Source organism: Gopherus flavomarginatus, chromosome 1, assembly GCF_025201925.1.
Source record: "Gopherus flavomarginatus isolate rGopFla2 chromosome 1, rGopFla2.mat.asm, whole genome shotgun sequence".
In the NCBI taxonomy this organism is placed as follows: Eukaryota; Metazoa; Chordata; order Testudines; family Testudinidae; genus Gopherus; species Gopherus flavomarginatus.
The window spans coordinates 159,162,262-159,223,209 of record NC_066617.1 but is presented as its reverse complement, the minus strand read 5'-3'; the positions used below and the strand labels follow the sequence as shown (position 1 = coordinate 159,223,209).

Here is a 60,948-nt window from a genome sequence, read left to right as displayed (position 1 = left end):
TTATCTTAGTTTCAACTGAAAAAGGAAGGAAAAGTTCATTGGTTTCCTTCTTGTGGTCTGTTATGTTCTATTATAAGGAATAAACGCAGTGTTGCTATACCCATACTGTTGCTATGGAGACTATATTTTAAATGTATGAGATCAGTTTAATAGTTTGGAGCATGATCCTGCAAGCTTCACTCATATCCTTACTCATCAACGATCATACTGAAATCTGTGGGGCTATGTGTGTAAGGCAAGCAGGAGTGGTCCCATTAGAGTATAAACGTTGCCACTGCCTTGTTTTGAGAGACAGTAAGGTCTAGTGACTGAAGCAGTGGAGGGGGGCTGGAGAACAGGAAGTCCTGGTTTCTAATGTAGGTTTCATAGAGTTTAAGGCCAGAAGAGACTATTAGATTATCTTCTAGTCTCACTTTCTCTGTATTTCAGGCTATCAAGTTTTACCCATTTACCCCTATATTGAGCCCAATAATATTCTTCCCATAATTTGCTGTGCAATATTGTAAAGTCACTTACACCAAATTTGGGAATTTTAGATGCCTGGCTTTAGATCAGTGGTTTTCAAACTGTGGTTTGTGACCCAGTACTGGCTCATGGAATGGATCGTGGTGGCTCTGGTCAGCACCGCCGACCAGGCTGTTGAAAGTCAAGCTAAGGCAGGCTAATCCCTACCTATTCTGACACCACACTGTGCCCTGGAAGTGGCCAGCAGCAGGTCCAGCTCCTAGGTGGGGAGGCCATCGGGCTCCATGTGCTGCCCCTGCTCTGAGCACCAAGCTCCAGTGGGAGCTGGGGAGGCGGTACATGCAGGCAAGAGCCACGTGGAGCCGTTTGCAGACCTCTGCCTAGGAGGTGGACCTGCTGCTGGCCACTTCTGGGGTGCAGCGCGGTCCATGGTGCCAGGACAGACAAGAAGCCTGCCTCTGCACCCGGGCTGCGCCGCTGACCGGGAGCCGCCTGAGGTAAGCCCAAGCCCCAAGCCCCTCCCCCAGAGCTGAGCCCCCTCCAAACTTGGAGCCCCTTCCTGCATCCCAAGCCCCTCATCCCCAGACCCACCCCAGGTCTGAACCCCCAGTCCAGAGCCCTGACCCCCTCCTGCACCCCAACCTCCTGTCTCAGCCCTGAGCCCCCCCAAACCTGGACCCCACTCCTTCACCCTAAACCCCTCATCCCCAGCTCTGCTGGGTCGCAGGCATCAACAATTTTCTTCAACTGGGTCGCCAGAAAAAAAGTTTGAAAATCACTGCTTTAGATTATAGAATTCTAGGTAGGTGGCCTAATCTGCAGATAGGGTTGCCAACTTTCTACTCGCACAAAACAGCACACCATTGCCCCGCCCCCTGCCCGTCCCTCCCCAAGGCCCTGCCCATGCCCTGTCCCCTCTTTGAGGCCCCGGCCCCACTCACTCCATCCCCACCTTCCTCTGTCACTTACTCTCCCCACGCTCACTCACTTGCTCATTTTCACTGGGCTGGCTCTAGGGGCTGAGTATATGTGATCTCAGGCTACCAAACAATAATTGATTTTCATGGCTCTCCATAAGATGGAGGTGACAATATTTCCATACTTTACCAGGGAGCTTTGAGTTAAATGAACTTTGGATGGAAGGGCTAGAGAAGTGTTTCATTATTACAATGACAGGAACTGAGTTAGGGTTAATCATGCCAGTAATTGACTTCTGAGGCTGTTTGTTTGGAGGGGGGAGTGGGTTCAATGTCCTTTGTGTGAGAATCAATAATGTTCTATGCCTGTCGCTGTGACTTTGGCCAATAATCAAGCAAGGCCAGAAGTGAGGGCTCCCACATTTTTCCAAAAAAACCCACAGGCTCTGTTAAACATTAACAGAACCAACCTGCTCAGAAGGCTCCTGTTGCAGAGGGCTTGCTTTTCCCTCGCCTCTGGTGAAGGCCTTGTGGATTACAGCATGGGAAGACTGACCAGGAAGAAGGCTGTGGATCCCAGGAAGAAGCCTTTCTTTGTTCTTGCTGCTGTCTTGCTGCTCAGCTCAGCATGTGCAGGTAAGGAGGGTACTAGTGGAGGCTCATGTGGCACCAGAGGCCGTGGGCAAGGAATTTGAAGATTTGACAGATGTAGATTCTGGCAGTGAATTCAACTGATGGTCCCTACACTACACAATCCAATGTGTATATCAGGTCCCTGCTAGAGCCAAGTGAGTTTTGGTAAGAAAAGTGACACATATTGGTTCCACCATGTGTCTGTGAGGCAGGTCCACCAACTTGGCTTTACAAAAGTAATTACAGCAACCCAGTGATCAATTAAGTTTACACTGCAAAATCTTTATTAGCAGTAGCTAAGTATGAGGTAGAAAGTGCTAGATGGAATGCTCAGTTTGGCAGGCTTAGTAAATTAGAAAACCGACTTCTGTCTTGAAAATGGAGCGTGTCTGATCTGGAAGAAGATATGGGACCCTATGGCTGGTTTAAAAAAAATCACTGAAAAACTGTTCTCTTATGCTAAAATCCCACGGAAGCTGCACTTCCTATAGTGTAACTCGCTGCTCCTTCCTTCGTTTGCTGCCAATTGCTGTTCATGGAAGGCACAGGACTATCCTTTCTAATCAGCCTTGCTCAATCATACCATTGATCACTTGCAGTCAGAAATGCAACCCCTGAGCCCAGTTCTCCTTTCCCCGTCCACACAGGCATGGGTAAGTCCCAATAGATTTCAGTGAGAGATTCTCATATCCTGCAGTGTGAGACTTGGGCCCTGAGTCTCTTGACTCTCAGCTCCTTGCAACATTCAACAATGGTCCCTCCAGGATGTTTTTGTAGTGTCCTCAGTTGGGATAGCATTTTGAAGCACTTGGAGGAGAGGAAGGTGATCAGGAACAGTCAACATGGATTCACCAAGGCAGAGGTGAAAGTAACTTAAAGGACTTACCGATACGCCAGAGTCCTGAGCGGGGAAGCGGCCTCAACTGAAAGAGGCATGGTCTTTCAAGATTTTAAGGCCCTGGGGCTTTAGCTGTGGCTGGGAGCCCCAGGGCCTTTAAATCACCCCAGAGCTACCAGCTGCAGAGGTAGCTGGGAGCCCCAGGGCTCAGATGTGAATTACAAGGCCTGGGGCTCCAGCCACTGCAGAGCTCCGGGCCCTTTAAATCCCCACCAGAGCCCGGCTGCCGGAGCTCTGGCGGGGATTTAAAGGGCCCGGGGATCCCCACAGCGGCAGGAGCACCGGGCCCTTTAAATCCCCTCCTGAGCCTGGCTGCCAGAGCTCTGGTGGCACTTTAAAGGGCCTGGGGCTCCCCGCAGTGGCTGGAGCCCTGTGTCCTTTAAATCACCACCGCGGAAGCCGGTTCAGACCAGCACGGCGTACTGGCTCTTGCTGGTACTCTGTACTGGACCATACCGGCCTACTTTCACCTCTGCACCAAGGGCAAGTCATGCCTGACCAACCTGATTGCTTTCTATGATGAGATAACTGGCTCTGTGGATATGGGGAAAGCGGTGAATGTGATATATCTTGACTTTAGCAAAGCTTTTGATATGGTCTCCCACAGTATTCTTGCCAGCAAATTAAAGAGATATGGATTGAATGAATGGACTATAAGGTGGATAGAAAGCTGGCTAGATCTTAGGGTTCAATGTGTAGTGATCAATGGCTCAATGTCTAGTTAGCAGCCGGTATCATGTGGAGTGCCTCAGGAGTCGGTCCTGGGACTGGTGGTTTTGTTCAACATATTTATTAATGATCTGGAGGATGTCGTGGATTGCACCCTCAGCAAGTTCGCAGATAATACTAAACTGGGGGGAGAGGTAGATACACTGGAGGATAGGGATAGGGTTCAGAGTGACCTAGACAAATTGGAGGTTTTGGCCAAAAGAAATCTGATGAGGTTCAACAAGGACAAGCATAGAGTCATGTACTTAGGAAGGAAGAATACTATGCACTGCTACAGGCTGGGAACCGACTGGCTAGGCAGCAGTTCTGCAGAAAAGGACCTGGGGATTACAGTGGATAAGAAGCTGGATATGAGTCAGCAGTGTGCCCTTGTTGCCAGGAAGGCTGTAGCAGGGCAGTAAACCTACTCCTGCCCTGACGGGCTGACAACAGCCCTGGGAGACGGCTATGGTAGGGTACCTGGGCTGATTGGGGGAACAGCCTCAGCTGAGGCCACACCCCAATCAGCCCACAGCTGGTAGGCTGGAGCTAAGACAGAGTCTCTCTCTATCTTGCTGAGAGAGGAGAGTCTGGCTGCTGGGAGCCGAGCAGGGTACCTGAGTGGAGCAGGGCTGGGGAAAGGCTAGAGGAGCTGGGGAGCTCCAGCCTTGAAATCCCCCAGGCTGCAGGCCTTGATAAAGGCTGGAAAGGTACTGGGGCTGCAGAGGGGCAGCCAAGGGTAGGCAGAGGCAGCAGGTCCAAACCCCTTTGCCTATGATGAATGGCTTGTACACTGCAGTCTGTCCCAGTGAATGGGGGCTATATGGTGCCTGGCAGTAGCCAAAGACTGAGGCGAGGTGGAGATAGGGGGTTGAGGTTTCCCCTGAGTGGGGAGACCCAGATTGTGGGTTGCTGCAGTGGGCATAACCCCTGGGTAAAGGGGCACTGGAGTCTGGGAGGGACACAGGGGCCAGCGGCAAATGGAATGTTGGCCAGCAGAGGGTGCTCCAAAGGCTGAAGAGCTAATTCCCAGGGTGACCAGTGGGAGGCGCTGTGCCAGTAAGTCGTCACACTGCTTCAAGGGCCAACGGCATATTGAGCTGTATTAGTAGGAGCATTGCCAGCCGATCGAGGGAAGTGATTATTCCCCTCTATTCGGCACTGGTGAGGCCACACCTGGAGTATTGGTTCCAGTTTTTATCCTCATATTACAGAAGGGATGGGGACAAACTGGAGAGAGTCCAGCAGAGGGCAGTGAAAATGATTAGGGGACTGGGGTACGTGACTGATGAGGAGAGGCTGAGGGAACTGGAGTTATTTAGTCTGCAGAAGAGAAGAGTGAGGTGGGATTTGATAGCAGCCTTCAACTACCTGAAGGGGGCTTCCAAAGAGAATGGAGCTCAGCTGTTCTCAGTAGTGGCAGATGACAGAACAAGGAGTAATGGTCTCAAGTTGCAGTGGGGGAGGTTTAGGTTAAATATTAGGGAAAAACTTTTTCACTAGGAAGGTGGTGAGGCACTGGAATGGGTTACCTAGGAAGATTTTTAAGGCCCGGCTTGACAAAGCCCTCGCTGGGATGATTTAGACTCATAGACTCATAGACTCATAGGTCAGAAGGGACCAATCTGATCATCTAGTCTGACCTCCTGCACAAGGCAGGCCACAGAACCCCACCCATCCAATTTTATAACAACCCCTATCCCAGGACCGAGTTATTGAAAACCTCAAAAATGGTTTGAAGACCTCAAGCTGCAGGGAAACCACCAGCAAGCGACCCGTGCCCCACGCTGCAAGGGAAGGCGAAAAACCTCCAGGGCACCTGCCAATCCGCCCTGGAGGAAAATTCCTTCCCGACCCCAAATATGGCGATCAGCTAAACCCTGAGCATGTGGGCAAGAGTCACCAGCCAGCACCCAAGAAGGAATTCTCTGCGAGTCGATGCTGGCCCTGCTTTGAGCAGGATATTGGACTAGATGACGTCCTGAGGTCTCTTCCAACCCTAATATTCTATGATTCTGATGATATGATAATGATTTGTAAGGGGATTTCTTGTTTCTGTTTTAAACATGGCTTCAAGGTTGTTTAGAGAAGGAACAAACGTTTAGGGTGCAGTGGAGAGAGAATGAGCATGAAGAAGAGTCAAGCTTTTCAGCGGGGTTGCTGTGACTTTCCTCTGGTGTTATCTGGACCGTTGATCTTCTAGGTCACACCAATCCTCAACTCTGGGAGCCAGCCTTACCCTGCTCTGCTGAGAGAACCCCCACTCCCGGGCTGCTCACGCACAGCCTTTGGCATGTAAGCCACTCCTAGCTACATGAGTGAGCACTTATGGCCAGCTGCTGCTTGGATTGTGCAACCTAATGACACCAGCCAATATCTCTGGCCCCACACACAACCCTAGAAACCTCTGTCTTGCAGTGTCCAATTATGCCCGCTGGACGCTGCAAACTTATATGAGTTCATCAGTTTAACAAATAAATTGCTATGTACCAGGCTTGTTATCCCAAGGGGAGTCTCTAACACACTTCAAACCAAATGCACTGCTTCAGGCAGAATAAACGAACCGATTTATTAACTATGAAAGATAGATTTTAAGTGATTATAAATCAAAGCGTAACAAGTCAGATTTGGTCAAATGAAATGCAAAACACATTCTAAACTGATCTTAACATTTTCAATGCCCTTACAAACTTAGATGCTTCTCACCACAGGCTGGTTGCCCTTCAGCCAGGCTCTCCCCTTTGATCAGCGCTTTAATCGTTTGGTGGGTGTCTGTAGACAGAGGTGGAAGAGAGAGAGCATGGCAAACATCTCTCCCTTTTATCATGTTCTTTCTTCCCTCTTGGTCTTGACCCCACCCCCTTCAGAGTCAGGTGAGCATTACCTCATCATAGTCCCAAACTGACCAAAGGAAGTGGGGGGTGACTCATGTGAGAGTCCAACAGATCCTCTGTTGCTGCCTAGGCCAGTGTACATAGTTTCTGTGAGGCTGGGCTGGGTTTGTCCCATACATGGCCTGATGAGGTGTGAACTGCCCCACTGGAGAGTTTTGCCTGGGCTTGTTTTAAGCCATGAGGACATTCTCAGCCTCATAACTGTATACATGAAATTACAACCTATAACATTACTACAACCACAATGCTCAGTGCATCATGAGCCTTCTGAAGACACCCGACATAACAAACTTTGCATTGAATACCACACAATCATATTATAAGGATGAACATGGGGGTGCAGGGTGTTCCCCCGAGGTACAGAGCGTCACAGTTGCATCAAGGATGAATATGATCTAAAAGGCACATTTTCAAATTGTTACCTATGTCATTTCTGCACAATATATGCATGCATGTAAAAGTGTCACTGAGCATATAAAAATATAGCATTTCTGTAGTGTTCTCCATGCAAAGATTTTAAAGCACTTTACAAATGACAATACATTTAACTTCACTATATACCTGGCAGATTGCTTACTATGGCAACGGACTAAACAAAACACTAAGGGCTTGTTTACATGGTGAAATTTACCAGCCTAACTACACCAGCATAATTATGCCACTCTAGTTAGACCAATATAACAGCCTATGTTGACAGGGAGTTTATACTACTTTCAGAATGATGAATGCAGCACACAGAATAAACAACCATTTGGGGCACTGTGGCAGATGTGTTGTCGTGCAGGTGGGGGCTGGGAGCTCTGCCTTAAGAGACTAAAGAGGCACCTTAGTTTGCTCTTGAGTGATCCTCTCTGGCTGGTGCTCACTGAGTTGCTGATAGGATCTGGAGATCCTCTAGCCATCTCTAGATCTCCAGTGACTAAGAGAGAGTAGCCAGGTATGCTGGAGGGTGGAAGTGGAAAAACACATGCAAGAATTACACAGACCAGAGTGGGCATGTGCTTCACAGAGGTATGTCAACAGTCTGGGCCTTTCTGAAGCCAGTCAGAACTTCATGGGGTCACATGTTGTACAAACACGGAGCAAAAGACTGTCTCTGCCCCCAAAACGTCACAATCTGAATAGTTACGACTCTAGCTGACCTATCTGCTGGGGTTTCCAAGCCTAAGAATCACTGTTACTCCTCCCAGCCTCAGCATATAAGAGCTTTACTGCGGCTGAGCTGCATGTGTTAGTTCCCTGCCACACCAACTTATCTGCCTTGCAGCAAATTCTTTATTACTCTGCCAGTCCAAACCTTGCCTAGCAGGTAACAATCAGTGAACCCCAATTCCCGAGTTCCCCAGAGACATCTATCTGCAGTTCTCAGCCCCTATGGCTGTAGCACTCACGGAACTTTATATAGTTCACTGCTCCTTGAAAGAGACAGTATACAGAAGCTTATTAATTTAACTGGTGTTGACAAACCCTCCACTTCAACTAAAGCACGAAGATGGTTTATAGTTAAAAAAAAAAAGGGGGGGTATGTTTATTAATAAAAGGGTATTGGGTTAAGTGATACCAAGTATAAGGAATAAAGCTAGAAATGGTTACAAACAAAAAAAAATAAGAATACACTTCTAAGACTTCAATCTAACTTAACAAACTAGAGTTCTTTGTTCAAAGAAGTTTTTCTCACCCATCTTTCTTCCAGTCTGACTTACCAGTTTTTTTAGCCAGGGTCCTTCTCAGATTTCAAAGTGCGTGGTTTCTTTGTCTCCTTAGGTGAAGGATAACTTAAATTAGTGGTTCTGTCCCCTTCTTGTCATAGTCCAGTAAACCTTTGAAATGTATTCTTGAAAAGGAAGTCCAGACGAAGTTTCTCTTTCCTGCTGAGGTGTAGACACCAGATTGTTTTCTCCCCCACTTGTCAGCTCTGTTTACCTTTTATGTAGATGTACCCTCATCAGGACCAGCTCCAGGGTTTTTTGCCACCCCAAGCGGAGAAAAAAAAGCAAAAAAAAAAAAAAAAAAAAAAAGCCGCGATCAGAGGCAGCTCCAGTGCGCCGCTTTCTTCTTCAGCAGCAATTTGGCGGCAGGTCCTTCCTTCTGAGAGGGACCAAGGGACCTGCCACCGAATTGCCGCTGAAGAGCCCGATGTGCCGCCCCTTCCCCTTGGCCGCCCCAAGCACATGCTTGCTCAGCTGGTGCCTGGAGCCGGCCCTGGCCTTCATTGTCTCTGCCTGGCTGGTCAGAAGAGCAAATACACACTCTTTTGTCTAGGGCAGACTGGACTACATATTGCTTGCACATTTTAAGAACATAATTCCAGCACATATTTATAATTCTCTGTACATCCCTGTGCATATACCACATGATGATTTTTGGGACCAGCAAGTTATCAGTTTGTATACGATAGATTATGACAACAGTATGTTAGGTGCCATGAGTAGGTCAGGGCTGATGAGTTGCTGACACACAGCAGTGAACCATCAATAGGCCTCAGTGCCACAAGAGTACTATCCTCATTTTACGTGGGAAAAGGAGGCACAGAAACATTAAGTGACCTTCTGAAGATCACACTGGAAGGCTGTGGTAGAGTGGAGAATTGTATCCCATGTCTCAGTGCAGTGCCCTAACTACAAGCCCATCATCCCCTTCCCCTCCATTTGCTCTTTCCCAGTGCACATACACAGACTAGGCATGCATGTTTTTGTTTCTTTCTCACTGCAGGGCAAGAGGCCTATGTCCCAGGGCAGCCCTGCTCTGACTTTCAGACTGCAAGCTTCTTACAGGGCACGAAACTTAAGGTCCAGTTTCTTCTGTTCACCTCCTCAAACCCCAGCTGTGGGCAGCTGATATCACTTGGCGATGACATCAAGAACTCCAACTTCAATACCAGCCTGGACACCAAGATAATAATCCATGGCTTCAGGTAAGCATAAACCAAGCTGGACACTTTCAGTCTCAGCTACCTCAGAGATCTCCTTCTCTCTCCTCATGTCATATCTCAGCTGCTATTATTTATTATTTGTATTACCATAGAACCTAGGAGCCTTGGTCATGGACCAGAATCCCCAGGCGGTAGGCACGGCACAAACCTAGAATGAAATGATATTCTTTTCCCCAAAGAGTTTATAATCCACAATCAGGCAAGGTGCTTAAATTGGAGGGGAAGATATTCCATGTCAAAAGACCTACATTTCAAAATGTCAGTGAAACATCTAGTCAACATTTCTAATTCCAACCAAAAAAAAGAAGAAAATGATAATTTTACTTTTTATGACATTAATTCACCCTCATCTTGAGATGAGTGGCAGAGCTGGTCAAAATATTTCAAATTTCAACATTTCAATTAAATTTTAAAATTTCAAATTTCCACAGGTTTAAAAAATCAGGGCTATCCTCCCACCCCCTCCCAAAATTCAGTCTTCTCCCCTGTTTTTTTACTGTTTTTCTTCATGAAGAGTCTTTGCTTTGGAGTTTTCTCCCTCTGTCCCCCCAGCCATTCAGTGCCTGGATTTCTTAACCTGCCAAACCTACCTTTCTTCTTCTCATCCTGGAGACAGGGAGTTTGAGCTGGGAGGTTTTAAAGCTGTGGCCATTTGGTGGGTTTCTTTTATTGTGGGAGCATCAGCCAGCCCATAGTTGATTTTAAATCATGTTAGTTTAATTTCTGGGGTGAGTGAGACATTATAAAATGAAATCAATAAATAAAATACGTGCAGAGGTAAATACATATCATTTTATGGAAGAGGAATTGTGACACAGAGAGGTTAAAGCCCAAATTTTTCAAGGTATTTAGGCATCACTGCACTCAATATTGTAATACCCAACTGATTTAGGAGGCTAAACCTCATTTTAAAAGGGATTTAGGCACTTGGAAGCCAAAATCAAATACCACGGACAATTGACAGGATTTTGGCTCTTGAGCGCCTAAATCCCTTTTAAGAATGGGATTTAGGCTTCTAAATCAATTTGGTGTTCCAGCGCTAAATGCCTTTAAAAATCTGGACCTATGCGATTTGCTCAAGATCTCTGGTAGCAGAGCTAGGACTAGAAGCTCCTGGTGCCTAGACGTCTACTTTGTTCACTAGACTATACTCTCTCTATGGAAGGAAATTTCTTCTTGACCTCAGCTGGTGATCAGCTTAAGCACTACAGCAAGACTGATGCCTCTGGCAATTTCACTCAAGCTGTTGTCACTGCAGGTGTTAGTTTGCATCATGTAAATGTTTGGTTTCTTTCTGACTCATAACGGGCAGGATGGCTATAGGTGAAAACAGCCTGTGAACTGCAGTGAAGGAAGACTGTTTGGGGCTATCTGAGAGTAGACAAAACTTTCACCTACCTTATGGCAGTCCCAGCAGGGAGATTTTGAGACACCACCCCAGAGGGGAAGTCTGCATATGTGCATGCCCCATTTTGGAAGGCATCTGACATATTTATTTCTGATGGCTCACCAGAGCACTGGGCACAAAGCCCTCCTGGATCAATGGACTCATGGGTGCATTATTCCGAGCTGCCAAGGTGAATGTGGTCGCAGTTGACTGGGTTTATGGAGCTACAAGAACCTACCCTGGTGCTGTGGAAAATGTCATGGAGCTGAGCATAGAGATCTCTCGTTTCATCAGCAAGTTGCTGGTAGGTGGAAATGAATGTCTGGGTGGGAGGAGCATGGTCAAGGGACAGAAACAGGTGCAAATGCAAATCAACCCAGACAGAAGCTTCCACTCTGACCTCTGCTGTTTATTCCATAATAAGCTCACTGCAGTGGCCAAGCAGATACCCAGGTACCCAGATCCTCTTCCTCCTGAGTATCACAGCCCAGCTGTGCACTGAGCTGTCATCTACTGCTCCAACCCTTCAATCCGTGGGTTTGTGTACTAAGGACACTGCCTTTCTCCACCTCTTGCCCCCTCTCATTCACCCTATTGTATAGATTGTCACACACTGGAGTGCCTAGCATTGTGTTTTACTATATTGCATTGTACCATACTGCATTGTCCTGTCTATATCACAGGACCCGCACAGTATTGTATCCTTATATATTGTAGGCACAGGCCTTGATATGCCATTGCTTTCCCCCTGCGTTATAGTTTACATCTGTGAAAAATGAGTCTCAAACACTATCAAAGCTGTGGTGGTAGGATAAATGTGTTGTGTCCTGTCCCATTATACTGTATTGCCTCAGAATGCGTTGCCCTGTATCTGTTGCATCCCATTATATTTAACTAGGGCTCATGGTATCATATCACATCATATTGACCCTTATTCAGAAAACACTGAAGTAAGTGCTTTAGTCCCATTCAAGTCAATAGAATCTAACCTATGCAACTAAAACCAATGGAACAAGAGAAAACAACATCAGCATGGGGTGGAGAGGTGACAAAGCCATGAGAGAGCCCTTGTCCTTCTTGTTCCTGCTGAAGGGACATCCAGGTGATGGGGCAGTGTCACCCAACTAGGAGGTTCTGAGGGAAGTGCTCCAGAGTGAAGATAGCCCAAAGGGAGGGAACTTGAAGGGGGCTGGAGGAGATGACCACTCTGACTTAGAGTGATCTTGTGTCCGTGATCAGTATGTCAGAAAGAACTAAGAAAGGATAATATCCACCACTCTTCATTTCTCTCTGGTTACCCACCCTATGCACTGAGAGAAGCTGTGCAATCAATGAGCAGTGCACAGGACAGGGGTCAGGAAACCAGGCTTTGCCACTGATCTGCTGTGTGACTGTGTAGATCACTTTTCCCTGTGCCTCTGTTTTCCTATTGTAAAATGGGGGTAAATAATAGACTCACCTCTGAAGAGTGCTTTGAGACCCTAGGGTGAAAAGTACTAACTATTATTACCAACTCCTCAGGCACTCGGAGTGTCAGGGACATCTATCCACCTCATTGGGGTGAGCCTTGGAGCACATGTTGCAGGTCTGGTGGGGCAGTTCCATGAAGGCCAGCTGGGAAGGATTACAGGTATTGTAACATTGGGTCCAAGATTCTCCCAATGGCCCTGAACTGTGAGGACAGAAAAAGCATGTCAAGGTTGATGGGAAGGAATTGATAATGGTCCTTTAGCTGAGAAGTCTTGGGCTCGTGGGTACTTCTGAGCTACAGAGCGCTTCAGGAATGTTTTTTCTTGGAATAATGGCCAGCAACCCTCTGATGAGCACAGGATTTCACTTGCAGGTCTCACTGTTCAGACTGTGAAGAGCCCGTAACATTTTCACACACAGTCAAATTATAAAATTCACACCACTTGCTGGGTGAGTGGAGACCAGTTGCCACTGCACCATCAATTAATGATGGAAAATCTAGACCCAATGAGAATCAAAGCATTAATACTTGAGAATAGTTTTGTATGTTCACACCAATACTAAAGAATTATGTGTGACTGAGAGCAATAGGAATGAATTATAAAGAGCTGACCTTTTCAGCTCAGAGCTTGTACCATCTTAGAGGAAAAATGTCCTGGCTGGGAAGTCTAATTGGACCTGGTTCTAGGGGAACCACAAAAAAGCTTGCATCAGATAGTCCTTGCTGGCCCCTCAGCGCAAAGATCACTCCTATGTTTCCAATACAAAAAGAACAAAAGACATGCTTTCAAGTGGATAGCTTTTATTTCCGATTAAGGAAGAACAACAACAAGCAGGAACAGCAGTACAGCTCCCAAGAGAGAGCACAGTGTGTGTGACTCACTCTGTAGAGCTGCCATGTTGAGCTAGCTCAGTCACAGGGCACACTTTACACTCAGAGGTGCATTACATACAGTCCGTCTAGCTACCTGCACCACAATCCTCTTCCTCTACATTTGAAAAATACGTGCATTATTATGATTAGTTTAGTCTGATGTTAGGTCTGTGTATATGTTATGGCCCAAGTTATTTAGCAGAAGGGGAAATTGGCACATTGCTCTTCCTCTGTTTCCTCGTAAGCATTTTGAGATTCACCTTCAACAGTAACATTATTATTTACATCCTCGCCAGGCGTATAAAAGTAGCATCATTTTCTTCCCCAGTAATTACATGCTCACCAACCTCACATTCAGGGCCTTCTGCCCTTTCTGAACCTTTAACTTGTAACAGTAGCTCAATATGTGTCTTCCTTCTTTCCCCTTTTACCTCTGCCAGGTAAATTACAGGCATCAATACCTTCTGGCAATTCCCTTTCCCCACTCTTTCCCACCCTGTGATTTCACAAGTGTACCAGAAATTATATCCAATTTCCTGTTCCCTTTTGCGGCCTGAAGACATTTGGATCAGCATCTGGATTTCTCGGTGCTAACCTAAACTTTTCCAACCCAAGGCTGGTTCCAGAGTCTGCACTGGCTCTCTTAGGGGGAAGAGGGTGGCAGTGTGTCTGCTGTTAAGACTTTAGTTCTATCTTGATACAGGGCTGGATCCTGCGGGGCCCAAGTACACAAAAGCCAGCCGTGAGGAGCGCCTGGATCCTGGAGATGCTCTCTTTGTGGAAGCCATTCACACCGATACAGACAGTAATCTGGTTTCTATTCTTTTCAGCCCACTGCTTCTCCCCACCCTGCGTTCATCATTAATGCCCGGGAACGTGGTTAGTGTATAGCTGTCAGTGTGGCCCAGTGGCTAGCTCCAAGGCCAGATTCACATATAGGCAAACCAGGCCCCCGCCTAGGGTCCATATTTTGGGGGAAGGGGCAGGAGGGAGGTGATTTTTTTTACCAATGCAAATTTGTGTACAAACTGAAAGAACTTCACTCACTTGAGTGAGTGGCATTGCAACCTGGTGCGCCGGGTTGCAGTGCCCCTCAAGTCTGGCCTGGCTGCCCCTCTGTCATGGTGAGCAGTGCCCCAAGCAGTGGCAAGACTAGCAGCCAGTCCAGGCAGATCTACGCCATGACCAGACCAGCTGAGGTGAGCGGATTATAGCGCTGTTTGTTATTAGAAGAGAGGGGCCTAGAAAGTGTATGTTTGCCTGGGACCCAGAGTTGGGTTAATCTGGCCCTCGGTGGCTCTTCCTTCTAGGTCAGAAGATAATAGGCTCAAGTCTCACATTAGGATGTTGATTTGTTTTGGTTAGATTTGCTTTCCAGAAGGCTTAACTCAAATGATAGTAAAAATAAATCTGGCCATGAGAGCTTTGTCTATACTAGAAGTCCCACCAACAATAGCACCCCTGAGAATTACATCGTAAATTTCCCCTGTGTAGACACAGACAATGTCAAAAAATTCTCAAATACTGCTCCTCCCTTTGTCTCTCTTCATCTCCAGCACCTGAAAGCAGCAGATCAATGAATGGGCAGGAATTCAGGTGGAGGAACACACAGAGAGAGCTTCTGCTGGGACCAGCTCAGCATAGCTCCTGGTTTTGCCAGGAGAAGATTGTTTCTGCTGAAACTAATCAGTCCAGCTCCTCCAAGATTGGGCAGGGGAGAAGGTTTCCTTTCAATTCCTGAACAACCTGAGACTCTGACAATATATTGCCATTATAGATTCTTTGGCAGCTTTTGCAAAGGTTGGGGTGCAAGATCCAGTGTCCTCACCTTATGTCATCTCTGGTCATTACATACTGCTCCCAAAATGCCCCTGGAGATTTCAATTCAATATTCTTCTTCACTTCCTGTCCTAAACTGTTATGCTGCGCTGATGGGCTCTGTTGAACATTTCCAGTGATTCCTGTGAAAATGTAAGGCCTCACTCCTCCTCCTTCCACTAACTTCAGGGGAGTTACTTCACATTTATTCTGGTGTAAGCAACAGCAGAATCAGACCCAGAGATAGTACAATTACTTATTAACCTTTGTAAAGCGCTTAGGGGTCAATTTAGATGAAAGATGTTATAGAATAATAATGCTTTGCCTTTCTGTAGCACCTTTCCTCTGAAGACCACAAAGCTCTCTATAGAGACTTATGAATTAATCTTCATAACTCCTGGGAGGGAAGTCAGTATTATTTCCATTTTACAGCAGGGGGAAACTGATGCCCAGAGACATTAAGTGATGTGTCCAAAAATACAGAGATCATCAGTGGCAGGGCCAGACATGGAATCTAGGCCTCCTGACTCCCACTCCTGTGCTCTAACCACTACATATCACTGCCTCTCACAGATAATTATGCAGGGCAAGAACATGGAAAAAGTCTTGCCCTTCATCACAGCCCAACATCTTCTCCTGCAGTGAAGTCACAATGGTGACTGATGACCTCACAGTCATTTCCTGGCAAACACACCATAAAGTCACAAAGCCAGGACTCTGACACCACTGGGGATCAGGCAGGGTAGCCCATAAGGGAGGGGGAAACAACTCCTAATTCAGTTGCACTGCAAATAGAGTAAAGGAAAAACAGCAAAAAGGTGACCAGAGAATCATTTCCCAAATTAAGATTTCTCCCATTCGATTTCCTTCAGTGTTAAAGTCCCATTAAAACAAAGGCCCAGGTGAACACTCTCCTCCATGCTTCAATACACAAGGATGGAGCAATCTGTACAGTGCAAACAGATGGCAAGACACCTGAAATCCTCCCTTAGACTGGTAAAGAAACCAGCATATTGTGTGTGGGCCTGGGGCCAGCTCAGATACTCTTAGGTACATTCTGTTCTTAGGACTTTGGAACATGGAAAATAGCAGCTTCCTCTAGAATGTTTCCCTAGAGAAGGAGGAGCAGGAATAATAGCTCAGGAGGGTTTTTCGCTCCTTGCAGATTTTGGTATCCGGATTCCTGTAGGCCATATTGATTACTTCATCAATGGAGGCAAAGACCAGCCTGGATGCCCCCGGTTCATCTCATTAGGTGAGAAGGATTCACGGCAAGTTGTCAAGGGACGTTCCCTTCATTCCAATCGGTCAGCCTGTGAAGCTGCTGCTTAACTAACAATTCCCACCTGAGCCAGGGCAGGGGTATGGCAGACACTGCAGCAGGACAGTCAATGTGTAAAGGCTAAGCCACAGCATGACGGTATCATACAAGATCAGCCCATCTTGCCCAAGTTGCCTCTCAGCATTCAGAGAAGAAGAATGCCCAGATAACACTACCTGTGATTATGCAACAACATAACAGCCGAAACACAAAGCACACTGAGGCCAGGTTTCCACTAGAAACTTTTGCCTGTACCCAGGGGGTGATTTTTTTAATAATATTTGTATACCAGCAAAAGCCCTAGTGTAAATGCAGTTCTACCCCCAAAAAAAGTCATTTTGCTAGTATCGCTTATTTCACTTGGGGAACCAGTGTAAGCTATAATGGCAGAAAACCTTTTCTTCTGGTATAAGCTTCATCTACACCGAGAGGGCTTGGCAGTGCAGCTTTGCTGGCAAACCTTTTCTAATGCGGATTAGGCCTTAGAATTTACTGTATATAGGGCTCTCCATCCGTAGGCCTCAGAGCGCTTTATAAAGAAGGACGAGTATCCGTAGCATCATTTTCTAGATTGGGAAACTGAAGCAAAGAGAGGCCGAGTGAATGGCTCACAGTCACACACTGAGTTAGAGGCAGAACTGGAAGCTAATACCTATGACTCCAGAATTGCAGCCTTTTGCTTAGTCCACAGCTGCCCTGGAAAGAATGAGTGGAGGGGATTTTGAATGAAAATTTCAAAAACATCTAAGTGACTTGACTTTCAGTGGGACTTGGATGCCTAAATTGCTTAGGCACTTTTGAAAATTGTACCTGATGTGTCCTTCACAGACAGAATAAAGTGCTTCTTAACTTGCACCCTAGCTATTACTGCGCTGGGCTCCTTAGAAATACATAGTGCATCCACATTGGATCAAGAGGTCAATCCCTTCCTGGTCACCGTACCTGTAGTCTTGCTTTTTCTTGCAGGGTATAACTATCTGATCTGTGATCACATGAGGGCAGTACATCTCTATGTCAGTGCCCTGGAGAATTCCTGTCCTATGATGGCGTTTCCATGCTCAAGTCATGAAAATTTCCTTGCTGGCCACTGCCTGGACTGTTGCAATCCTTTCCTGCTCTCCTGTCCCAGAATAGGTATGATACCAGCCTGGGAACTCCACTGTCCAAAGGGAGAGGAGAGTAGAAACCTGAGGGTCTTTGCTGCAGGGTGAGGCATTTAGATTGGATTTTTTTGAGCTTGGGACGGTCAGGAGCTACTCGGTTTCAGACCTGCCTAGGAAAGCATTCCAAGTGCATCTGTGGGATGAGATGTAAAACCAAGGTTCTGAACACCTGCGGCCACTGAACCCCCGATGGCACATTCCATAAAGGCAGGAAATGAATCTGAGCAAAGTCCCCAGATCTACTCCCCTGCCAAAGGTTAGATTTGTAGCTGACACCTCCCTCTGAACAGACTAAATCAAAATCCTGAATCCAAATTCCTCTGAATTTGGGGCAGGTTAGAAATCTGAGTTCAGATCTGGATCCAAAGTCTGTGGTTTGGGACCAACTCTAGTGTTAAACCTGGTCTCCTGGCCAAATTCCAATGTGAATAATTCAATTCCTGCTCAGGGCTTGTCTACACTAACAATTAGTTCACAGCAAGCTGGGGTGTAAATCTACCCTGTACTATCCTGCTGCACGCTAAGTATCTGTGTGGACCCTGCTGATGTGCATTAACTGCTCCTTAGCGCGCTCTGATGAATTGAGAGTAAATCAAAGTGCACAAATGAACCATTAGTGTATATCAGCAGGGTCCATATAGACACAGTGCACAGCAGGCTAGTGCAGGTAGATTTACACCCCAGCTTGCCACGTAATCAATGTTTGTGTGAATAAGCCCTTACATTCCCACCTGAAGTTTCAATAGGAGATGTTGTTCACTTACCTGCCTGACCAATGTGCACTTAAGTCAAAAAGTTTGGCTAGTTTAGAGAAGCAGCCAGAGTGTTTACCCTAAACTGAGCTGAACCTGAACGTCAACCCTTTTGAGATTCATCCATTGCTCCTACATCAGGATGCTGGTCAACGGTGGCTCTCTTCACCCCAGAGGTGGCTGCATTCCAGTACTGGTAGGACTCTCTCATGCTCCCCTGAGGCTGAGCTGTGCTGGGGATGGGAGGAGGTGCACAGCTGGAAAGCCACTGGCTGGAAGCATTTTGCTCCTGAAAGGTATGGTACCTTCTTTGGTGCTGGGGGAATGCATAATGGGAGTCACTAGCCCTCCCTCCAGCACAGCCAGCCTGTTTTCCCTAGGTACACATTGCACAAAGTGAGGGTGAAACCATACCACCCTGACTGGGAAGCCTTTTTACGCTCACTTGACAGATGCAAAGGATGGCACAGGCTGCAGGGCAGTGGGGAATCAGGCCTAGAGGCTACAATATTGTCATCATGGAGCATGCCTGGATGCCCAGGTGACTCTTCTTACTGCTGGCTGCCCTGGTGATCACAGCGGTGTAACACTGGGTGTGCTGGTGCAACCCTGCAGTGGAGAGCAGCTGGGATGCAGGCACTGTGGGCCTGTTCCTGATCTCACTGATGCTGGAGATAAGTAAAGACTATGTTGATCCACATCGAAATAGTGGGATAGGTGAGAAATGAATCAAGTGTTCCTGCCACCCGTTCCCTCCAGGCCTTTACCCCTCCGCCTTGGCTTCATTTCTTTCCCTAGGGCTGTTGGAGCGCGGTGGAGTCAGCGTGGCAAAGCTGCCCGAGGAAGTGAAAGTTTACTTGGTGACTGCCTCCTCAGCCCCGTACTGCAGTAAGTAGCAAAGAGAGAAGGAAGCCAGGCTGGTGGCATGAATGAACTATGGAGACTTTCCATTTATGTCAGTGCGCCTGAAGAGAGTCGCCGTCGTTGCCTGGAACATGTCGGTCCTTCCTCTGCTCCCAGTGGAAACTGTAGGTGCTTTGAGAAATGGATTCAGAGTGTATCTGGATTCATGGTAGCTTCTGTAAATCCCTCAATACCTGCTGCAGAAATGCTGTATTGTGCTGTGCCATGGTGCTCAGTGAGGGACAACAGACATTGTCGTGCCCCCCACACACGCTCCTCAGCAAATCTCACTATCCCTAGGCCTTCGTCTGCAGCTATACACTGGGGGAGCGGAGGAGGGGCTGCTTTCACCAGCCGCAGAAGAACATCACTGTTACAAATGCTGGGATAACCCAAGCCACTGTCCTCTTCTGAGTTATGGGCCAACTTCTCCGTCCAGTTCCATACCATTGACTCCTGGAGAGATACTCTATTTTCCACCGGTGCACCTGAGAGTAGAATCTGGCCCTAGAAGGCATTTGAGATCTGGCCCCAGGGCCGGCTCTAGCAATTTCGCCTCCCCAAGCACGGCGGCATGCTGCGGGGGGCGCTCTGCCGCTCGCTGGTCCCGCGGCTCCCGTGGACCTCCCGCAGGCGTTTCTGCGGATGGTCAGCTGGTCCCGCAGCTCTGGTGAACCTGCCACAGGCATTTCTGCAGAGGGTCCGATGGTCCTGCTGTTCCAGTGGAGCTGCCGCAGGCGTGTCCGCGGGAGGTCCACCAGAGCCATGGGACCAGCTGACCGTCCACAGAAACGCCTGCGGCAGCTCCACCAGAGCCGCCTGCTGCCCTCCCAGCAACCAGCAGAGCGCCCCCCGAGGCCTGCCGCCCCAAGCACGCGCTTGGCGCGCTGTGGCCTGGAGCCGGCCCTGTCTGGCCCTCAGCCCCATTTTATGCCACACTCCTGGAGACTATAGAGGATAAGAGGCCTGATTCTTCTCTCACTTCGACCAGTGTTACATCTGTGTGACTCCACTAGTCTCAGTGGAGTTCCTACTGATTTACACTAATACGAGAGGCAACATGTCTCCCGCCGACACCTTCATTTTCTCTCTGCCACCCTCCCCACTCTCTGGCTCTGTCTATGTCTGTCTGACTCTCACGCTCAGAAAATAACAGTGAGGAATGGAGTCCCAACAGTAAACAAGTATATGGCCAACTGAGCAGGCAGCCTGTTCCCTTTTTATGTCAAAGCTCTGCTTAATCTGCTCCATACGGTGCTGGAGAGGTCAGAACATGCAGGGGGTGAGGACAGACAGCCCTCCCATTGGTACAGGGCGAGGGTTAGTGCTGAAGGCATGGTCCAGCCAGGGACTTGTGCCCTCACTCTGTCGTGTGCTGTCTGTTGCCCAGTGTACCACAGCCTGGTGGAGTTTCACTTGCAGCAGAAGAGAAGCTTGGTCACCAACCTTGAGATCACCTTCCGCAGCAGCAACTCTACAGCCAGCATGAAGATCACCATGTGAGTGACAATGTGCACCTCTGACCTGTCTCTACTCCCGCTTCTTCCTTGTTGCAGGCACAAGGATGTCCTCCTAAGCCATGTACTTGCATAGCGGTAGCACAAGTGACCACATGCAATCTTCACAAGGTGTCCTAGCAATGTAACTGAGTAGTTGATAACCTAACTGCTGGCAAAGAGAGGGACATCCAGCAAATACCAACCTCCCTTCCAGGGTCTGGCCATACATACCTGACTAATCAGGCAGCTGTCCTGATGCCCCTGAGATGTGAGCTGAAAATGGCTATGGAGACATAAGCGTTTCTGTGCAGCAGGACAGTGGTTAACTGATCCATTGTAACTGCAGTTACTCAGCAATGAACCTGGAAGAGGAGAATCCACGGAGGCTGGGGACAGAGGCAGGTTTGGGACAGTAAGATCCACCTGGAACCTGCCATTTTCCCCAAAATTGTATCTGAATTAAAGGGCCAGATTCTTTGACCCCTCCCTGCCCTGTGTCCTAACTCCGCTGGGCTTTCCCCAGGAAAGGAGAGTGCCCATCAGGCACAGAGCCAGTCTTGCTGGCTTCTACAGCTCCTTTGTCCCTTCCCCTAACCTCCAGCAGGATGTGTGCTGGGGGCCAAGGCCAGAGCAGCACCGGAGTTAGATCCCAGATGGCCCTTTTCTGTTGAGCCGAGCAGCAACTCCACTCAGCACAAAGTCTGGTCCAGATCTTTGAAGTGTGCTGCCTCTATGCCTGGGACCAAGAGCAGCAGGGCTGAGATACTCAGGGAAGGGCTGTTTCCATGGGATTTCCAGCCTGGCCAGTAACAAGAAGCACCGTACATCTCCATTGATTTCCAGTCTAACATTGCAGACCAAAGAAGTTTAGATGAATTCAGATAAGCAGCCAACCTTCTAGAGCTTGAACAGATACAAATCAAACCTCTGAGTTACAGACAAGTGAAGCCCAGGAAAGTTTAAGGCCAGGTCTACATTTCCCAACAATGTGTGTGTGTAGGTGCTTGGATCTGGGCCCCGCTCTACTCTAAGCCTTGGTGGCTCAATCATGACTATTTGAGGCAAACAGCCATTCTGGTAATGTAAGGATGTCCACCAGGTGGCATGTGAGCTCAAGAAGGACAGGACATATGGAAATTGGTTGAGTTACAGATAGAGCCCTCTGAGGATACAAAATTTGTATCCATATCCAATCCCCAAACATGGTCTGCGGATATAAGATTTTCAGAGATTTGCAGGGCTCTAGTTACAGACATGCAATCTAAGGCCTTGTCTGTATTATACTGCTCTCTCTCTCTTTCTCTCTTTCACGCACACACACACACGCTTTTAATCCAGAATGAGTGGCTTTTTTTTTGGTTTTGCTTAAACCCCTTCTCCAAGCAACATAATCTCACCTGAAAAAAGACCCTCTCATACCATAATAAGAGTGTCTGCCTGGGGTGAGCTCTACCAGTATAACTATATCAGCTTAAATTCATATCTCAGGTTATACAGAAGAAGCTTCCCACACAGCTATGGCCTACACTTCCTACATAATCAGGCCAACAGTTTCAAACTTGGTTGCCTGCTTGCTTCCAAGTCCATATTTAGGCACTTAAATAGGTGACCAGACTTTCAAGTATGCTGAGCACTCAGCAGCTCCCAGGGACTTCAGTAGGATTTGTGGGTGCTCAGCACTTCTGAAAACATGTTGGGGTTGGGTTTTTTTGATGCCTACATATGGAGTTAGGACCCTAACTATAACCATCCAGCTTTGAAATGTTTGGCCATCATGTGCTCAGTCCTGCAGAGCCTCCACACACAGTGCTCCCATTAAAGTCAACCAGAGTTACACACACACAGGATTACTGGCGATAAAATTAACCAACCCTCTTTGAAATCCAGTGACTCTCTTCCCATTTGTTGGGGTGCATCCCACATGTTGAGTACATGCTGCAGAAAGAAGGATTTCCCTTGCTTTGTTTTACATTTTTCTTACCATTCATTTCTCTTATTTTATTTTCTGAGAACTGCAAACCAGACACAGTAAGCCAAATTCCTTCCCATATAACTCCACTAAAATTAATGCAATTACAGTAGGGATTAATAGGCGTCATTGTTCTTTATAAAACAGGCTTTTTCTTAGTGGATCTTATCAATACTCCTTACAGTCCTTTACCCTCTTGCTGGCAGTGGCCAGCACCTGACATTTCAAAGAAGGCAACATCCCCCACCCCACGCTTTGCCCACTTCATAATGTTCCTGGCCATCTGTGCAACGTTTAGTGCTGTATTTGTTGGAGTGTCAGGATAGGATTACAAGACAGAGGGACAGAGGAGTGAATATTTGCTGATCTGGGGGAGCTGCTTTAATCATGTGGTATTAGAAGAAAGATACACAGCCACACCACACATTCTCCAGCCTTTGAAGAGGAAGGGCATATAACACAGAGAGATCCCCCTGGAGGAGGAGAGGGGTCTATTGGGGCAGAGCCTCCCACCTCTCATGAAGTGTCAGATTGCCATAAAAGGATCTTTAGATCTCACCAAGTTCTATGCTGGTTCCTGTTAACAACCCCACCATCTCCAATGTTTCAGTAGACACCTGTGTCCCCATTCCCCTTTGCATGCTCACATGCTACTGAGAGATGGCCCCTTGTCCTCATTCACATCCCTCCCTCTTCCTTGCAGACCTAAGCAGCAGCAGCTGGGCAAAGGGGTGCTGGCTCACCCAGTCCCACTGTGCCAGATAAATGCGGTAACGCTGAAGTATCTCCCCAAGTCACAAATCTGGAAGAAGGACAAGGCCGTCATCGTTGGCAACTTCTGTACAACCGCACTGCCTGTCAGTAATCGGTAAGCAGGAGACATCCTTTGAGTTCACTCCAGCCACAGTGCCTTTTTGGCTGGCTCAGTGCTTCCGCTTCTCTCCCTGTGTGACAGCACAACTTCTCTTGGGGTCACGCAGAAGCTAAGCATGTTAGTTAGAGCTTCTCCCCTTTCTCTTCTCTGCCTGTTGCTGGGTACCACATACAGCAGAAATGAAGGAGATATTGAGGAAGGGCTGAGGTGCCACAAAGGCCTCTGTATTCACCCACCCCCCAACCCTTCCTTTGCATGCACACACACAGAGACAATTCAGGAAATGAATTACATGGGAGACACCCCTGATTTTAATGGATGAGCCCCACTGCTTCTTGTCTGTGCAGCACAGACTGTGCCAGAGACTGTGAACCATTAGAGCAAAGCAAATGTTTTGGGTTTGTTGTTTTTCTTACAAAGTATTTTGTCACCAAACAATGCATTTAGGCAGGTTCCAAAGTTATTTGCCAAATTTGGGTCATCAAATAGTTTTGGTTTGAAATAATATTTTTTTAGATTGTTTTATTTATTTATTTATTTATTTATTTATTTTTGAAAAAATGTGTTTTATTTTAAGCAGACTGGATTATTTTTCCTGGATTTTAAATTCAGCCTCTGAACCAAAAAATCCATTATTTGCTGAACTGTAGTTACCATCCAGCCCTACTTAGCATCTCCAGAACAGGACAAACCAAAAGCAAACCTGTCTAACCTGGATGAGGTTCTCACCTTAATGCAACATTCCCAACAACCAGTGTTATGTTCCCAGCATACACAAAGAGAGGTTAGATAAACACATAAATACTCTTAATGGAAGGTTGCAACATAACACTACTTTATTGCTTAGAATTCAGAACAATAACACACATGATCCCAAAAACAGAGAGAGACAAAGCAGGCTGCTCCCTAAGGCAGAGAGGCACATGTAACCCCACCTTTCTTTAAGCTGGCTCTTTCCAGTCTGACTGTTTGCATGCTTTGCTACAGAGCCCACTAGCCTACATGCAGGACCAGGAAACCTCCCTCACACTTAAAGTGAGAGCTTGCAATTCCAACACAGCCCTTGATATACCATAAGCAGACCCCTAGACTTCACCCCATAGTCATTAGGAGACATACTCCTCATTTTATGCCTAGAGAGCCCATCCGAAAGCTAGACAGAGCAGGGCCTTTGTACAGGTGCATAAGCAGAAGAGGACACAAGAAGCCTCCCCACTCTCAGACCCCTACGCATAGAGAAGATGTTACTGTTTCTCCAGAGTTCTTTTGAGGACTGTTCCTTTCCAGTGCCCCCTGGAGAGCAAAAGACCCACAAAGGTTCTAGGGAGATGGCAGAGTCATGACGTTATGTCCCCGACACGAGTTTGCAAGGACCAGCCGGATACACAGGGGAATACACGCTGCACCTTCCTAAAGGCTGGTGCAGCAGCTGTGATCCCGTGCATGCTGGAATTCTGGGAAGCATTGTGCTTCCCCTTCCACAGTGCCGGCTAGTCGGGGCTGTGCCTAAATGGTACAATCTGGCCCATCACCTCTGACTGTTTGGGTGCAATGGCAAAGCCAAATTTGAAGCATCAGCGTGTGATGCCAGTTCTATGTGTACTGATCTGGCACCCTGTGAAAGCCCATATTCCTCAACACATTGTCCTAGCAGAGAAACCCAAAATCTGAGACTCCTCTAACTAATGCAGCAGCAACCGTGAAAAGGTGGAGATCAGAGAGAGTCCCTCTGAGGCTAGTCCTTTGACACCAGCAGGTTCTCACCCTTGGTTGTTTTAAGATTTGCCTAACTCCAGTGTGCTTCTCTCACAGTGAGAAGATGTTTTGCCTGTCTCAGTATGTGTCCCTGACAGCGAGCAGGCCCTTTGAACATGACCTGGCAGTGGCCTGTGCATAGGAGAGTCCCCTGGAGCATGTAGCATGCACAGGCACAGTGCTGGGCTCCAAAATTTATTTCCTCCCTCTGGACGATACTTCCTCCAAAAAGGACAGAACCAGTTGGATTTTTCATCCACCCACCTTGAGGATAGAATGAATAACAGTTCTGGGAAGAGAAGTGCACTGCCGAAAGGAAAGACTATGGTCAAGTGGTCAGAGTGGCAGATTGGCAGTTAGGATTCATGGGCTCTATTCCCAGCTCTACAAATGCACCACTGTGAGACCTTGGACAAATCGCTTAATCTTGGCTTCTCCCTTTGTCAAAAGGGCTGATAATAATCATCTTTCAAGAGGATTGTGAGTGTCAGTTAATTCCTTAATGTTTCTAAAGTGCTTTGAGATCTTCACAATAAATGCCCCAGACATGCAAATATTATTGCTATTAGTGAACATGCAGCTGTGTGGCTTTGGTTTTGTAGGGGAAGGGGTCATTCCCCTAGCAACACACACACACAGACGTAAAAATAACTAGCCTGGGCCAAGGATGCCTACAGAGTCTGAGGCCCTCTTGATTTCATATGAGTGGTCCTGCAGTGTAATCAGCATTGATATGTTTTCTCTTATCATGAAAGACTCCAGCTGCTTTTCTGGCTATCTGATTGTCATTTTGTGATGGGTCTCTTTGGCAAAGTTGATGTGTCCTGTTCTTGGATACTCAGATTTATCAGAGCCAGGAATGTTCAAATATTAAAACAGACCATTTATTAGTAAGAAAAAAACCACACCAAAACCACTCTGAAAAATAAGGCTCAGCCCTAATTCAGGAACCCATCTACATTTAGATGCTCAATAGCCCTGGCAGTTGGAGATCAAGAGATACAGCCAGAGGAGTCAGTGACGAGCTCTGCTCCGAGGGCTGGACAATCTTTCTGTAACTTCTTCTGCAAGAGCTTTGCATCTAGCCTTGAGAGAGTGGCCCTGCGCCTGGACACTCAGGCCTTTCCTGGCAGTAGTCTCTCAGCCAGAGCTCATCAGTCTCTTTTAGGGCCAGTCCCTTTCCTCAGGGGTTTCCCAATCAAACATGTTTTAATAAATACCTAAGAACATCAGGGTTCTAACCCCTGAATTGGCCACCTCACCAGACAGACAGACTTGAGGTGGAGAAGCCCTTTCCTTGCATGAAAGAAAAAGAACACAGATGTCGAGAGAACAGCTGGCCAGCAGAAGCAAGCTGGGACAAGAGCAAAGGAGAGGCCTTCATCTGGAGCCAGGAGGCTTCCCCACCATGACAAGATTCAGAACCCTACAGATGGGTAATTGGATTGAGGAGAGAAGGGAGTGAAGAAAGAACCCTACAAAACTTGGGTCCTGCGCTCATCCCTTGGGACAGCACTTGCCCATCCAGTTTATAGGAGTCTATCCCTATCGGGCATGTTTTCTAATCCTTTAATCATTCGTGTGGCTCTTCCCTCTCCAGTTTATCAACATCCTTCTTGAATTGTGGACAGCGGAACAGGACACAGTATTCCAGCAGCAGTCTCACCAGAGCCAAATACAGAGATAAAATAATCTCTCTACTCCTACTCGAGATTCCTCTGTTTATGCCTCCCAGGATTGCATTAGCTCCTTTGGCCACAGTGTTGCATTGGGAACTCATATTCAGCATATTATCCACCACGACCCCCAAATCTTTTTCAGAGTTTCTGCTTCCCAGGATGGAACCCTCCCATCCTGTAAATATGGCTACATTTCTTTCTTAGATGGCTACATTTACATTTAGCCGTATTAAAATGCATATTGTTTGCATGCACCCAGTTTACCAAGCAATCCCGATTGCTCTGTATCAGTGAACTGTCCTCTTCATTATTTACCACCCTCCAATTTTTGTGTCAGCTGCAAACTTTATAAGTGATGATTTTATGTAAGAATCATGGGGGGGCACACCCTGGTGGGAAGTTCACAAGGGAGAGTGCACCTACCCCTCTGCTGGCTTCTCTGGGGGACTCAGCAGAGCCCCAGTCCTTTGAGGGCTTGATTTTTCTTCTAGCTTGGTGTGGTGGCAGGGGGTGCAGGGAGCCGCTCCCTTCCTGCCATGCATGCGTTCTGGGCTTCATGTATCAGTGCTTGTGACAGCAGTCATAGGCACCAACTCCGTGTGTGCTCAGGGGCTCAGGCACTCACAGAAAAAAATAGGGGGTGCTCAGCACATACCAGCCACAGCTGTTCGACAGGACCACCAATCAGCTGTTGGCAGCTGGCAGGAGGCACTTGGGGAGGGTGGAGAGCAGTGAGTGGCAGGCAGGCGGGCTGGGGGACCTCAGGGTAGGGGGCGGAGCAGAGGCGGGAAGAGGCAGACCAAGGCCAGGGCCTCCGGGGAAGGGGCAGAGTGGGGGCAGAGCCTCAGGACAGAGTGGGAGTGGAGCACTCACCGGGAAAAATAAAAGTCAGCACTGGTGACAGCAGTTGTCTTTTGCGTGGATACCTCAGAGTAGCAATATGTATTAACAGCTACCTCAGGTCTACCCGACAGCTCAGGGGGTGGTGGTTACCTTGCTGTGTTGTTTAATGGCACTGAATAGACTTCTACTTCTTTGCTAAGGGGAAGCCAACAGCTCTGCACTGGAGGATGACTGGATTAGAGAGAAGCAGACGCAGTGAATAGCTAGAGAGACGTCTGTCTGGGGCAACAAAGCAGCAGGGTGTGACAGAGGATGCTGGAATCTGATTCTCCTGTGGCAGAGTAACAAAGAGGAGGCAGTTTGTGCTGCGGGGGCTGGCACAGACCCGGTACTGGCTACTTGCGTCTGTGCTTCAATGACACTTATAGAGCTTTGCAAGAGCATGTCCTAGCCATGGCCCCGGCCCACACCAGAACACCTCTTGCACATGGGGCTGCTGTGGGAACAGCATGGAGCTGGTGGAACCACCTCTGTACCTGGGCATAGGGGGCCTTATGCCTGCCATGTGGCCCCTTGGCACCAAACTAAAGGAAGTAAAAAGGCCAGAAGGGGCCCCTAGTGACTATTATCACACCATGCAAGCCCCCAAGGATGAAACCACTGGGTGAGCTTGCAGTAGAAATATTGTCACTGCTATATTTGTGAGTTGCCTTCCATCTCCATATTGTTTTTAACTAAAATATTGCATCTTCCCTGCTTCCTTATCCTGATCTCCCAAATCCTTTTGTGAGAGCTGAGACCTGACTGTTCCTTCACTTCATTTTCATCTCAGTGGAGACACCCAGAGTCCACAAAAATCCAGTTCAGCTTCTTCTCCTTCCAAAGAGATGTACCCATAATCCTTCCAGAGGGACACAGAAATCCAGGTTAAGTCCTTCCCTTTACCAGGGCTAGACCCAGAATCCATCTCAAGAGAGCACAGAAATTCAATCCTGGTTCTTCTCATCCTCCTTATTCCAAGTGGATTGACCAAAAGACCCGGGGAATCTCTTCCCAACATCAGAAACTGGTACATAACCACAGCTAAGTAATGAAGTATCATAAATGAAAAGCGTTAAATCCTGAACATGGAATTTTAAGCCTGATAGGAATGGATGCCATGTACATCACTAGCACAAATCCCATACCTCACTCCACCCCACCTCCCAATATACACAAATACTAAAACTCTTAGCCTTTCTATAGACGCATTTTCCTATGTCTAGAGCTCATGTGAAATCCTCTGAACATCAGCTTCTCCCCTCCAAGTCACTGAACCCTAATGAATCAACACTCTCTTTAACTGGTGCCCTCAAATCGAAAGACTCCCTGGACAGGCTAATACTGCTGTGTTTCCTACATGTTTAATGGAGCTGATAACAGAGCTGTTAACAGACTATGGGAGTGAAAGACCAGAATACAAAAAGGAACACTCAGACATCCCTTGTGCCACTGCAAGTGAACAGAATGTGGTGTGGAAGGTGTCCAGCCATCACACTTCAGTCTCATGCAGATACTTCATGTGCTTGCAGGAGTGTTGTGTGGACATGTTAATGAGTGTCTTTCTGGTTAGAGGCGGGTGAGCATACACTCATGCGTGGATCTTCCTGATCAAAACCGGCTGTTGTGCCCTAGAGTTCTGGGGTCTGGGTGGGAGCCAGAGGGGCTCGTCCTTTGAAGAGGGCACAGGGGTAACTCCGGGTAAGGCTTCCAGAAGCTGTGGGAGGAAAAGGGGGGGAAAAGAGGCTATTACTATTACAGCCACAGATCTTATCCATTTGCCAAACTCACCCAGGAGATAGTGTGGCCTGGTGGGGCCCACAGGGCACCTTACTGTTTTCCCTCTAAAATCAGTTTGTAAAATCTGTGTCATTCATAGTGACACAACAACAAACCAGTGTGCATAGCCCCAGTTTTCATGAGCAACCCTACACTAACAAAACCCTGATTATCCCAGAATACTCTATGGATGACTGGAGAACTGATTGCGTTCTGCCATGAGGGTAACGGACAAGTGAAACCTGAATGAAAGATGAAGTGCTTGTCATTTAGACTGTTCAAAACTTTGATTTTCATTTATTTCAGTTTACACCTATTTAATTCAAATGCCTGACAGTTAAAAGAAAAACCCTTATGTGAAAAATTCACCATTCCTGGCTCTTTAACAAGGACTGAGAAAGCTCCAAATCCACATCCTCTAAAGTGTCCTTCAACAAAAACAGGGACTACCAGACCTGCCATTCCTGAAATTTCTAAGCTAAAAAAACCAAGCGAAGGGAATAAACTTGGTTTGAGTTTGGAGCTTGTTGTTGCCTTGTTGGTTGCAGGGGCGGCTCCAGGCACGAGCACGCCAAGCACGTGCTTGGGGCGGCAAGCCACTGGTAGTGCTCTGCCGGTCACCGCGAGGGCGGCAGGCAGGCTGCCTTCGGCGGCTTGCCTGCGGAGGGTCCGCTGGTCCCGCAGCTTCGGCGGACCTCCCGCAGAAGCAGGCTGCCTTCAATGGACCTCTCGCAGGCGCAGGCTGCCTTCGGCAGCTTGCCTGTGGAGGGTCCGCTGGTCCCGCAGCCTTGGCAGACCTCCCACAGGCAAGCCACCGAAGGCAGCCTGCCTGCCATGCTTGGGGAGGCAAAATGCCTAGAGCCACCCCTGGTTGGTTGATGGTTTTTGACAAAATCTTTGCAGGTCATCTTTATCCCACATAAAAGAAGTAAAAATGGACACCCACAAAGCCCCTTTTCAACACTGGCGATACACGGGATTGTGTGGAAGGCAAAGGATGGGCATTTAGCTCATAAATTCAAGGTAAGGTTGGAAAAAAAGGAAGATTTAAGTCCTGCAGATAAAATCTTTGTTGTTCTCATGTGGTTTTTGAAAATGAGTAAGGAAATTGATCCAGAATAACCTCTCCACCCCTACACACACATCTTCTGTAAATAAAAGCAGCCATCTGGTCTCCAAGGTTCATTTCATTTTCATGCTTCAACTAAGACACTGTACCATCACCATTGGAGCAGAATGGCTTGCACTGGAGTACAGTGAATAGCACTACAATGCCAGGACTAGCACTAAAGGACAATGACTGGCTACTGGATGGCAGTGAGAGAATGCAGTGAGTGGCCCTCGGAGTACAGAGACTGAGCACTGGAAGGCAGCGTCTGGCCCTTGGAGTGCATTTATTGCTACCAGAGCACAGTTGCCGGGCACTGGAGTGCAGTGATCAGCATGCTGGGGATGTGGCTACACTGCAGCTGAAGGAATAATTTCCAGCTTGAGCAGACATACAGAAGCTGGCTTCAGCTGAGCTAGTGTGCTAAAACTAGCAGCGTAGCTGTGGCAGTGAGGGCTGCAGCATGTACAATCCCATTGAGATGGCAGGCACACCCTTGTGGCAGCTAGCCCATGCCACCACGGCTATCATTCTATTTTCAGCATCCTAGCTCAATCAAGCCTAGTGCAGGTATGTCTATCCAAGCTGGAAATTCCAACCCCAGCTGCAATGAAGGCATAGACCACTCGTGCCTCCCCATACTAAAGAGGAGGACACATGACTGTCCCACGTCTCCTCTACCCAACAACCCCCCAGCCCTGCGCCCAGCCTGGGACCGCTGCACTTTCCTTGCCCTTCCAGAGTTACTTGTGGGGGAAGAGGGGGCTCTGTCCTTCTCCCACTGTGCCTCCCTTTGGCATGCTCGGCCACTCTCCCTGGCAGCCAGTCCAGGGAGGGGAATGGGAGGGAGCTGCTTCTCACATGGCTGAATCTGGTTTCTCTGGGTCCAGGGTTGCCAGGTGTCCAGTTTTTGACCACTGACTGGGCTGTTAAAAGTCTGGTCAGTGCAGTGGGGCTAAGGCAGGCTCCCTGCCCGGCTCTGCACAACTCCCGGGAAGCTGCCGGTATCTCCCTCTGGCTCCTAGATGGAAGGATGTCCCCGGGGGCTCTGCACGCTGCCCCCACCCCAAGCACTGGCTCTGCAGCTCCCATTGGCCAGGAACCATGGCTAATGGGAGCTGCAGCGGCGGTGCCTGCAGATGGGGCAGCGTGCAGAGCCGCCAGGCTGCACCTCCGTATAGGAACCGGAGGGGGGACATGCTGTTCCTTCCAGGAGCTGCTTGACATAAGCACCACCCAGACCCTGCAACCCTGATGCCCTCCTGCACCTCAACTTCCTGCCCTAGCCCTGAGCCCCCTCCCATGCTCTGATCCCCTCGTTCCCAGTCCGGAGCACCCTCCTGCATCCCAAGCCCCTCATCCCCAGCTCCACCCCAGAGCCTGCACCCCCAGTCAGAGCCCTCACACCTCCTGCACCCCAACTCCTGCCCCCAGCCTGGAGCCCTCTCCCACACCATGAACCTCATTTCTGGCCTCCCCCCAGAGCCCGCACCCCAAGCTGGAGCCCCGTCCTGCACCCCAACTCCCTGAGTCAGTCCGGTGAAAATGAGTGAGTGAGTGAGGGTGGGGAGACCGAGTGACAGAGGGAGGGGGAATGGAGTGATTTGGAGGAGGGGCCTTGAGGGAGGGGCGGGGGCAGGACAAGGTTTTGTGTGAGTAGAAAGTTGGCAACCCTATCCAGTCACTGCCTCTGTGCAGCACAGCAGCTGCCTGAAAGAGCCTGGGTGGGGAGGTGGCAGCAGCAGCAGGCCACCCCCTGCCCAGGTCCATGTGCCAGGGACAGGGGCTGAACATGCTGGGGGCAGGTGCAGCAAGAGAAGGACAGAGCCCTCTCTCCCCATCCGGCAGGCCAAGCAGAAATGGGGGGAGGGGCACTTGATCCCGCATGCCCCTCCCACACGTCGCCTAGGGGTGTAGGTGTACCCTTAGTTACTGGCCACAGGAAACCAAAGGATAGCTACTACAGTGCAGTGGCTGGAATCAACATTCAGCAAGGGGCTACATGTCGCGCAGCTGGGAATTTAAGCCTTGATCCTTTAGCTCAGAATTTCCAGCACCAGTTATTCCAGCATCCTTTTTTTGTGGACAAATCTCTCCTAGCTTCCTTTAGCCTGACCGAACCCCAGCAATTCTTCCTTTGCAGAGTGAGGAATGGGTGTGAGGAAGGAGCTTAGGAAGACAGCGTGTCACTCCCATGCACCAGTGGCGGTAGTGAGGCAGGGAAGCCCAGTGCATTCCTGTAATGAGACTCATGCAGAGGAGAATCCATGACATGCGGCCACCACACTCATCTCCTCTCAGCCAACCCAGGAATGTTTTAAAATAATGGCTATTGGAACATGGGAGCCTTGGCCAAACCCTTTCAATCTGGCTGAGTTGAGTCTAGGTAGAAACAAGGGGGCAGATTCTCTGCTGTGCCTCACAAGCAGAACAGCCCAGGGATAGCAGGTGCAAAGGTAGCTTTGAACCATCCTTGTGCCCCTCAAATCTTGTGCCAGCTGGGGCATGGTGCAGCCCTAGTCTGCCCTCGGGCTGTTCCAATTTACAGCAGCCTTATCCAGATCACCTGTGGCCTGTCCTACAGCTTGAAGCAGCCCAGAGTCTCCATGGTGCACAGTGCAATAGACCACCCTGCTCCTCACCCACAGTATGGCCCGTGGCTGGGGCTGCGAGACGGACAGCATGGGATTGACCTTACACTGCTCATGCATAGGGTATTCTCCCCTCCACTGGCTGTGGTACCTTTACAGCACCTATATGTCACTAGGATGACAATTCAGAGTACAGGGCAAGGGACAGAATCAACCCCAAGCATTGCTTGTAAGCTGTCAGTCTCTCTATTCCAAAGCCTGAGCTGACATTTCTTTAATTCATCTTGGTGCACAGCCTACCCTATAGATAGAAATGTTCAGTTCTCCACCTGCCATGCATTTGTCTGGTGCCCTGGTGTCTGGCCTTAGCCTGTCCTCACTGACATCAGTGTAAGTCAGGAATAACCTCACTGAAGTTAACCGAGTAACACCGGGTAAGGCAGTGTGAGGACGAAATCAGGCACGCTGGGCCAAAGCTTGCCAGTGGTGACACTCATGCAATCCCACCAAAGTCCTGAATCTTACTGAATTCACTGGAGTTGATCTTTTGTGATTGAGGACACAATTTGGCCTTGTGTGCTTTCTGGGAGCCACAGAGAATTCAAGAAACCCCACGGAGAAAGCCAGTGTTTGCATTCCCTGAAATTTCCCAAGCTCCCTTTAAATCAAAAGCATTCATACCTCACTCTCCTCTGCATTCTTTATGGCCCTGACAGTCAGAAAATCTGTTTACTTTCTGCCCTGTTGTTTTGTTCCAGGCCACCTGCTTGGGTACCAAGGAAAATGACTTGACACCCTTCAAATTCCTTATAAGTGTCTCTCCTTGTTGTGTCTCCATTCTGCCTCAGCTTTACACCATTATTCAGTGTCACGTACCCTCCTCCCAAGATGCTCTGCTTGACCTAAGATTCTCTCAGATCTAGGGATACCGTACCCTGGTTGTATAATGTTATGGTAAACTGAGGCTACCAGAGTCTTTAAACCAGGTTCTTCAGGAAGATTCTGTTATCAACCTTCTCAGGGGAAATACATCCGACACAGCACATCTCATGAGATTCTGATGAGGAAGTGTCCTGAGAATGCTGTAGTGTGGAAATTTCACAACAGTCTTTGCAGCCTTTACTGGCACGGCAGCATTACCTCAGCTGATTTATTTTGGTAAGTAACAAGATCATTGGGTGATTTCCCTGAAACTGGGATTCCCCTCACGCCCCAAAGCCCAGCTCTACATGGACCAATATCTTGCTGACAAAGAAAATTTTAATAGGAAGCTACCCAGTGGGAATTAATGACACGGGCAGGTCACCTTTCTTTATTCCTACTTAGCAATTGGGTGCCTGTTTACACGGTGCCCAATCCCTAAAGACTGAGCGGAGGCTGCCAGGATTCATGCCATTTACCAAGTTTGCAAGGAATCAAAGCATGAGCAAACTGGCCAAGGACTGAGATGCTTTAGCCCTCCCCTCCCCTAGGCAGAGTTAGTGCTAAGCTTTGCACAGCCAGTCCCATTAGCCATCGCCTCCAAGGCCCAGGCACAGAGGGAAGTGTTTCCTTCCGCAGGCAAGTGAGTACTTACATGGGGATCCCACACAGGGTGACGTGTGCCCACGTTAGAAGTGCCCTCACTTCATATACTCCCCTTCGCTTACATAGTCCATAAAAGACCCTGACAACTCAGCAAAATCTTCCAACACAAGACTGGTAGAGTCCTCACCCAGCAGGGCACTGTCAGGCCGGGGCATCTTGGGGCGGGCAGAAGGAGGAGGAGGAGGGGCTGAGGTAGCTGTCTGGACAAAGGTAGACATCGGACGATGGGGCATGGCCCTCTCCTCCCACTCATCCAGCTCCTTCTCCGCCTCAACCTCTGAGGATGCCGGTCCCAGGACGTGGTGGAGGCTGGGTAAGCGAATGTCAAAGCGCAGGCCGAACTTAGCGAAGAGCTTATCGTTGAGGGCGTACAGTTTCTCCGAGATGTCGTAGCCGAGGAAGACTGAGAAGAGGCGGGCGATGTAGCGATCTTTTGCCAAGAGGAGGTAGAGCTTCCTCCTTGGCCAGGTAATATAACTGCAGTCCGTCTCTGCTGTCAACGTGACCTGCATGGGGAGGAGCGGGGACATGAGCACAATAAGCCACACTGATGAGAAGACTTTGGTTCTATCACTTTAAAGTGTGGTTCTGCTCTGAAAAGGAACTGTGGTCTCTCTTCCACCACAGAGCTGCTCTCTGTGTGTAAGAGAGTAGGTGCTGTTGAGTTTACAGACTAAAGAGGGCTTTTATTGCTTTTCAAGCCTGTTTTCTCCATGCAGAGCCAGTATGACCCAGAGAGAGGGAGCTGCAGTCTGCTCCTTCCTGTGCATCATTAACACAACTGTTCAGTGAATTCCACTTGCAGAGCCAACCCTGCCATGCTCTCATCTTCAAACTATGCCCCATTTGTATCTGTGCAATGCCACTGAAAAGACTAGGGTAGCGCAGGTGGCATTGTGAGCCTTACTGTTCTGCAGAACCGTTACCACTGGGGAGAATGATTGGTTTCAAGGGGGAGAGCTACATATAAAAACCAGTGGCTCCGTATTGCCCTTGCACAGCATTGTAATGGGCTTCCCCTCACTTGTTGGCTGGATGCAAGTGTGCGTGCTTTCAGAGTGGCTGGGAAATGGAAAATCAAACAAAGCTTTCTTTTGGAGGGCAACACCACCTGTCACCAGCTTGAGGGAAGGCAGGTGCTGCAGGCTGCATTCAAGTTTGCTAGATTGTTTTAGACAATCAGGTCTCTCAACTCATTCCACTGGATACCCCTCAGGCCACCACCTCTGGGGCAGAACACAAGAGCTGTTTAACAGTGCACTGCAACACATCCCAGTTCAGGACAGCTAAGGAGAAAGGCTAGCGAATGCATTTGATACTGTGGGGGGTACTGCAGGAAGCAGAGTAAAATTATCTGAGTTGGAGGTTGGCCAGAACTTTAGGGGTATAACTTGGTTGTTGTTGCAGAAAGTTTGGTGTTTTTTAAAATCTTGCCCAGGGGAAAACAGGTACTTTTTTGGGCTGCGGGATGGGGAAACATGTCAAAGGACCAAGCCCTCTTAGGCTGGAGCAAAGTGTGGCACGTCAAAGTGTAACTGAGACACGGCTATGTGAACAAGTGTTACAGCTGGGGCAAAATATCCTGGGGCCTCCCTGTGCGCTGCATACGCAGGGGTCTCCTTGGCCAGGAACGATGGCAGGGGCTGCTGGGGAGCCAAACAAGGCTGAGCTGCAGTGTGCGTCCTTGGGTTTGATATTTAATGCCACCGCCATGCAAGCAGCTGCCTTATGAACCATAGGACGTAGAATATGAGAACCTCCCTGAGATGGGCTGCGAGTGGGTCAGGATCATGCCGAAACTTAAAGGGATAAAGCCTCATTTTCCTAACAATCAGTTGAAACCCTCTTGAACCAGCATCTCTTTCTCTGACAATGCATGAAGTAAAATAGAGTAACAACCACCCCTCCACCCCCGAAGTCCTTACAGGGCAGACAGACTCACTCACACTCTCTCTCTCACTGCCCCTTAGGTCAATGTTCTGGTAAATACTGTAACTATGAAATCTGATCCAGTTCAGACTGCGAGCCAGCTGCTCTCTGAGTAGAAGACAAATCCAGGTCAGAATCCAGGCGGCAACCAGATCCTGTCACAGCTAATTAATCTTCTGCCATTCTCCATTCTGCACCAAATTGAAACAATTGAGCCCAACAGTGGAGGGGGAACTTAGGCAAGGAAATTCCCCCTCCCTCCCCTCAAGGAAGGCCCCAAATAGAAATGTCTGCTTTTATCCAAAATGTTTTTGGAGCAATCAACTATATCTGGAGAAATGGGGTTGGGATCGTCTGGGGAGTTACAGAGTGTTTCACACCATGGGACTGAGCTGAGATTCAGAAAGGAGGGACCGACGGGTTAAATGGATTCAAAAACTGCATGTTGCAGTATGTGGTGCTGGCTAAGCAAAAAATAAACCCTTCCCCAGAAATTGCTCAATTAACTTTTCAGACCAGAAAGCACCACAGGCAGCTTTCCAGGACTAATCAGACCTGTCTTTGCCACCCTGAGTGGGATGCCACACTTATAGGGGACGGCATGGCCACTGTCCCCCTGCTCAGCTCACACATGCTGTGCTAAGAATTATCGGTAAGCTGCTATTGTAATCAGAAGCTCAGAAATAATATGGAAGGACTCCTCGTGCAATATACCAACCATTGGTTTATCAGATTCATTTTTCAAAGTAGCTTTAACAACCCGCTCACTCACAGTATGTGAACCACATTCAGGTTTGACCTCAGCAGGAAGCTGACTTCAGTAGAGTGGCACCCATTTGCCGCAGGTCTGAATTTGTCCCTCTCTGTGGAAAGGCGTTACTCTCTGCTGACCTTGATTACACTCCCAGGTAATTAGTAAAATCACATTGGACATGTCCTTTCTGGCATATTCTAGGTTCTGGCCATTCATCTACTGACTGGAATCAGCCTACACCTGACTGCAGAGAGATGAACCTGTCCATCCACTTAATAACCTTCCTGCAGAATGGGAGGGACTTGATTCGATGGTGTTGATGAGATACACAGATGAAAACAAAAATCAATACATTTAATTGCTACAAATAACAATGAGTGATTCAGTCCCAGGAGAATCTCCCATGCCTTAAGGAGGGTTTTTGCAATTTGAAGGTACAGTAACTAGATCTGAATATAAAACATCCCCTTTCTCTCTCCCCACTTCCCCTCCCCCAGCTTCCCGGCCTGAGAATCATCACTATCATCATTAAAAACTCAGATCTTTGAAAAATCAGGTATTTATGTCTTTCCTGTCACAGTCATCCTTTCCCACAGCAGCAGCACACAGATCTGCAGTTCTTGTGAGGTTTGCCCTCTCATTGTGTAACACATTAATGCTGGTATTGAAAATCACCATAATGGAAGCAAAACAGTGATCCATCTAGTCCAGTGGTTCTCAAACTTTTGTATTGGTGACCCTTTTCATATAACAAGCCTCTGAGTGTGCCGCGCCCCCCCCCCGCCCCCGCTTATAAATTTAAAACACTTGTTTATATATTTAACACCATTATAAATGTTGGAGGCAAAGCGGGATTTGGAGTGGACACTGACAGCTCGCGACCACCCATGTAATAACCTCGCAACCCGCTGAGGGGTCCCAACCCCCAGTTTGAGAATCCCTGATCTAGTCTAACATGCTGTGTCCCTGCCAATCAGAACCAGATCAATGATACTGCTACTCTGGTATCCTATGGACAACCACAGCCAATGCTGGGTGTTTCAGAGGAAGGCAGAAATATGACAATGCAGATCATGCAATGTTGTACTCTAACGGTGGAGATGGGGGAGGAATGTCTTCCAGACCTAGCCGCATGACCTGCTGAGAGCTCAAAGCCTGAGGATTAACAACGCTTCTCTGGCCCTCTTCATTACCTTCCATCTTCCTCCTCTCCACTCTCTGCTGCACATGTACAAAGCAGTAAAGCCCAAGTCTTAGCAGTAGAGCTGCCAGGTGGTTGCGCTGAGTTACCTGGAACGTTCCCTCCTCAGAAGGTCGCAGTGACTCCCACTCTGGGGAGTCCAGGAACTGGTAGGGGAAGACATAGTGCAGGAACTGTCCATCCTGGCTCACTCTGACCCTAGACAGAGAACAGGAGAATGACGGGCTTAGGCCAGAAAAGGGCTGGTAGGTGAATCAGTGTAACCTGTACAGAATCTGCTCAAAGAAGCTACATGTACTCCATCCCATTGTCAGTGCAGCATTGCTCCCTAGAGTATATTTGTCTGGTGTCTTCTCCAGTCTAGTTACAAATGTCCCAGTTATTGAAGCTTCTATCCCTTCTCTTGGGAAATTGTTAATAGGCTAATATCATAGATCTCACTGCTAGTATGTCTTTCCTGACACTCAGCCAACATCTTCCCTCTCTTAATGTCATCACATTACTCCTTTGGCCCATTCTAAACCATTCCTCCTGTTCTGGGGGTTTCTCCTCTTCAGCTACTTAGAGATGGTTAGTATGATTGCCCCTTAGCCGTCATCAGGACAAACTCTTCGTACCAATTTCTTTTCACTGCTCCTTCCAGCCCACTGACCATTTTTGTTGCCCTTTCCTCAACTCCTTTCAACTTATTCACATCTTTCCTACACCAATACCCAAAACTAAACCCAGGTGTAGTTCCATCAGGGCCGTATAAGAAGGATCGCTGCTGCCATGCTCCATGGCATGATGCCTCTATTTATAAAGCCCAAAATCATATAGGCTGTTGCTGCATCCATATCATGCAGCAAATTAACACTTTGCAGCCCACTATCATTCAATTTCTTTTGGCTTCACTGCTTTCCATGTATCCCTCTCCCTTATTGCCACTGCAGCTGCCTAACTAAGTTAAGGTCAAACTTGTGACCAGCGCTGGGTCAAGCCTGCAAAAGGGAGAAAGCCAGGTCTTGCAGTTAAGGCACCAGATTTGGAGTTTGGAGACCTGGGTTTTGTTCCTGGCTCTGCCATTGACTTGTGTGTGCTGGGGCAAGTGTCTTCCCTTCTCTATGCCTCAGTTTTCCCATCTGTACAATGGCCATACTGATTCTGCTGTCTCCCAGGGTAGCTGGGAGGTTCAATTCATTCATGTTTGTAAAGTAGTTGGAGCTCTTGAGATTAAAGGAGACAGAGAAGGGCAAACTATTATCTGAGCTTTCTGATCTGAACTCTGTACTTCTGAGGCTCCCCTCTTGCTGCTTTTAGACTATTGCTAGTGTGGCACCCTGAAATAGCCTGCACAATAATGAAATAGTCAAGGCCCTTGCACTCCCTTTCTGTACAATAGCATGCAGAGTGGAGCACAGTAATGCTCCATTGCAGCCTTTCCCCCATTCTCCTGCCCATCCCCACAGCCTGCAGGGATAGAAAGGTCTGGCATGGAGAGGCCAGAAGAGGGAACTAGGGGTCCAGCACCAGACATGTGGAGCACATGCAGCTGGGCTGAGACTCACCCTTCATGCTACCCCCACATCCATGGCAGTATTGCAGGACCAATAGCTCTGATGTAATTAGCTAACTTCCTTCAGCAGCACTCTGACCCCATGAAGGGGAGTCACAGAGCACTCAGTGGGAGGTAAGACAGTATTAACTCTCTACTGACTTTACCAGTAGGTTAGCTACAGTTTTGAAGCAGGCTGCTGGATGCAGATTGTTGGCAGGGGGACAGATATTTGGCAGTACCCTCACTTAGCCACTTTCTCCCACTGCATTTTCTCTGTGGATTTGCTCCCCTTCACATTGTGCAGCAAGGGGCTGCAAGCAGGGCAGGGGGAAAGAGCATATGGGCCTTAGTCACTGACTTTTTCCTTATTCAAAGGGAGCACGGTTATCTACCATACCCCAACCCCCCCTTAGCGTAACCTTAAACCAGAACCCTTCCGCAGTTAAAATGGGAGACATGATCTGAGCAAAGCCCTGGGAATTAGGATTCCTGGCTTCTAGTCACTGCTCAGCCACCACAGACCTCCCCTATATGAACTAGAGTTTTGCCACTCTAGGCCTCAGTTTCCTGTGTAAAATGGGGGAGACGTTACATAAATACCTCACGGTGGGACAGGGTCTAAAAGCTGTTTACAAAGCAAGTAAAAATATAAAGAGCTGTACAAGCGCTAGTATTTTGACACACAGCTCAGACTATGAACAACACGCTCCGTAGCATAAGGCACCCTCTGAGTCCACAGTGATTAGGTTAGGTCTGTTCGATGAGCCAAGCAACTTCTGGAAGCTTTAACAATCACTGTTTGTGATGTGCTTTGAGATCCCCAAATGAAAGGTCTTAGCTAAGTGTAGAGTACTAAATATTATATTTGTTGTCTGATGAGCCTGCTATGCTCTGCAGTTCTGCCCAAGATGATGGAGGAAGGTGACAAACAGGAGGAGAAGGAAGAACATTCCCCCACACACCCACCTGTCCAGTAGGAAGAAATCATGGAAAGATTTGTGAACAGTTTGATTGTATGTGGGCTTAGTGTAGTGAACCAAGAAAGAAAGAAATCGGTCCTGAACTCTTTGCAAGTCCTGAAATCCTCCTCAGAGCAGCAGGGCAGGAGTTGGGACTGCAGCACCAGATAAATGATCTGGTGAGTTACAGACAGCTGGAATGTCAAGCAGTGTTCTCAGCCCACCCCAGCCAAGCTCACTACCTCACCCAGGGGATTCTGGCAGGCCATTCTTGGAACTAAAAGTGGCTCCCTTTGATTCTTTCCTTTCACTTGATCTGTTTCATTTTGTGTTGCTGCAGAGCGGCTGGCAGTGGGAGGTAACATAGGCTATAGCTACACAGCAATGTAAGCCTAGTGTCAGGGAACCCTGGGCTTGAGTGTCTACATTGCATTTTAACCCTAGGTTGTGAATTTTCTGACCCAGGCTCAAACTTAGGGCTCTGGCATCCACCCTGCAGAGCACAGACCTGAATCAAAGTAAAGTGCCTAGCATCTCCCACATGGCGACACTCTAGCCCTTGGAATGGGGCTCACTGTGGGAAAACTCTACTGCTCACCCTGTTTCCTAACTGTGGTGGGGCTATTGATGCCCATAACTTGATTTTAACAAATAGGGAGGAACTCTAGACTTGATTTTAACAAATAGGGAGGAACTTGTTGAGAATTTGAAAGTAGAAGGAAGCTTGGGTGAAAGTGATCATGAAATCATAGAATTTGCAATTCTAAGGAAGGGTAGAAGGGAGTACAGCAGAATAGAGACAATGGATTTCAGGAAGGCGGATTTTGGTAAGCTCAGAGAGCTGATAGATAAGGTCCCATGGGAATCAAGACTGAGGGGAAAAACAACTGAGGAGAGTTGGCAGTTTTTCAAAGGGACACTATTAAGGGCCCAAAAGCAAGCTATTCCGATGGTTAGGAAAGATAGAAAACGTGGTAAAAGACCACCTTGGCTTAACCACGAGATCTTGCGTGACCTACAAAATAAAAAGGCGTCATATAAAAAATGGAAACTAGGTCAGATTACAAAGGATGAATATAGGCAAATAACACAGGAATGCAGAGGCAAGATTAGAAAGGCAAAGGCACAAAATGAACTCAAACTAGCTATGGGAATAAAGGGAAACAAGAAGACTTTTTATCAATACATTAGAAGCAAGAGGAAGACCAAGGACAGGGTAGGCCCACTGCTCAGTAAGGAGGGGGAAACAGTAACGGGAGACTTGGAAATGGCAGAGATGCTTAATGACTTCTTTGTTTCAGTCTTCACTGAGAAGTCTGAAGGAATGTCTAATATAGTGAGTGCTTACGGGAAGAGGATAGGTTTAGAAGATAAAATAAAAAAAGAGCAAGTTAAAAATCACTTAGAAAAGTTAGATGCCTGCAAGTCACCAGGGCCTGATGAAATGCATCCTAGAATACTCAAGGAGTTAATAGAAGAGGTATCTGAGCCTCTAGCTATTATCTTTGGGAAATCATGGGAGACGGGGGAGATTCCAGAAGACTGGAAGGGGGCAAATATAGTGCCCATCTATAAAAAGGGAAATAAAAACAACCCAGGAAACTACAGACCAGTTAGTTTAACTTCTGTGCCAGGGAAGATAATGGAGCAGGTAATTAAAGAAATCATCTGCAAACACTTGGAAGATGGTAAGGTGATAGGGAATAGCCAGCATGGATTTGTAAAGAACAAATCGTGTCAAACTAATCTGATAGCGTTCTTTGATAGGATAACGAGCCTTGTGGATAAGGGAGAAGCGGTGGATGTGATATACCTAGACTTTAGTAAGGCATTTGATACGGTCTCGCATGATATTCTTATAGATAAACTAGGAAAGTACAATTTAGATGGGGCTACTATAAGATGGGTGCATAACTGGCTGGATAACCGTACTCAGAGAGTAGTTGTTAATGGCTCCCAATCCTGCTGGAAAGGTATAACAAGTGGGGTTCCGCAGGGGTCTGTTTTGGGACCGGTTCTGTTCAATATCTTCATCAACGATTTAGATGTTGGCATAGAAAGTACGCTTATTAAGTTTGCGGACGATACCAAACTGGGAGGGATTGCAACTGCTTTGGAGGACAGGGTCAAAATTCAAAATGATCTGGACAAATTGGAGAAATGGTCTGAGGTAAACAGGATGAAGTTCAATAAAGATAAATGCAAAGTGCTCCACTTAGGAAGGAACAATCAGTTTCACACATACAGAATGGGAAGAGACTGTCTAGGAAGGAGTATGGCAGAAAGAGATCTAGGGGTCATAGTAGACCACAAGCTTAATATGAGTCAACAGTGTGATACTGTTGCAAAAAAAGCAAACATGATTCTGGGATGCATTAACAGGTGTGTTGTAAACAAGACACGAGAAGTCATTCTTCCGCTTTACTCTGCGCTGGTCAGGCCTCAGCTGGAGTATTGTGTCCAGTTCTGGGCACTGCATTTCAAGAAAGATGTGGAGAAATTGGAGAGGGTCCAGAGAAGAGCAACAAGAATGATTAAAGGTCTTGAGAACATGACCTATGAAGGAAGGCTGAAGGAATTGGGTTTGTTTAGTTTGGAAAACAGAAGACTGAGAGGGGACATGATAGCAGTTTTCAGGTATCTAAAAGGGTGTCATCAGGAGGAGGGAGAAAACTTGTTCACCTTAGCCTCCAATGATAGAACAAGAAGCAATGGGCTTAAACTGCAGCAAGGGAGATTTAGGTTGGACATTAGGAAAAAGTTCCTAACTGTCAGGGTAGTTAAACACTGGAATAGATTGCCTAGGGAAGTTGTGGAATCTCCATCTCTGGAGATATTTAAGAGTAGGTTAGATAAATGTCTATTAGGGATGGTCTAGACAATATTTGGTCCTGCCATGAGGGCAGGGGACTGGACTCGATGACCTCTCGAGGTTCCTTCCAGTCCTGGAGTCTATGAGTCTATAAGGAGCACACTAGTACCTAAACTGCATGATCAGCTCCCTGGGTGGCTGTCTCAGTAGAACGACAGCAGTTTTGAGAGGTCCTTATACTGAACTATCATCTTATCTGAGAATTGGGCTCCCCACCTCTAGGCTGAGTCCCATGACAGGACAATGCCCGTGGGCACTTGCTCTGAGGATAACTAGGACATCAGTCTCCAGGGCTGTTAAACGATTGCCATGAAACTGCAATTCTGAATTTTTTAACTGGGCTGTTTAATGAAGGTGTTTTTGTTTGGTTGGTTTTTTATCTATCTTTATCTGTTTGTTTTTAAGTTTGACATAAAATGAAGGTATCGCAGAAAACACACACACACACCCAGCCTGGCTGTTGCCAGCTGCAGATGATGAAATGCATCACCCAGGGCTTGAGGTGTAGTGTGCTCCAGCACTCCTGGGATCCCTTATTCCTGCCCCTGCCACGCTGTGGGAGGCAAGGAGAAGGGATCCTCAGGAGGCTGTGGGGAAGTTTTGGAGCTGGTTCCCTGTCACCACCCTGCAGTGCACCCTGCCAAGTGCCCCTGCATACACAGCCCCAGGGAGGGCAGGGAGGAGGGTCCCAGGAGCAAGGGCCAGAGAACAGAGTGGGACCACGCACCACCCTGCAAAGAGGGGAAGCAACAGAACTCCCAGCTCAGCGTTGCTGGGGGAGGGATGATGCCAAACATCCTGGTGAGCAAGAGCCTCCTCCTACCTGTCGGCTTTGCTCCCTGCTCCAGGCAAGCTCCACCGGAGCAGGAAGTGGGAGCATGCTCAGCCAGGCAGTAATGACACTTCCGACCACTGTGCTTCTCTTCTGACAGGAACTCTGGGATAAATCCAGAGGACTTCCAGGACCCAAGTCAAGCCGGGGCCGCGTGCACACAGGAAAGCAATAGGGCTCAGCCCCTAGGTCCCAGCTTACTATGGGCTCAGACTCTCCTGCCCTGGACCTGAACTCTTGGTTAGCACATTTGCAATGTGGATGCAAAGTGGTGGGGGGTGGGGGGGTTGGTTTGAGCCCATTTCAGACCCTGACTTAAATTACAGCATAGACATACCCATAGTGCTACTTTTGCTTTTCTATATTTTAATATTTGGAACTGAAAACTAGACATGCTGCTAAAACTACTTCTTTGCCCAAAGCAAGTAAACCTCACAAAGTCCTTCCTCATTAATACAGTCAGTGCACTACACTACCTAATCAGAGACTCAGGTAGATGGAGGAATACAGTTATGTGCAGTGGTTCTCAAACTAAGGTCTGCGGATGTCCAGTGGTCCATGGAACCCTTCTTGGTGGCCCACAGAATGAAGCAGCATTGATGGATTTGGACAGGAGGGCTGCCAGATGAGGTGGGATCATCAAAGGATTTTTCTCTTACCAAACGGCCCAGTTGTGAACCACTGGCTTTGGGAGTGAGAGATGGAACCATTCCCTTCTAAGCTTTTGGCTGAGACAAACTGGTGAATTTCAGAGCAGTTCCTAGGAGATAGGCACCCATGTCACAAAACTTACCATTGTAAGTGGTACCCAAGGGACCACAGGATCAAAGAGGCTTCTCTGCCTTCCTCCAGCAAGCTGGTAAGGAAGAAGCTTCACTACCACTGTCCAGATTGTACCTGTTCTATCGATAGAGGCCTTCAGACTCCAGCACTGTAAATCATCACCTCCCATCAGTACTAAGATTGCTTTAAAAATGGCAGGGAAAGAGATTAAAATCCTCCCCACATATCCCCAGGAAGACCGACCAGGCACATTCATTGTTGCTAGCTCAATTCTACAAAACTATCCCTAAATATTAAGGTGGATCAACATTCCAGGGCTGGGAAATGTCTTGTCAGGACAGGGAACAGCCTACCTGCCAGAGAGCAGCAAAGACAGGCAGTTGATGGGCGTCTTGCCCTCCACAGCATAGTTCTGGTCTCTGGCCAGTGACAGGACCTTCTCTTCACAGCATTTCACGATCTCTTTGTAGACCTCAAAGGGCACCTGCAACGGCTGGCAGAGGGTCTTGTAGAGGAGGTCAAACTCTTCCAAGAAGGTGTCCTTGTGGAGCCGATATACCAGGTGAGCCAGCTGAAGTACGCAGACCATGACCAGCAGCATATTCCAGATGAAGATATCTAGTCCACAGGCATTCAGCCAGCCCCATAAAGCATAGCAGATGTAGCCAGTGGCCAGAAGGCTGAAGATATAGATGGAGCCAAAGATCCCACTCCCCCCCATGTAGCCTAGGAGGAGGATGCAATTGCCCAGGTGATAGGCTGCTCCCTCGTCGTTCTGCTTCCAGCCCTCGCATAAAGGGGGCTGAAAAAGTAGCTGGTCCCAAGGGGAGCTGTTTCTGCTCATCCTTCCCCTTTCCCCACCCTCCCAGCCACCCTGCTTTACAAATGTATTGTCAGACAAAAATTACAGATAGCTGTAATCAGAGCCGCCTGGCAGCTCCTCTCCCTGGAGCTCACTGGTCCCACTGGATCGCCCTTCAGAGCAACATTTTAAAAATAACTTTAAACTTGTTCGTATCAAAAAAACAAACAAACCCCAAGCCGGAGAATCCAAATGGCTTATCTTTCTCTTTGCTGTTGGTGAGGTGCTCGGTCCTGCCAGATGGCTTCCCCCACCAACTGCATTCAGGAGAGAGAGCAGGGAAAGAGGTCCGAAGAGTTCAGTCACAGAGTACAGAGAAGGCTTCAGCTAAAGAACTAATCAGAGAATGGGACTGGAAAGAGCTCCTGTTGCTTTCACTCTCCCCAACTCTCCAGGAGTGAAAATAGAGACTGTGAGAGAGCAGCAGGGAGACAGAGAGGGAGGGGGAGCAATGGGCACTTGTGTTGAATTTGGAATGTATATCACTTGGCAACGGAATGAAGAGAGACCCCAAATGGATAACCATGTTTGGAATTGAAATCCAAAGAGCAAAGCCAGTGAGGGGAACAGAGAACAGCCTGGCACTGACCACTTAACATAACTTAGAGAACTAGATAAGCCCAACACGGAGATGAGAAAGGAGAAAAGTAGCTAGTTTATCACAGTGTGTGTGTGAGCGGGGGGATGCTTACACACTAATCCTCACTATTGTTTTGGGGCAAAGAAATGTCCATCATATTACAAAACCAGAAAGTCTACCTCCCTGCTGGGCGATGACTAATAGCAATGGGAGGAAGCTAGCAAAGGAAAACATAGTCGAGACATCAAGAAATGCTTTCTAGTGAGGAGACCTGTCTGACTGTGGCATAGCCTCCTAGGGGACATGGTGGCAACTCCATCATGTGGGACATTTAAACTTAGACTGGGCAGAGTACTGGAGCGTATAGCATGCACAGTGATCCTGCTTCGAACACAGTGTAGATATAAATGTGTGAGGGGTGAATTTCAGTGGAGGAGCCAATAGGATTTTCACACCTTTAACATTATGATGCTACAGGGCGATGGGGAACGTTAAGGGGATTGCTTGGAAATGTGCAATGGACAAATTCTACCCTAGCATAGAATCCTCCCTCCCATCTCCAGCAGGCTCTGGGGAAGCTGTATTTCTATTCCACAAATAGGAGGAAGGCACGGTGCAATCAGGGTGCCCTTGTCTACTCTGGGAGCAGGTCTTCTGTTTGGACCTATGTGATGGGGTATACAAATCCCACACTGGAGAGCAGGGGGTTAAGGAACAGCTCTGGGCTCAGGCTGCCCCGCCCAGACACACGTGCAAAACCTGCACAAGCTGGAGGCAGGGTTTTAAAAAGGAGAGCAAAGCAGCTCAGAGGGTGGGCAGTGGAAGTGAGAAGACAGCTCCTCTAAGGGGATAGTGCTGCCTAGGAGCTCACTGCCTGGGACCTGACAACAAAGACTTGTGCAAACCCATAAAAGAGAAGCATGGGACAGTGTGCCAGTCAGAGACCTGATCAGAGTGATGTATTCTGGGAAGCTAGAGGAGGCTGGGGTAGGAAGTGGTCTCCAGGGCAGTGGCTTTAGCACTCCAAGGTGCTGATTGGAGCTGCCCATTTAGGCCCTGGACTAGAGCCTGGTGAACAGCGAGGGCCTGAGCTCCCCTACCCATTCTGATACTGATAACACTACAACAAGAGCCTTTATCTCCAGTGATAGGCCAGCTGGAAAAGACTGTAACTGTCCAAGGGTCCAGCCCACAAAGCCCCTGTGCAAAAGGGAAGGACTGGAAACGATTGGGGAGTGAGAGCTGAAAGACAGGGATATGCTTCAGCAGGGAGATGTCCCACCAACCACTACCTGACCACGAGGTAGCACTGTCAGTGGTTGTGCACCTTCTACAATCCATGTTACAGCAGCAGTACTGCTGGTGCCAGCAAAGTTAGCTGGCAGCTACACAGCAGGCACAGCAATGGAAGGAATGCCCACCCCACAGGAAACACAACACCACGTTCAACTTTTATAGTTCTCTGCAAACACACAGGGGTTTCATCCAGTACAGAAAGAAAAACATACCCTTGTTCATGTATCTGAAGTGCACTGATAGTAGAGTCACTCCTAAAGTTACACAATGGGAGCAATTACTCTCTCCATGATTCCAGAGCCAATATGCTGCAAAAAAGATGTTTTCTCTAGTGATCACTACTGCAAACTGCACTCAGGCTTTGAGGATCCAGCTGGGCTTTTCCGGTCCCTTACAACAGCAGCAATAGTCAGGGCTGTAACATCTTCTTCTGTCATCCTATAGTGTCAACAGAGCTCTGGGATAGCAAACTGGATCCTATTCTATCCGCTGCATCAGTAACACAATTGTCAGCTGTGCTCCGGTGGGAGAATTCTCACGGTTGTCAGGAAGCAGCCACTTTTCACGGCCAGATGCAACCTTTGAGATCAGAATATGGATGCAAAGGGCGACAGTATGAAGTCAGTCTGCATAGGCCAATGGAATAGGCCTTTGCGTAAGATAAGGTTACAAGGGTGGTTGTGTTTCAGGACAAACTTACAGCAGTCATGCCTATCATACCATTCCCACTGACACTAGTCACTTAAAGAGACATCAGCATCTCCTCTACTAATACTGTACTCTGGATTAACACACACCGTACTAGAAAGGGCTAGCGTGAGACTTGAAGACATCTTTAAAAAAGGAGATGGAAAGTGTCAAGCAATCACCCTCCCTGGGTGATTTTGTCCCTGGGAAGACTGGCTCCATGTGGAACACTCATTAGTACCAAAGTAAGCAATCACAGAGCCCGGGTCACCTTTAACAGCTTACTGTAGGGTGACGAAGCGGTACACATTCAGTCTGGCACATACACCAGGAGAGAGTAATTTGAAAAAACCACTTTCATCACAGTCTGTTTGGGGGTGAAACAGGTTAAAGACACTTAGATTAGGTTCCTAGCAAACACAGAGCTGTTCTTCCCCACCCCCCAACACACGCAAACAACTCCTATTGTCTTGACGGGGAGTTATTTGTAGGCTGTGGCAGTTAGGGAGAACTGGAAGCTAAGAGATATAAATGGAGGATACTCATCTTCCTTTTCCACTCTTTCTTGGCCTTCACTAAGGAGACAAGGATGATCTTGTGGCCAAAGGGTAGGAATATGCACTAGGAGATTCAAGTTCTATTGGTGGTTTGCCACTACCTCATTGTGACCCTGAGCAAGTAATTTCCCTTTTGGGTCTCTCTTTGCCCAACAATACAATGAGGATATTATTTACTTTCCTGACAGAGCAGGTTAAAGTTTAATTAACATATGTAAAGTGCTTAAGATTCTTTGGTAGAGGTGGCTATAAGTTTACTGTATGCTTTCTACTAGAAAACAAAACCCTCAAAACACAGGCTAACAACAGAAACCACCAATAGAGACAGAAGTTTCTGGGAAGTGAGAGTGCATTGGGATTACTTCCAGTGTCTTGTTTCTGATGACTGCATGAGGCTCAGTCTTTTGGATCAGCTTCAGGACAGAAGGTCTCTGACAAACGTGAAGGACCCACTCTGGAGATGGTGTAGAGAACGAGTTCTCTCACTGAACCCATAGCTGTTAGTGAAGGGAGATCTGCTTCTCTACCCGCCTCTTCCCCACCTTCCATTTTTAAGGTCCCTTACTTGTAAACACACTCAACTCCCAGCTTGCACAAGCACCACCCAAATTAAATTGTCGGTTTTTGTACCAGCCAAAGGGTTCTGAATAACACCCCAGAAACTGACAAACGTCTTGTTAATTTCACCATGCAGCAGGCTTGACAAAGCCTTGAGCCAGTAGATATAGTGAAACATGGGTGAAGACTCAGGAGGACAAAGGTAGCATTGTATCAGTTAACTGTGAGCGTATCAGAGCATCCACGAGGGCTATAAACTTATTTTTAAAAGGGTGTTGACTTAAGCCTCCCCAACTTGACATGGAAAGTTCCTAACTTTCCACAAGCTAGTGGATTTTTCAAGCAATGGTACAGAATTGCAAATGATTATTCAAATTGTTTCAGGAGATGTGGACAGCACATTAAGAGCAGCAGAATATGCTTCAATCTTAAGGGAAGTTCCTTGCAAAGAGCAACAGGTTTACAGGAGTGGATGCTCTGTCTTATTTGCGATGCCGTTTATCCCTGCATAACAGGCAACAGCTACAAGCTTCAGCATCTCTTTGCTTTTGTCCACAATAGGATCTCTTATTGCTAGCTTGATTTCCCCATCCACAGTAGTAAAGGGAAAAATATCACTAGAAACCAGCATATTTTAATATGATTACAGCTATCACGGTTCTTATTCCAACGTGGATAGGGAAAGGAAAGGAGGAGAGCCATTAGCCAATTGCTGCCCAATATACTACAGAAAATGGTTTTGGTTAGAAGATGGGGGGATGTTTGCTTTAAAAATAAAACAGGGAATGAGCATTTTTAAATCCTTTATTAAGAGGAAAATATATCTCTATCAGCCAGCCAAGATCAGATAATGGAGGTGCCACAGAGGCAATATACATATTTTTTTATTAGAAATTCTTCATAAATAGATTTCTCATAAGTTTGTTCTTTGAAGTAGCTTACAGAAATAACTTAAAATTGTTCAGCCACCCGAGAAACCAGTCACCCAACAGCAAATCACCTAGGAGAAGAAAAAGAATACTTCAAATAAGAGACAAGACTTCTGCTAGACGTGACCAACAGTTCAATAGCTTCCCGTCATAAAGTCACTATGTGCAGCAATTTAACCACTAAACTAGTGACAGTCATTTCTCTGTTGTAGGAACTCTAAGAATACAATATGGTGTCTTTGTAATGATGGTGACACAATACAAGATGAAAGAAGGAAAGCTGAACTCCATATTTAAAGAAGGCACTGTCATTTTTCATCATTTAATACCCTCTCAAACTCCCCGTTTATAACTCCCTCCAAATCCAAATTTATTACAGGACATCTGTTCATAAGGGTTGGATTGTGCTTTGTCACTGTAGAATTACTTAACACAGATGCAGATTCCTAGCAGTCCTTTCACCACTGCAAATGCTCTAATATAGTGCCTTTTCAAACTGCGGGTCGCAACCCAGTACTGGGTTGTGGAATGTAAGACACTGGATCGTGGGAACTCTGGTCAGCATCACCAACCAGGCCGTTAAAAGTCCCATCAGCGATGCTGCCTGACTAAGGAAGGCTAGTCCCTACCTGTTCTGACACGGCGCTGCAGCCCAGAAGCAGCCAGCAGCAGGTCCGGCTCCTAGGCCGAGGCATGCAAATGACTCCATGCAGCTCTTGCCCACAGGCACTGCCCCCCACCCCTGGCTCCCATTGGCCAGTTCCCAGCCAGTGGGGGGGGGAGGGGAAGAGAAATGGTGCCTGCAGGCAAGAGCTGCACGGAGTCACTTGTGTGACTCCACCTAGGAGCCGGACCTGCTGCTCGCTGCTTCCAGGGTGCAGCATGGTCTGCAGTGCCGGGACAGGCAGAAAGCCTGCCTTAACACTCACACTGAGCTGTAGACCAGCAGCTGTTCGAGGTAAGCCCATGCTCCAATCCCCTGCCCTGAGCCCCCTCCTGCACCCCAAACCCCTCATCCCTGGCCCCACCCCATAGCTTGCACCCCCAGCCCAGAGCCCAGACCCCCTTGCACTCCAATCCCCTGCCCCAGCCCTGAGCCCCCAAAAACCCTTCAACCCCAACCCCAGCCCAGAGCCTGCACCCACAGCCCAGAGCCCTGACCCCCTCCCATACCGCAACCTCTGCCCCAGCTCTGAGCCCTGCCAAACCCAGAGGCCCCTCCTACACCCCAAACTCCTCATCCCCAGCCCCACCTTGCAGCCCTCATCCCAACTCTCTGCCCCAGCCCTGAGCCCCTCCCACACCCCAAGCCCTTCATCCTCAGCTCCATTGGGTCGCAGGTTCAACAATTTTCGTCAACTAGGTCACCAGAAAAAATGTTTGAAAACTACTGCTCTAAGAGGCTAGCAGCAGTTACTCTTGAGCCAGTGAGGCCAACAGCAGATACCTGCCTTCTCTTCTTCATCCTAAAGCACCACCTTTCACATCTAAGGAGGTGCTGTGCTGGTAGTCCAGGCCTAGTAGTGACATCCACTGAGTTCTCAGGGCCACTGCAGCGGCAGAGACCAAGTGATGAACATGGCCCCACAGTCTATACTCACCATGCTGCTCATCTCGCTCATACTTTAAACCCCAAGGCTCTCATGCACTCCTTGTGAGCCTCAATAAGGGGCCCGCAGTGCTCCTCCCCTTTCTCAATGATGCTGCAAGGCAAAGAGATTTCCCTGGTTAGCTAGCAAAACGGACACCATGTAATCCTCAGATCTGCAGGACCAAAGGACTCTCACAGGTGAAGGGTTCATGAAGGGAAGAAATTGTATAACAGATTTCATAGTAAGCAGGCCATAAAACACTCTGATTTAATATACGGTTGCCCTTACACTCAGCTGATTTGTTTGACTTTCCCTGCTTGTTTTTTAAAGATTTTAAATTGAAAAGACAGTAGTTTCAAATTAATTTGCTGTACAGTTTACCTCAGAGAGAATTAACTGGCTTACTTCAGAGAGCTTATCCTCATCTAGTTATTGCATGTGGAAACGAGAGGACACCTAGTAAAGATACTGACTGTCTCCCATCCTTCCCCACAGGAACGAAGCCACAGGCTTCTCTCAGATAAGATGGCTGTCATTTCCCTACAGCCTTTTCAAGTGGAAGGGAGGCTCCTCTTAGTAAAGAAGGCCATTGTCTCTCACAGCTTGCAATGGAAGCCAAGCTGACTTTGAGGAAGATGGCTGCCAGCTGGGCTCTGTGCTCAGAGAACCTGGACAATATAAGGAGACAAGGGAATGTTAACATTACAGGCATACTCATTAATCTTTTCATTTTTGCTGCACAGTTCCAAACTCACTTGATACCAATGAGTTAAACTTTTGCCCGTGTTATACTCAAGGCAGTATTTTTTTTTCTTCTAGGAGTTTGTGCTATTTATTTATTTTTTTAAATAAAAAGAGATTCTGAAAAAAGGTGAAACCTCAAATCGGGGTGAGGGGGGTGAAGGTGGTTTTGAAAACTTGAGCTTAACAATGAGGGGGACACACGCTTTGTAGCTTGTGTAGGCCACATGCATTGTACTCATCAGGGGCTCCTTGCATCCTCTCACAACCTCCCTGTGTGCCTCTCTATTTACTTATTGCAACTCTCCCATAGCTCCACCACATGCCAGGGTGTCATTCTCAAGGTCCCTGCATTCTCATCAACACTCCCCATGTGTCCATTCCCTTGCAGGTCCCTACTTCACTCCCCTGCCCCCACAATCACAAAGTAGATTCTCCCTGTCCCCACTCTCCTCTGGGTCCTGGCTTCTCCCTGACCACAGTCCTCTCTGGGTCCCTGTTTCCTCACAGCTCCACCTCTACTTTTCTCTTCCACTCTGGGTTGCTGTTTCCCACACCCCCACTGCTCCACTCCCCTCATGTCCTCACTACCACTGGTCCCCATTCACTGCACACACTTCAAACCCTCCCTGTAAGGCTCTTATTTTTGTAGAATCCAGGCTACAGACAACTCCCTGTGCCGATAGTTAAGCTGCATAATCTGACAAGTGTAGGCAGCAGCAAGGGGTGGCAGAAAGATCCTTTTGCCTGCAGTACCAGGCAGTCTAGGGGCCCTGATTTTTCTGTGAGTAAGGCTTTTCCAGTGCCTGAGTTGCATCAAAATCTTTTGGGCCCATTGATACCTAGAACATCCCTGAAATTTTGGAATTGATCAAATATAGCATTCCAAAGTTATCACGTTACTGACAACCAGAAATGCCACTGAGTTGATTTGAGTGTTAAACCTTGAGTCACTTGGCCAACTACAGAACTTCAGAACACAAGACTACATTAGAAAATTAAAACATGTTCAGATATATACTTTTACTTTCCTCCAAAAGTATTCAAGTTTGTCACCTTCCAGGTCTGTGCAAAGTTCCCATTAAAAGGAAAATTCTGGAAAAATTTTGAACCATGGAGCTACTTTTGGCATCTCCCTATTAGGGTAGAACATTTGTAGCTGTAAGGGGTAGTACCAGTAGTTACAAGGCCATAAATATGATTAAGAATAGTTATCAAGTTGAACCTAAAGAGACGTCAAGTAATACATTGAGTTATTTGGGAAAAATATGTGTGGGTTAATGATTCCAGTGATGTGGAACAAGCACACTTCATGTTCATGTTTGCACCAAAGTACTTTACACACACAAAAAACAGTTCTCTTTTGCAAGCCACCAAATTCTAGTGGCTTAAGCAGGGGTCCAGCAGTCAGGAGAACTGTGTCCTATTCCTGGTTCTGTCATTAACTCACAGCATGATGTTAGGTAAGTCATTTAGGTCATAATTTTTAGTCACTACATACCTATGCCTCAGTTTCTCCTCTAAAATGTAGGTCTGATACTGACACACCTCAGTAGAGGACTACGAGTAAGGATATGATTAGTCACAGAGATCACACATTCCGTGACCTCACCGGACCTCGGTGACTTCTTCAGCTTCAGCCCCTGCCGCAGCAGTTGCGGCTGCCCACAGCCAGAGCTGTCACCCCATCCCACGGCAGTGGCCAGAGCTGTCAACAGCCAGGGCCAGAGCTGTCTATCCATGACTCCTCTCCAATGGCTAGAGCAGGAGCTGTCCCTCACTCTTTCCCACATGGCCAGGGATGGAGTTAAAGCTGTCCCCTTCTCCTTGCAGTGGCAGAGGCTGTCAGTCCCATCCCCCCAGTCCCCTGGGCAGTCACACACATACAACCCAGGTTATTTTTAGTAAAAGTCACAGACAAGTCACAGGCTTCCGTGAATTTTTGTTTATTGGCTGTAACCCATCCGTGACTTTTACTAAAAATAATTGTGACCAAATCTTAACCTTAGCTATGAGACTTCAATTAGGGCCCGTAAAATGCTAAGAAGTGGCAAGTGTAAGACAGGAAGCCCAGTCTGTTGCAGAGCTTGCTTTGATTTTCCAATACCACCATTTTCCCACAGGAAGATGAAGGGTATTTCCTACCATAGCTGTCCTACTCATAATCCTGAGAAAATTAAGATTTGATGCTAATTTATCAGACAGTGTTAGGCTCAGAAAACAGGATTTGGAGCACAAGAGCTCCCCATTAAAGAAGCAATACATCTCAAGTAAAGCATAAAGCCGAATGCTATATAAATTCTCCCGAGGGCAAAGGGCAAAGAAACTCAGAATTCCATCACCAATACATGATGAATTAGCCATTATAAGACAAGTGGGAGACATTAGCCTATTGCCTCTAAACTGGCTTATTTCCATTCTTTCAGCATTTTATTATCACAGAAATTGGAAATGGAAGAACCCTATTAAGTCTGAGATCCTCTCTCCTCCATCCTTGTCCAGGGCAGAATTATGTCATGCAGTGCAGTGCTTTGTCTAGAGATGACCCCAAACCTAAAAATTATGGGCAAGTTCACAAATGAACTCCACATATCAGGCCCTTCTCTACTTTGGAATAACCCAACCATAGAGAAAGTTTAAATTCCTTCAGTTAGTGGTGATTGGGTTATGTCCTGAAGCAATAGGTTTTATATTCATTTTACAAAACAAACTTTTTATACTGTCTACTGTAATAGTGGATGGTCTCATTATCTACATTAAGTGCCTAAACTTTTTTCATATCCTAAGAACTTATCCTCAAAGATATCTAGTGGCAGTTAGTGCTACTGGATAATTATCTGTTGTGTAAAATAGCCTAGTTTTAAAATGTCCAGTGGAAGGGAGTACCTGCCTTTTCCCTTGAGGAAGTATTCCCTGGCCTACCATGCCCCACAATCAGGAAGTTATCTTGATGTTTAGCCTATATTGTCGTTATTTTAATTTTTAACTACCCAAGACAGAAAACCAAGTAACATATACCACTTTGTATCACCCTAAATTATTCCTGTCTCCAACTGTGGGGTTTATATTTTGCGACCATAGATGGTTATTATTTATTTAAGAGCCACTGATTTGCTGACTTTCAAACCAACAGAGTTCCTGCCCCAAAGAGGATCAGCACGCTCTCCATGGACCATTAGAGACCTACTTCACTATAGCATTTTCACTCAACTCAAATAATGTTAAAATGATAAAAGTAAACTGGTTTCTGAAGTTCTACTGCAATAATCTAAAGTGCTATTAGTAACAATTAAAGACATTAAAATGGGTATATATTATTTTTAACCCATGTATCTAATTATTGTTGCTATTCTCTCCCCTCTAAAGGGGAGAATGCCGCTTAGTGAGATAAAATTTCCCCAGTGAGGCCAAGGTTCATTATGAGATGCTAAACATCATTCTACTCTACAAGTATGCAGACAAATAGTAGTAAAAACTTCACAAATTAGGATTTAACTTGTATTAAAAGTCTTAAAAGTCTGAAGCAACGAGAGTCTGTTGCATGGGTCATAAGAACGTGTAGAGAGCTAGTCAGTTTCAGTTAATAGTTTCTGATACTATGTGTGTCCTGAAACCACTTACCAATTTTGGTGTTTTAAAAAAGGTAAAATACGTGTTTTTCTGACTGCTATGTGCAAATCCCAAAAGCAACACGAGAAACTGATGATACAGAAAGTGCAGTGAAATATACGCTACAGAAGACAACTATAGGGAACTGACTATACAGGAAGGGTTGTCATATGCATAAATAAAACATAACACTGAGAAGTGTTCCTCTCTGTTACTTGTAATGACAGTAGAAAAACAAATTTTCAGGTGGAAGTGAGATTTTTAATTTGGTATATGCATTTAATATCCCCACTCAAACACACACTTCCTTATCTTGTGAACTTGCAGTGTCACAAGAGTCTAGGTGTATTATTTCTCAAGAGGGAGTGCTATGAGGCTGGTAGCTGTCTATGCAGAAAGGAGATACTTGTAGATGATTTGCACTCACGAGTGAAAACACTGAGGGGAAAAAAAAAGGAAATGTGTAGGGAGGTCCAAAGTGATAAATAACAGGATAAAACTTAATTAAGAAAAATTAGGATGCATATTAAGAAGAGTCCTTTAGCAGTGTGAGCTATTAAGGTTTGTCTACACTTACTGGAGGATCGATGCTGTGACGGGTCCTGCTAAATTGACTGCCGATCACTCTCCCGTCGACTCCCCTTACTCTTCTCAATCAGGTGGAGTACAGGAGTCGACGGGAGAGCGTCTCCCATCAACGTTGCGCAGTGTGGACCCCACAGTAAGTAGATCTAAGCTATGTCGATTTGAGTTACGCTATTCACGTAACTTGAATTGTGTAGCTTAGATCTACTTTTCCCTTTAGTGTAGACAAGGTCTGAGACCACGGATTACTCTCTCAAGGGAAGTAAAGCAAGTCCCAGAACCTGAGACATGTAAACTAGAAAGGGCAAAACATACTACAGTGTACCATCCTGTGACAGTTGAGAAGATTAACTAATTCTGACCTAACAAGTAACTCCCTCCACCTCCAACCCAGTATGAATTTCTGATGATAGTGGTATATAAAAACTAAAAAAATGCTTAGCAGATTGGGCCTTCTAGCTTTGCTCTCTGAAACTCCCTCCCCTATATTTATTTGGTTGGAGTACCTCAAAAGGCAGAAAGCTAATTTATAATCACACTAAGACAATATATTAAGAAAAATAAGAGTAATGATTAGACCCCATAGACCTGAACACACACTGGATTTTTCTGGAGCGTTATTTTTGCATCACCGCTGGTGATGGAATTTTAAAAATCAACATATTGGACTAAAGTAGTTTCCTGATAATTTAAAGAGAACTCATATCAGTTTTATCAATTGGTGATGCTGCCAAAACAAATCCCAAACAGTAAGTAATCATTGCCTGAAAAAGGCAGGTGATCCCCTGGGAACTAAAATATCATCTATAGGGAAGTTAGTTATTTGTTTTTGAGGGACTGGACTAATGTATAATTAAAATGGAGAAAAGTTCCAGACAGAGTTCTGGCAACTGAAAACCCTTACAAGGCAAAGGCAATACAGGCAATGACTGAGGAAGCTCCCCCAGCACCACTGCAAGTCCTTGGCTGCATCCTAGAAGCATTTCCAGGCTGGCTGAGGGGATGGATCAGTTGACAATTGCCCTGTTGGTTCCCTCTGAAGCAACTGGCACCAGCCACTGCTGGATAACAGGCTACTGGGCTAGATACTCCATTAGTCTCACCAAGTACAGTCATTCTTATAAGGCTCAGTTTCCATTCCCTATCAGTCACTAGCCTACACGTACGCTAGGAGAGGGAACTGATTAGTGGCTGTTATAATGGTGATTTTGGCAGGGGTCATCTGTCCCCTGGGAACCAGCCTGAGGCTCCGGCTACACTTAAAACTGGTATGGGCAGCACTATGTTGGTCAGGGTGTGGGGCCAGGGAAGGCCACACCGGGGTGACACAGCTATGCTGACAACACCCCTGATGAAAGACGAAGGCGTCTTGTGACACAGTCCCGCTCTAGGCTTCCCCTTTAGCCGGACCCAGCTGTGTCACTCAGAGGTGTGAGCAAGGTCACACCCCCAGGGCTGCAGTTACGCCGACCTGACCTAGCGCCCCCCGTACACACACAGACACACACCACCAGGCTGACGGAGGGATGTATCTGGGGGCTCGGGGAGGCGGAGTCACTGCAGCCTGCGCCAGGGCAAAGCCCATGTGCTGCCGCAGGAAGCGTCACCCTCCCGGGCCCGGCCTGGCCCGAGCAGCCCCGTTACTGGGCCCCGCGGGGGGGCGGCGCACGCTGGTTACCAGGCATCTCGCGCCTTCTTGGTCTCGGGGCAGGCGCAACAGGGCTTCAGCGGCTTCTCCTCCTGCGGCTCGGGGCCCGGGGGCTCGCAGCTGGCGGACGTCAGGCTCGACATCTTCAGCGGTGGCGGCTTGGCAGGATCCCTGCGGACACACGGGGCCGGTCAGAGCCCGCTCCGCCCGCCCGGCCCCCAACGCCCGCTGCACCCGCCCCCGCGGGGACCCTCGGCACAGACCGGACCCCTCCCCCCCGCTCACATGCGCAACCCTCGCACGCTCCTACCGGGTTCCGCGCACGGATCGTCAATGCGCATGCGCAGGTCGGGCCGTGACTTCTTCCCTCAGCGGCCTCCCGTGACCCGATACTTACTGCGCCTGCGCGCCCATTCAGGGGCACGCCGGGAAATGGAGTTTTGCGTAGAGAGACGCTATCGCTGCGCGCTTCTGCTCGCCCCGCGTGTGTTCCCTTTACCGACTCGTGCCCACCCCCACTTGCCCCTCCCTATTCCCCTTTCCCTTCCCGTCCCTTCCCCCGTTGCTCTGCACCCCCAGGGGGTGGCGAGGCTGCTCGGCCCTGAGGAAACGCGTTTCACTGTGCTTGTGTTTGGTAGCGCGGCCGCCCTCAGGTGGGAGCAGTGGCGGGCGAACACGCCCCATACTGTGTGATCCACCCTTACAGCCCCTTCAGGCCAAGGGGAGGAGTGGGACTGCTACTGAGTGACCTGCCGCTTACAGACCCATCTCCTACTAGGGCCTAGTGCAGGGCACTGCAGCCTCTTCCTATAGCTGAGCCTGAGCAGAGAGCAGATATCTCTTCCTTGCATCTGCCCCAACAACTTGTTCTGGGAGCAGGTAGTAGTGTCTGGGTGAGGAAGAGGGAGGCTGACCTTGCCAAGCTGCTGGGGCTACCCAGCCCTGTGAGACAGTGTTAGCCCTTTCAACCTCAGCAAGTGGGAGCTTGGCTGCAATGAAGCAGTGTGACAACTCCCTGACTCTACCTTGCCAGCAAACTGCTCAGGGGTCTCCCAGCCCAACCTTGCTTAGCGGTAACAGTGAACTCCAGCCCCGAAGCTTTTCAGAGATAGCTCTCCGCAATGCACAGCCTATCACTGCATCTGACGAAGTGGGTATTCACCCAGGAAAGCTCATGCTCCAAAACGTCTGTTAGTCTATAAGGTCCACAGGATTCTTTGCTGCTTTTACAGATCCAGACTAACACGACTAGCCCTCTGATACTTGACAGCCTATCACTGTACATTCACAGAAAATATTAAATTTGCTGTTCCTTTAAAGAGACAAAAACAGCAGCTTGTTATCTTGACTGGAGTTAACAGGCACCTCAATTCGATCAAAACACTAGGTTGGTTTAGATCAAAAGTAAAACTAGGTTAATTCAATCAACAATGGGTTTTAAGTGAGTTCAACTATAAAGAATACAAGATGGAAGGTTATAAACAAACTGAAATAAAAATATGCTTTCTAATGGCTAAGGCTTAACTTAACAAGTTACAGTCTTTGTTCAAGGTAGTTTTCTCACCAATCTGTTTTCCAG

General features: G+C 47.7%; 3 protein-coding genes across 5 annotated transcripts; 1 reads left to right on the top strand and 2 right to left on the bottom strand.

The window, feature by feature from the left end:
• The first annotated feature begins 1,915 nt into the window (after window positions 1–1,915).
• PLA1A (phospholipase A1 member A) lies at window positions 1,916–28,824 on the top strand. The gene is made up of 11 exons (XM_050959814.1): window positions 1,916–2,018; window positions 9,228–9,429; window positions 10,961–11,138; window positions 12,356–12,464; window positions 13,882–13,983; window positions 16,162–16,251; window positions 17,284–17,451; window positions 19,031–19,120; window positions 20,526–20,634; window positions 23,307–23,471; window positions 25,290–28,824. The coding sequence occupies exons 1-11, from the start codon at window positions 1,925–1,927 to the stop codon at window positions 25,372–25,374; spliced, it is 1,392 nt and encodes a 463-aa protein (XP_050815771.1). The 5' UTR covers window positions 1,916–1,924; the 3' UTR covers window positions 25,375–28,824.
• Window positions 28,825–28,856: 32 nt separating this feature from the next.
• POPDC2 (popeye domain containing 2) lies at window positions 28,857–47,160 on the bottom strand. Of its 2 annotated transcripts, none has more exons than XM_050960728.1 (4): window positions 46,079–47,160; window positions 38,832–38,940; window positions 34,986–35,364; window positions 28,857–29,510 (listed from the first exon to the last, which is right to left on the bottom strand). In XM_050960728.1, exons 1-4 carry the CDS (start codon window positions 46,567–46,569, stop codon window positions 29,425–29,427), a joined length of 1,065 nt encoding a protein of 354 aa, XP_050816685.1. In that variant the 5' UTR covers window positions 46,570–47,160; the 3' UTR covers window positions 28,857–29,424. The 2 variants fall into 2 exon arrangements, with proteins under 2 accessions (XP_050816685.1, XP_050816677.1); XM_050960720.1 differs by having other exon boundaries at window positions 29,415–29,510; window positions 34,848–35,364.
• Window positions 47,161–51,051: 3,891 nt separating this feature from the next.
• Window positions 51,052–59,730, bottom strand: LOC127055545 (cytochrome c oxidase copper chaperone). 2 transcript variants are annotated; one of them, XM_050962671.1, is made up of 4 exons: window positions 59,655–59,730; window positions 59,400–59,540; window positions 52,796–52,897; window positions 51,052–51,265 (listed from the first exon to the last, which is right to left on the bottom strand). In XM_050962671.1, the coding sequence occupies exons 1-3, from the start codon at window positions 59,708–59,710 to the stop codon at window positions 52,813–52,815; spliced, it is 282 nt and encodes a 93-aa protein (XP_050818628.1). In that variant the 5' UTR covers window positions 59,711–59,730; the 3' UTR covers window positions 51,052–51,265; window positions 52,796–52,812. The 2 variants fall into 2 exon arrangements, with proteins under 2 accessions (XP_050818628.1, XP_050818639.1); XM_050962682.1 differs by having other exon boundaries at window positions 59,680–59,698.
• Between the last annotated feature and the right edge of the window lie 1,218 nt (window positions 59,731–60,948).

Coding starts and splice junctions, on each gene's coding strand:
- PLA1A (XM_050959814.1), top strand. CDS start 1,925: ATGGGAAGACTGACCAGGAAGAAGGCTGTGGATCCCAGGAAGAAGCCT. Junction 19,121..20,525: donor CTCCTCAGCCCCGTACTGCA/GTAAGTAGCAAA, acceptor TCTGTTGCCCAG/TGTACCACAGCCTGGTGGAG. Junction 20,635..23,306: donor GCCAGCATGAAGATCACCAT/GTGAGTGACAAT, acceptor TCTTCCTTGCAG/ACCTAAGCAGCAGCAGCTGG.
- POPDC2 (XM_050960720.1), bottom strand. CDS start 46,569: ATGAGCAGAAACAGCTCCCCTTGGGACCAGCTACTTTTTCAGCCCCCT. Junction 38,941..46,078: donor TCTTTGCTGCTCTCTGGCAG/GTAGGCTGTTCC, acceptor TTCTCTGTCTAG/GGTCAGAGTGAGCCAGGATG. Junction 35,365..38,831: donor CTGAGGAGGGAACGTTCCAG/GTAACTCAGCGC, acceptor CTCCCCATGCAG/GTCACGTTGACAGCAGAGAC.
- LOC127055545 (XM_050962671.1), bottom strand. CDS start 59,710: ATGCGCATTGACGATCCGTGCGCGGAACCCGGTAGGAGCGTGCGAGGG. Junction 59,541..59,654: donor AGCGTGCGAGGGTTGCGCAT/GTGAGCGGGGGG, acceptor GTGTGTCCGCAG/GGATCCTGCCAAGCCGCCAC. Junction 52,898..59,399: donor AAGAAGGCGCGAGATGCCTG/GTAACCAGCGTG, acceptor TTTGCCTTGCAG/CATCATTGAGAAAGGGGAGG.